The sequence below is a fragment of the Harpegnathos saltator genome, unplaced genomic scaffold (genome assembly GCF_003227715.2).
Source record: "Harpegnathos saltator strain DR-91 unplaced genomic scaffold, Hsal_v8.6 scaffold167, whole genome shotgun sequence".
In the NCBI taxonomy this organism is placed as follows: Eukaryota; Metazoa; Arthropoda; class Insecta; order Hymenoptera; family Formicidae; genus Harpegnathos; species Harpegnathos saltator.
In genome coordinates this window covers 490,532-551,479 of record NW_020229947.1, presented here as the reverse complement: position 1 = coordinate 551,479, position 60,948 = coordinate 490,532, and the positions used below count along the sequence as shown (strand labels likewise).

Below are 60,948 nucleotides of genomic sequence, written 5' to 3'. Positions count from 1 at the left end.
ATGAATCGCCAATGAAGCTGGGAGTGTCAGGAGTTTCGGTTTGGGGTTTGGGCGAGTCGCCGCGCCGTCGGCGTCGCCGGTCGGTATGGGCTATTTGCAATGGCGAATAGGGGTGATGTAGCGTGGCCGCGGGTAGTGCGACGGAATTCGAGAATGAAGAACAGAAGGGAGATGAGAGGGCTGTACGGCTGTGTAGGCTACGAGGGCAACGAGGACATCAAAGGACTTAGCCGATCGGGTCGCCGAACGCAATTAAAACTTTTCTACTTCCACCGGTTAATTTGTCTTTGTTATCGGTGCGATGGCACGACACTCCCTTTCGTTATGAAGCGCCGCTCATTCGATCCGCTTTTTCGACGCCCGCTGCTGGCTCATTGTCAGCAGCAGCAACGGCCATTGCTACTTCGGCTGTTTGAATATTCCGTCGGAGATAACCGAGCGCGAAGAGAGCCCTTCGTTTGTTCGCTCGGCCCTGTTCCGAAAGTTTCGCTCAGTTGTCCTCGTCGATCAACCTTTTTCGAATATTATGCACGCGTACTGTGCATCCGTGGACGACGAATTGTCCTGAAGTAAATTTAGCAAAGCAAGTCTAAAATCCATATTGATAGTTCATTACGTGAAACTTGCCTCAAGTGAGATAATCTGATTTAAATCTGAAATTAAATGCAAATTTTACAGACTAATCACACGGCTATCACACGGAAAGAAGCAACTCCCTTAGTGCAACTGAATTCTCTATCTGCTTGGGCGCAAGATGAAAACTCGGTTGTTTAAGAACAGAAAGATCTTTATAGAAAGTTTCCGTTTTCACTCAGTCAATTGTTCTCAAGTGCAAGAATGAAAATTTTTGATATATTTACATAACATATGAACAGTAGAAAAATTTTGTTTATTAACAAATATTCATATAAATATATGTCCACTTCAATTTTAAACGCGTTTCTCTCGAAATTTTATTGTTTAACTTTTTGCAGTGATTTCACCGAAACTGAGTTTCGTATCGATTTGAAATTTTAAAGCAATAATATTTGCTCATTCGGCTCTCAGGTGAACCATGGACAACTCCGTCAAAATATTTCATTTCGAGATATTAATTTCTTTATTGTAAAAGAACTGAAAAATTTGAATTTTTTCCTAATAATAGCTGTCATTTTGTTAATTTTGTTCGATTTTTTTTTATAATACTTCACTGGATAATGATAAGCCTTCTTAAGATTTCTAATTAAAATTCGCTCTGATCGGACCACCGAGAGCCGAGATATTATTGCGAACGACAACTTGAAAAAACGACAACTTGAAGAAAAAAGGAGAATATATTTCAGCTATATATATCGTATATTTATATGAGTATTTGTTAATGAACAACATTTTTCTACTCTTCACATGTTGTATAAATATACCTAAAATTTTCATTCTCGCACATTTATTCAGTTCATCGCAAAATATTGTCAAAAACAAGCATGATTTTTCAGCAATCTGACCCTCCAGTCCCCTTAATCTACTGTTAGAATTTAAAACGATCCATAAAAAGGTCACTTTGCTCCTACCAAGTATCATAATTATTCCACACAGCACGCTTTATAAACTCCTACACACGTACTCCACCAACACAAGAAGGATGTTGCACATTTAATTGTAATGAAGCGACTCATATATGTATAGCAGAGCCAAACCCCAAGCCATCTAATTACGAAACATCGATCCTCTGCAATTTGCGATCTTTTGCGCCGTGCGAAGAAGGAGAAAGAGAGAGAGAGAGAGAGAGAGAGAGAGAGAGAGAGAGAGAGAGAGAGAGAGAGAGAGAATGCGGCGTAACGAACTGGATTCGATCGGCAATTATTCCCGGCAATTAATCCGCCGTTTTCACGAGGCGCATACGCGGCGCGCATAGACAGTTAAGTATGCGCTATTTACAACGATATCGGGTAACAATTGGTATTCCGCGGGGAATCGCGACCGAATAATCGACGGCGTCGCATCGGCCAGGCGGACGACGGTAATTTCCGCAGTTTACACGGCCGGTCGAAATAACGCGAGTTCTCTCGCGCGACGGAATTCACGAGCTGTGGCTGCCGCAAATCTTAATCGTCGCGAGACGACTTGTCGGGCGAGCTCGAGGAACTCGAAAATACCGGGGAAGGGGAAGCTTTCTCGAGGATTCTCTCTCTCTCTCTCTCTCTCTCTCTCTCTCTCTCTCTCTCTCGCTGTGAAGTTGCCGGTGCGAGTGGTCGCGGTGATGCCCGTAGTGGATCCCGGCGTGAGGTGTGCGTCACGTCTCGTCGGCGGAAACTCTCGCACAAATCGAAACGGATCTCGCGGTAACTCGGTCCCAAGAACCCTTTCCGCTTCCGGCTCACCCTCCCGCCGTTCTTGTCGCGCGAGACACAACGAGACAGCGTTGATTATTATGCGCTCGCTGTTTCGAAGCGGCATCCTCTGCCTTGTCCTCGTCGCGGCAATGACGTCCCCCGCGCATTCCGGCAGGCCGACCAGGGCACTGGCTTTCCGCAAGGGCAGCAGCTTTTTCGTAAGTCTCAGCGTCTTTCCCGTGAGTCTCTTCCGATTCATTCCCGGTAACACTCGGCCGGATTCGATTTCGAGCTCCCGATGAGTCCGCATCGGCGGATATACTTTAGGCTTCGCCTCGAAAAGGGGAAAAAGAAGTGTCGACGGTCGGAAGACGGTTCGGGTGGATTTAACGATTTTCAGCGAAAAGCGCGAGCAAAGGACGGTTGCTGGAGGAAACGCGGACGGTACACGGGGAGAATATTATGTTGCAATTTTATTTTATGAATTATAATTCCGAGTGATACGATTTATCGCACTTTACCACATTTCTTTCACGGAGAAAATTTTTATCGAATATTGTACCGTATCGCGGTGTAACTGAGGTATGTTTTACGTACGGTAACAAAGAAGAAGGACCAATATAACTCTATATAAACCCCGCAGGATTTTCAAAAATATTTTTTTTGTATTATCTGATTATGAGAAATGTGAAAAATAACCATTTGGTCAGGAAAAACTCGATCGGTAAAGCCGAAATTGATTATTATTATTAATTATTATTAATTATTAAATTCTACAAATTTTATATGTAATTTTGTGTTTGCGTATACATCAGCAATACACTTCATCCTTTAGTCAACGTCCAATTGTCATGCTCTCCAAGCCGCTTTTGTTAAAAAATAACTTTTTTCACAAACAACGAACGACTGTTAAAATTTCTCGAGCGTTACTGGGAGCGATGACCTCGATAAGTGTCAAGGTAAAGGTTACCGGGGCTGATCGAAATAATTAGCATTTCCATCATAAAATTCCCTCTGCGTATCGTCGAAACGGAGACGATTGAATCAGCCGGAGTGAGAAGCTCCATGCGGAACGTGATATTTGGATTTCACAGATGCTCGAACATAAGCGGCCCGATAACGTGTAAATATTTCGACCGGATGGATCCGCACTCGGCTCGGCTAAAGGATTAAAGACACAGACACAGATCGCGACGCGGAGAGGCGAAGATCGCAATATTCTCACAGAGCATTCCTCGAATGATTGTTTCGCTTTGGTCTTCTGCGCGTTAAATTGAAATTCTAACGTGTAGCACAGTAGTGAATGCTCGCGGCGCGCTCTTGCCATGATTACGCACGCGCTCTCGCTCTCCCGATGCAATATGAAAAAGATCTCCATTCATGTAGAATGTATATACAGACGCAGACACACATACGTACACGCGCGCACACGCATACACGCACAATCGCAGTGAGAATAATATTCGATCGGATCCGTGGCGAAGAATGTTGTCGGAAATACTCCGCATCCCTGGGATAATCGAGGCGATATATATTATTTTGGATTAATTACATTCTCATTATCCGCGTGGACGGAAAAGTGTATCGTCCGTGGAAAATGCGCGGAATTTTTTTACGTAATTCCGGTCGCGCTGGCGATCATTTGCTCGGATTGTTTCGGCTTTTCTGTCATTTTGAGCCACCCGCCCCTCCCTCTCTCTCTCTCTCTCCCTCCCTCCCTCCCTCATCTCTTCTCTTCTCTTCTCTCGCACGGTGGGAGAGCAACCGCTCGGCGAGTTTCAATATTCAAATGCCGGGGAAGGTTGCTGTCGGTGCTGCTTTTTTTTCGTCTTTCGCGAAACAGCTGCGCGCGTGAAACGACGCGTTATGAAAATACTCGTTTTGCGTTCTCTCCTCCGTAATTTATACGATTTCGCGTCCAGCTACGTCGAATGTAACGTGCGCGGGCGCATACGCGCGAATACATTATAACTTTTATCTTTCTGAAATCGTTCGCGCTCGCGCTACACGCTTGCCGGCTCGCGATATTAATAAAAATACGAATCGATCGTGTCCGCGCCAGCGGGACAAATGGGTATCGTCTGGACGTCGTAAAATCGAGCGGGAATCCGTCTCGTCGCGGCGAGAAAAATCGAGAAAAAGGAGAGAGAGAAAAAAAGAGCTGCGCTCGCAATTTGAATGTATCAAAAGGACATGCGAGCGCGCGCGCGTTCGACGATGTCAGGTAAATGGATTTCTCACTGAAGCGGGCCATAAAAAGCCGCAAGAATCAATGTTGGATAACATCCCGTATCCATGGCGGCGCATAGCGGTACTGTTTATGCAGCGTCTGGCGTGCCGCTGCGCCACGGAGAGGAGAATTTATGCGCCATATGTACACGAGACTGGCTCTAATGTAAACCGATCGGAGCTGCCCGTATTTTCGCTTTAAAAGGCACGAAGCCGCGGATGCCGGGTCGTATTTTGAAGCACGATGTAGCGCGCGGCATTAATACGGTATACGAAGCTAAACGCTCACCGTCCGCGTACGTCTGTCGACGATGTGACTGTACGATGTCGTCGTACGAGCGAGAAGGCGCGACCGGAGGAGCCGGGGCCGATGAAAATTCACCGTGGCCACTCGGCCGTCCCGAATGCGCGGGAAAATGCAATTTCGCCGAAAGAGAAAGAGGAGCGCCGCCGCCTCGCTGGGGATTCGCTCAAATCGAAATGTCGCGGCGGTAGCCGGGAGGAAAAGATGTACAAAGAGGAAGAGGAAGAAGAAGAAGAAGAAGAAGAAGAAGAGAAAATCTCGAGATACATTTCAGCCACACAGAGAGTCTCCTCGAAACTCTAAACATCCCAATCCAAATCTCACCGATCGACAATCCAAGCGGCAAATCCGGGCTCGCCCGCCTTCGATTCGAGCCTAAATATCGAGCGGCACTTTGCATATTCGGAACTTTGCACGCGCGTACGGCCGATTCGAAGGATAAGGCTGCCGGCGCGGCGCAACGAGCGAAAAAATGCCGCGTGGAGCAGCAGCCCTCGCACGAAAGTAGCAGGTGTCCCTGAGACCGCGCACTCCATTTTCGACTATCCTGTGCCGCGGAAGAATTATGCAGCTCGTGATGATCCAGTGCACTTACGACGAAGTGCACCGCAATATCGATGATACGCGCCGCGCGTTTACCGTGTGCATTATCCGACATCCGGGAGCGGAGTTTAGGATCAATATTCATGAATCAACGTTGTCTCCTTGTATCTCATCCGCATACAGCGCGCGCGGAAACATACGTGTTTCTCTTCTCGTAGTTGAACGACAATCTGCATACATTCCCATACATACATACACGCACATTTTTGTCATTAAAAAATATATATATATTTTTTTTTTTGAGCTTGTCCTTGTGTGTGTGTGTGTGTGTGTGTGTGTGTGTAAGTATAAGCAATAGCTACTGCTACTTTGACTACTACTTTCGAAATATGAAAGTGGGATTTTTTTAAACTAATTTAAATTATTTATTATACGATAATATATACAATTATATGTAATTTATATAACTTATTTATCTATTATTTAAATTTATCTGTCAGAAGTTACACATGACGCAGAAGCGTCCCTCACAAGGACGATTCCTTCTTCATCATTCGTGTTCACTGCTCTTCATAGTCGAGTCAAAGTTTTAATACGAAAACGTAACATTTCACTGAAAAAAACAAAGATGATCTTCAAATCTTCAAAGTTGCCATCCATCTCGGAAAGAAAGGACAGCCGCTTTTGTTACTTCTCTCGCAATTTCTCAGTTAGAAAAGAATTTTTACTTCAATTATTTATCATATATATATATGTATATAAATAATATCAATTTGAAGAGACGATTTTCTCTTGAGAGCGAGAGCCCTTTGAAGGCGCTCGAGGTTGTGCGAAGGAATCGCGCTCGCCACGCTCCGAGCACTTTATCTTCTTCCTGCCTGGCGCGCGCGCGCGAGTTCGAGAACGCATTTTGGAAGCTGCAGGGAGCATCGTCGGAAAATTATGCAGCATACGGCGACGCGATGCACATTCGCGTATATATATTTCGTCGCGGCAACCTGAAGGCGAGCAAGACAACGGCGACGAGCGAGTGAAGAAGGAACAGCGCAGCAGGGCGAGGAGAGAAGAAGGGGGAGCGGAACGGTGCCTTCGAGCCGAGCATAAATCCGATCGCCTTAACGTATTTTCAGCCACTAAGAAACAGAGGTGGCTGCAACGCGGTAAGGTGGGCGCCGGTATGCAGCGCGTCTCTGACAAACGGCTTGCCAGATCCAGGCCAGACGCCACCCTCTGTCGCGTTTACACGGGGCTCCGAGGCCGGAGCGGAGCGGAGGGCGGGGGGAGAGAGAGAGAGACGGCACCCAGGGCGACCCGCAGTTTAATAGGCACCGCCGGGAACCGCGCGCACCACCTGCTTCGCCACTCTATCCTCGCGGCGGCAAGAAAACGCCGGAAATCGAGCGACGCAATTCAAACGTCGGAAGATAGAAGTGGACGCACTGTGGGGATCTCGAGGGCGCAGGCGAAAAGGGATAGGGGGCGGAAGGATGTCGATATCGCGGGGTTACATCACACCCTTGGGAACTTTTAGTCGTGAACTTGTCGTACGTTCGGCACACAATGCACAGCCGAGGTATTTCGCGTATATAAATTCCACTCTTTTTTGCAATAAATCTCTCTCGTAATAAATATACATAATGCCCCTTGTCGGATTTCGGACCGAGCGGTTTTGCCCGAAGTTGGAGCCGACCGCGAGACGTTCGTGTTGAATTTTAATTGTGAGCGGGGGGCAAGGTTTTCTTGACGGTGCACGTTTTAAGATTGCCCAACGCGTGGAGAAATCTATATGGGAAATCTATCGCGAATCTATCTTTACGAATTTAATTAAGTATTCTTGTTCAATTCGCCTTTTTCTCCTATGTAAAATTTGATTAGTCGAAAATTGATACAACAAGTATCTAGAAATTGATTAAGAAGTGATTCAAAATTACCTGGAAACTGACTGATTTCATTGTCTAAAGTGTGCCAATTAGCGACAATGTCCCAATTAGTGACAATTGTATTCATTTTCCCCAATAAATTAGCTCTCTCTCTCTCTCTCTCTCTCTCTCAATACGGTTCCATATTCGTCCCAAACTAAATGAACTAAGTGCTGAACCATCATAATTACGAGCATACCGCTGACGGCAACAGTTTGAACAGTATTTGCCGACATCGTAGAAGTTGATAGTTAATATCAGATGAACATTTATTAGATCTCAGGTGCACATTGGGAAGAAAGTGAAGATGGTTGTTCCTGCAGATTTCCAAGAATAGACTGTTAATGAAGAGGTAAAATTAAACCGCGACGTCACAGAATGTCGCGATGGTATTTCAGTACTTCTACTGGAATGTTTCCGTAAGTGAGAAAATGACAATTGAAATTCTCAATTTCTCATTGCGCTTTCCTAACAAAATCAACTTTGTGCATTTATAGCCTAAGGCGCACAGTGTTAATTTATTTTCACTCACTTGCTCAATGATTCGCTTGGCATTCGCTTTGGTTACCGCTGGGACAAGTGTCGACCAAACCGATGAAGAAGAACTAAAAAGCGACACTGGGGACAAACGCTAGAGTCAAAGTTGGACCTCTGCGAAGTGTCGGTTCTGTGTGAGCTTCGTGTTATTCTCGCAAATTTTTAATTCCAAACATTTCGCGTCTCGCTTTGCGTTGGGCGAGCTGGGACGGGAGTAAAGCGAGAGCGTGTTGCAGCGACGTCGCTCTACGACGTTGGAACTTGCGAAATCTCCGACAACCTCTCGAAGATTTTTCCCCGGAGTAACGCGTCCTGGGAATGCATACAAATTGATGTCGGAGAACTTTATTTATGGAAGATCGATAAGTGGCGCGGAAGGTTTCCGCTGTATTGCTTGCGCGCGCGGATAATGAGAGAATAACTCTCGTAAGAATCGCGGCGCGGGGACGGAATTTTACGATAAGTGTCTCGTTATTTACGGGCGGACATAAAGATAAAATCATGAGGAGCGAGAGAGAGAGAGAGAGAGAGAGAGGAGACAGAAGGGAGGAAGATCCTCGCGAATGCAGAAGAAGAAAATAATACGAGCCGCGCTAACGTTAGAACGTGCGAGCGCGGATACTTTTGCGCGGAGAGAGCGGCGAATAATTCACCGCGGTAATTCGGATAAAACCGGAGAATCGTCTCGGGACGATTCCCAATCCTACCGCTGGCGGCCGAATCGAACGGCTGATTGGGAATTCGGGAAAGTTTTCCTATGGAGATTACAGCGATTTCGTATATATCCGCCGCCCCGATCCTCCCGATACGGGATTATGATTTCGGATTCCGAGAGACTCGCCGCGCCGCGCCGCGTCGTGAAATGTCGCGCACGCGCGACTCCGTCCGCGGAATTCTTTCGGTCTTTCGTGGCGTTTCGTGCCGCGACCGTAGGGTAGGCGTAACGGGCTTGTTTCGAGGGTTTCGTTCGAAGAGCAGAGATTAAGAAGCTTCGGGATAATTGAGGAACTCGCTGATGACAAAATTGGAAAAGATTGACGACTGGAAATTTGCAATTTTTTTTTTCCAGAGTTAATAAACTGCGATTTTACGCGGATTACGGAGAAGAGGATTGGCTGAATTAACGCAACAGTGAAATGAACGGATGAAGCTCCATGATACGTATAGCACGCAATTACTTAGGTTCATGAGATTATAACTACCCGCGTAGAAACTTCTCAGGATTTTCCCAGGCACCACTTGGGAAATCCCACTTTTATTCCAAACATGGATTGTCTGTCTGAAACCGAGACAGAAATACTATTGGGAGCTCGCCCCCTTTTTTTCCGATCGGTAACGTCGATATATATATATATATATATATATATATTTATATGGTATCAAACAGGAAATCCCATTTTTATATCAATATCCTATTGTGCGCAACGGAATAAAAATAAAAAATAGAATTCTAACAAAATAAACTCCATTTTGAAAAAAAAAAAACTTTGGGCTTTTCTGTTTAATATGTTATGTAATATTAAAATAAAAATATAATATATTGCTTCACTCACACAAGACACTCATCATCATTGTGATTTGAAAAAGAGATCGAGCAAAATGTTTGAGGCAGTTGGAAGCATGCGTGAGGCTTTTTGAGTATTATTTATGCTTGTAAAGTGTACACAAGTGCTCAAAACGTTTCAGATATTTTGTTCAACATAAATATAAAGTAGAAACCGAGATCTGTTTGGGGTTTCCCATTTAGTATCACATTTTTGAAACACGACACTTCCAATTCGAATTTTCATAGATTTCCCGGTTGGAACTTATCATTCTTTAGAGAAATCAAGATGAATCTCAATTAAATATCCCGAAACATTTTCTAAAGGACTTATAGTTTCATTTTGGCTGTGATTACATACGCCACGGTGGATCTTTGGAGAGCAACTGGCTCGAACGGCAAGCCAGCGGAAGCGCGCCTGACGGTGAATGAGTTAAGGGAAACAGAATTTCTCTATTCCTCGCGAATTCGCTCCTGAGAAGCAGAAATTCTGTCTCCTTCGAGTCAGTTTTCCTCCGCCTTATGACTCACGGCGAATGAACAATTTTTCAGATTCGGCTGAACTACAAGATAAACTCGTTGCCTTACACCGTAATCTTCGCGCAAGCGGCTGGCTTCAAGGCAGCATGGGAATTGCCGAGCTCCGGTGAGCCCCGGGTCGTCCGGTCTGTCTCCGACATCAGCGAGCACGTCGAGCTCGTGTACGAGAGGTAATAAATACTGTAATAGAGGTCCTGCATAATACAGGTCCGCTGGCAATCGCGGGCAAACGGGAGGAATGTCGGTAAAATGTCGGGGGTGCTGCGTCGCTTCGGGTGTCGCGAGCGAAGCGGGAGAGAAAGGGAGAGATCGGGAGAGCCGCCGCTGAAGGAAGGGTGAAGTGCCGGCTGGATTTCTGGCTGCCTGACCGAAGACTTCCGCCGCCACCGGCGAGATCGGATAGCGGCCAACGGTGCGCTACGTCTCGACTTCCGCGCTAATCTTCGGCCGCAGCTTCTCAGGCGCGATTCAGAAGGAATTGACTTACGCATCGAAGTTTCTCTCCAGCAGTTCGACGTGTTGGAACATCGTCCTCCTCCCGGAGATCGATCGTCGCGAAAATCTTGGGGCGCATAGCCGCGGAGAAATGAGAATTCCTCCGTCCGTCCGCTTTCCTTCGGCTTTTCCTCGCGGAGGTCTTGGAATCTGCGGATGTTGGGGACTAGTTGATATCTCGGTGATGAAACGATGAGATTGTTAATGAATGAGTTATTAATTAAACTTTTGATCATCGGCTGGCTTTTTTTATTTTAGAAATGTATGCTACACTGATAGGGAAGGGAATGCATATCGGACAATATTGGGCGATAATCGATTAAAATTTTAGTAGTCTAAAAAATCGGCCGATCAGTCGGCAGTAATCAAAATTAATTAATCGTCATGTTTGCAATTATGAGTAATTTAATTGTTTGGTGAGATTAATCATTGATCGGTGTATAGCCAATGAAACAAAACAATCGAGGATTTATTCGATATTAATTTTGATTGTTTTAATCGACCAAAATATCGATTGATTAATGACCAACACTGACCACCAGATATGGTAGATACAAGTAGTTTCTGAAAAAAAGCTTGCTTGGGGAACGGGAAAATTTTATTGGAAAAGATTAAATTTTATTACAAGAGATTAAAAGTAATTCTGCGCAATCGATGAGACATGAACTCTGCGGTATTCCGTCGGTCAAGTTTTCAAGTACGAATAATGAGAGAACGAAACTCGAGCTCAGCAGGATCTTCTCGATCTTCTCGAACTCTTCAAAGTGTCTGTGGATTCTGAGACCCGCAATTAACGCCCCTGTCGCTTTCATCTCGGTAATAAGCGCATCCTGTTTGATGAATCGCTCGATCGAGCAACGTATGACGTTCCAGTCACGGCTTCAACGGTCGCTCCTGCCTGCTGAAGAGCATCTGCCAGGTGTCGCGGTACATGAATGGGCAGGACGGTGTTATAAGGAAGATTTTGAAGCTACTCGCGAGGTTAGTGCCGGTTAGCGTTGATCGTACCAATCGTGCACGGTGTTAAACGCGCGTTGCTTGCAGGTCGTCGCTCAGCAACAGCACCAGACACGAGGATCCGTTGCTGTGCGAACGTCAGGCCAGCGACTGTCCTCTGCAGCTGATCAGGCTGGACAGCTTCGCGGGGAGCGTCGTGTGAGATCTCTTGTATTCTTCGTGAATTAATAAATACAAATTAAGTCACCGCACACACCACGACCGTGATCGACGCCTGTTTGTTTGCTCTCGCTCGGTTATGAAACGAGCGAGCCATTCCGGCCGCCTACAGAACTGCCGCTCGATCGCACTCCTATCTGCGGTGTTATCGTCAGACGACGTGGGTGAGAAATGACGACGGTTAATGAAACATTTGTCATTCCGCAAAACCGCATTCGAATTATTCCCGGGAGAGATTCCGGCTTAGCGAGTGGTAAAATATGACGGCGCGTCAGACGACTAAATGTAGTAAAAATATACGTCTCGCTGAAGATTGGACGGTGGGAGAGGCGGGGTGAGGGAGGGAGGGGGGGGGAGGCGCGAGACGAAGTACGCATTGCAAAAAAAGGGAGAGAGGATATTTCTACCGGAGCGTTATATACGTCCCGGCCCTCAGCGCGCCATTAATTTGTCTTCGTAATGGTCACTGCGGAAAAAAATATTTGTCGTTTTCGTGCATTATTCTTGCACCTCCCCCACCCCTCCTCTCTCTCTCTCTCTCTCTCTCTCTCCTGCTCCGCCCGTGTCCTTCGTCTCCGCTTGTCACATTCCGCGACAGGACGATTATAATTGCTACTCGTCCCCCCCCCTTCGCTGTGCTTTCCAGCGCCACCGAAAAGCATTCATTTGGACTATCGCGCGACTACCTGACAATTAAAAAGCGCCGCACTTTGCCGACGCAATTTGCCAACGCAAACACACATATCACATTCGGTAGCCGAAACTGCGGTCTCACCGCCGCGCGCCGGCTTACAATTACGTTAATGATCCGAAGTCGCGTCGTCTAAATGACGCGGCGGACTCGCGGTCGCGTAAACCGAAACAACGAGGCGCGACTGAAAGGAACAGCGTTTCGAGAGAGTGAGTGTCTTGCATTTTCATTAGCACTCACTCCCTGCTTCTCGCGCGGCTCGCGTCCGTTTTCCCACATCTACCGCACTCGGTTATCCGGAATTTAAAAGTTTCGACGAGAGAAGAGAGATACCGCTTTCGCCGCGGAATCAACGGGACCTTGCTTGTGCGAACAAAATTCGCACGTTCGGACGAACGTTTAGTCGACTGGACAATTTCGTTAAATATGATTCTTAATGAAATAATTTATATATAGCTAAACTGATATATAGTTTAATATTGTCTGATATATTTATATAGCTTAATTAAATGTAATTGTTGCAGTTGATTCGAGATTTCCAAGAAAATATTGTTTAGGACTCCACTGAGATGTAGTCCAACTTTCCGAAATCTATATATACAAATTTGAATTATAATATCTTTCAAATACGCGACTCCAGGTGGGAAATTCTCCATTTTCGCAATATTCCATCTGGTTTTCATTTTATATTGGAATTTCTTTTGGTTTTTCATTTTATTGAATATAATGGCGTAAAAATTATGCAGTGTTTACTTTCTCTCGATTCTATATCGGTGTGTTAATTTTTCGATGCCGGTGTGTCAAGTAATTTCATTCGCCCGACACAAATGTTTCACCGCGCTTTTCAAGTCACGGTATCTAGGCAAGCCAATTCTCTTTTTAGGCGCGCGCTTCAATCACTGCGTATTGTCCTGTCGGCGTCGAGCCTTGTTAGGAACGAACACGTCGTTGCCGCGAGATCGCTCTATTAGCAGGTAAATGAATTCTCTCGACGTAATCGTCCGGAACCTCCCGCTCATGATCGACGGATGTGTTCCAGTTGGGATATCAAAGGTGCGACGTGTCGTATCCGGCGAAAGTTTCTCAACGATCGGAAATACGGAACAACAAATTCCGCAGCTTGCCGCTGTGTTATACACCCGTAATCGACGTTGAGGAGTTTTACACGCGAATACGAATCTCCAAGGTCTGTCGGTCGTGAGACTAGCAGCTCCATGAATACACTGAATTCAATGATACTCGGTTCAATGACTCGCGTGAAATCAATCTACAATCGCTCCAATGATATTACGCGCAAATAATAATGATAATAATAGCAATAGCGACAACAATAATAACAATAATAATAACACTGTATCGGACGTAGCTCACAATTGACAATGTCATAATTAATAGAATGTGAGAATATATATTGCATTGTTTCATCGTAGAATTTCTTTTCAATTTTTATTATATTTTCTGGTAGTGCGGAGGTAGGTTGTTAGCATAGCTTTTGTCTCTCCCTGAGAGATATAATAAATTGTCCGAGTAGCAGAATTTTGTTTCAAAATATAAAACATCATAACACGAAACACGGAAGGAATAATAAATAATAAATGTAGGTGCGTAGAGAAAATATCGTAGTAAAAATTACATTGGAATATCCTTTTTTTTTTATAACTTCCCGATTATTATTGAAATAGTTATAATAACAGAAAACAAAGCAAAACATTCAAGTTGCTATAATGTGGTGTGATAAAAACTTAAAGGCGTATAACATTTTTTTAACAAATACGTACTAATTTCGGTCGTAATTTCTGTACCGTTCAGAATTACAGAAAATATTGCTGTAACTCTTACTACAGTATTTCTCGTGGTGTAAAATATCGACGTGTTCCTGCACGATTACAGCACTCTACGGTAATTTGTGCTATAAAATTCTCTTCGGTATTTTGATTCTTTTCGACAATGCGTGTTCATCGATATTGCAAGGATCATGTCATCCTAGCTGCCGGTAAAGCCGATAAAGCAGGTAAAAGCAAATGATCCTTTCTGAATGGGAAAGTATGATATATCAGTTACGAAACTGCGTAAACGCAATCGCCGAGTTACGACGAGCATATTTTCAAAACTCAATGCGTTCGTCGATCGTGAAAGATAGCTTGCACATTTTTGCGCAAGCGAGCTAAACTTCGATGCGTTATCGCGCGGTAATAAAACGATACATTTATAAGTTATATCGCACCGCTAGAAGGAGGAAGGATCGTCGAGTTTATTCATATAACAGCGACCACTACTTGTTTTTATTTCGTAACTTTGTCTCATTTGATGAAAACATTCGTTAAACCTTTTTACAGTTAAACCAGTTAAACACGCAGCATCCAATGGCAACAGCCAGAAACTTCAACTTTATGAATGCCCCGAGAAGAGAAATATTTTACATATATAGGATGTTGACAAAAAAAAGTTTAGGACTTTAAAGGCGGATACTCACAAAATGGAGAGGAAACGTTCTAACAAACATGAGATGAGAAATTGATATTGTCAAAGTTATGACCAATTATTTATTTTAATTAAAGCAAGTGACTTAACTTTTGATGCATAGCCATACATTTCTGCCACTTCTTGATTAGAATAACAAGATGTCGTTCTGTAAAAACTTTGTGATAGCCCTCTGCAATTGTTTATTGTTCACGAGGATTTGTGTCAAATAATTGCTTGGGGCGAAAATAGATATAGAAAATAGATAGATAAAAAGAGCGAAGAAGCCTTTCTTTAGGGATTTCTTCAAAGCATGTTACTCACCGATAAACGACATAGACAAATCACACCAGAGAATACAGAAGCACCAGAAGCGAGTAAGTCACTTCCTTTAATTAAATTAAAATAAACAATTGTTCATAACTCCGACAATATTCATTTTTCGATGTTCATGCTTACCGGGGCGATTTTTGCCAGTATTATTTAAGCCCTTCTTTTTAAACACCCTATACAGCACGTCAGCTTTTCACATTGATATCAGCAAACAAACGCGTATCTGCTTAAACTCCGAAATTGTTGGGAAATTAAACGCTTGTCATTTTTCTAGATCCCTGACCCGCTGTGCTGTGCGACGGCCACGTCGCACGCAGTGCGTGCGTGCGTGCGTGCGTGCGTGCATCTCCCGGTGCATCCCGCGCTAAATACGCGCCTGGGTGGCGGCCGTGGCGGCAGTCGCGACTTAAAGCGCGCGCCCTCGTTTCTCTATACGTTATCCCAACGGCCGGCTGTCACCCTCTACCCTCAGCAGCCGGACTGTCACATTCCAGAACAGAGCGGTTATAATTGCATCCGGCGGTCCCGGCGGGCCGCGCGTTAACGAAAAGCATTAATTTAGAATGCTCTGTGGTTTTCTTGTCAGAAAACCAGCCACGCGCGCAACTCCCATATGCAATTAACGGACGCTCGTACCGCCGTTATGCGCCGCAGGCTTGGCCGCGTCCGCCTGCGTCTCCTCCGCCGCCAACAACGAGGACATAAGAGTCGGCCGGGGGAAAAAAAAAGTATGTTAGCCTGGCTTTTGTCAGGCTTGATCCGCGCGAGCAGATAATATTACGCGCGCGCGCGCGGCAAGCTCGGACTCGGTGTGCGTCTATATGTATGTGTGCGTCGGGGACACAAAAAGATTCGATCGCGGTGAATGTGCGCGAAGAGAGAGGCCGCCTGATAGCGGCAGTTAGCCGGAGATAATAAAGGGTTGAAAGGGCGGAGAGGATGAAATGTACTGGAAAATCCCAGGCGAAATTAAATGACGATTCCTCCAGCGCTCCGTTCAGCCCGCTTATTATTCTAATGTCTCGCGTAATTATCGCGCGCGCGCGAGAATATCTCCTCGCTGCTTGTACATTTCGTTAATAAAACGCTCCCATAAAATAAGCGCGTTTCGATTGTGCGCGGACTTGTATGCGCGCGCGTGTAGTTTTTTGTTCCGATATAATGCACGGGATAATCCGCTCGATGGCTTCGACGCTTTTTCCTCGCCTACTTTCCTTCTTCTTCTTCTTCTTCTTCTTCTTCTTCTTCTTCTTCTTCTTCTTCTTCTTCTTCTTTCCGCTCGGTTCTTTCTTCTTACAGGAAAAGAAGGAGGAACAAAGATTGCTCTTCTCCTCCTCCTCTCACGAGGAGCCCCCCCCGGCATGTATTGCTCCGCTATCAGCGGATTAAATATTCCGACCGCTAATTAACAAAGTATTTAAGGAATCCCTCGCCGGGAGCTGGAAAAACACGGACTAATTATTGACTTTCCGTCCGCTCTCTTAATTGCGAGTACAATCCGCGAAGTTGTATCCGCGCGGGGATTTACGCGGTCGCTTCGTGTTTTATCACACGGTGGCGAGGGAAGGGGAGGCGGCAGGAGAGAAGGAAAGGCGGCGAAACTATCCTGCGTGAAATATTTCAAGGACTCTATCGATCGACGAGCGAGATTTATTCGCAATAAAACGCAGTCGCGATTTGCGATCGTGCTCGTGTCGATTTGGCAAATCCGATTCGTGAAACACACTCTCTCTCTCTCTCTCTCTCTCTCTCTCTCTCTCTCTCTCTCTCTCTGTTCTTTTCTCTTTCTTTTTCCCGCCCGACGAGCGTCTTCCTCTCACCCGTGGGTAACACCGCGCTCGCGCTCTCGGATTGTCAGCGCTTCCTCCGTGCCGCTCGTTAAGGAGCGCGAACGGCAAACAGAAAAATGCGCCGCGGAAACGCGCGCAGCCGCGTAATAACGGTAACGATAGAGCATCTCTCGCAAAAGCGTGTTTAAACGACGCCCGAGTAAATAACGCGCGCCGTAGCGAGCAGGCCGCGTTCTGTTTGGCGTACGAATCATCATCGCGCGATGCGGCCGAGCCGTTAAATCGCGAAGGAACACGCCGGCTTGTGCCGTTAGCGGAAAATCACCCCGGCGAAAGGTCGCGCGCGCTGGCCGCGTTAGTACCACGACGACTACCCGCCACGAATCGTTCGATGACGGGACGAGCATGCGGGATTTCGTCTGAAGTATGTCGCTCCTTCGACAGCTGTCCCTTCTCGTCGGCTGTCTCAATTGGCTGATCCTCTGCACCGGCTCGACGCTCGTCCACGAGAAGACGACCGAAGCCGCCGAGCAAGTCGTGCCCAGAGTCTTGTCGCGACCTAAGAGGTACTTGATTTTTCCGCAGGGTAGTAATTTTCAGGTAAAACAATTTACTTAAATACTGCTTCGAACATTGACTGCCGGATTCACCGTTAGGGAGCGGCTTCTTTATTGGTGGTGGTGAGGGGGGAAACTTTGCAATTCCTGCGCAATCACGTTTGGCACCGAGATAGTTCGTTACGAAAATTACGCACAATAACTAACATTGATGAAGTAAGGTCGGAGATGTGCAACTCACTGTATTATTAACTACAAGTATTATTTATAACTTTTAACACGCCTGCAGCGCCTCGATTTCAAATATATACATGTCGAGTTATACATTATTCTTATTTTAATATTCGCGCTTTCAAATTTAGCGTCGCTTTATCACTGACTTCCTCAGCCCAGGTGTCCGCTAAATGTCTCTGACGCTTTCCTCTCGAAGTCAAATTTGGCCCTCACGCTATAAATAGCACGCGCAATCGACTTGGAAAATCGACTAAATGATTAATCGTCTGTACATGACGTAGAAATTTATAACACAGGGGACATCCCCCCCCCCCTTTGTCTTTGTTGTCCATTAAAATCTAGGGCGATCTTGATAAAAATTAATCAAACAATTATTCAACGCGGTTGAATCATTGTTACATATCTGCGCGAAGCACAAACTGAATCTGGATTGTGTGGCAAGTTATTTTAACGTTCGCGCAATTTCTACAATGTGCGCTGTAAATCTCGGTTATTTGTATCGCATATTGAATAGCTTTTTTATAACGCTCTCTCACTCTCTCTCACTCTCTCTCTCTCTCTCTCTCTCTCTCTCTCTCTCTCTCTCTCTCTCTCTCTCTCTCTCTCTCTCTCTCTCTCTCTTCCCAGTTGCAGTCGTGACATCGGACGTCTCGTGTGCCGCCATCTCGGCTCCTATCACAATCGATTATGGCGCAAACCTATCTCGATGATAGCTTTTAGTCGTGATCGTTTGATGAGCACGTACATACTTCATTGTGTCTAAACCGTTTTGTATTCAAGTATAGTCACGGAATCCAATTGTGTGCTTGCGTCGATGTAATGAACGGCTTTCATGCGCTCCGCGCGTGGTGATGCCATTGTTTACAAACTGCATCAATAACGGAAACAGTCACCATTATTAGCTTGATGCAAAATAAAAAAAAGATTGAGTATCGGGGAGGAAATGAAAAAGCCTATTTAAAACAAACGTCCTTCATCATATTCGCAGAGCGCTGATAGATCCCTCGAAATTGGATAATCTCGTTTACTCTTTTGAAAAGCACGGCAAATCCTTCGCACCAATATTAATTGGTTCTTTCAGCGACGCCCCTCCGATTGCAGTGCTGCGTTTATAACTGAAAGAACACATTGGTTATACTTTAGAGAGACTGTGTTTTCGTCCGCGAGCTTTGCTGAATAACTCTAATTAATCACTAATTAATAAAATTGGCACGCTAATTTGCAAATGGGAACTCCTTAACGTCACTATGGTAGTCAACGTGTTAAAACTCTCTCTCTCTCTCTCTCTTTTTCTCTTTCTCTTTCCTTCTCTCTCCCGACATCTCGATCCGTCTCCGCGATTAGGCAGCGAATGAACGTCGCGCGCGATCGCCGGCGAAAGATTATTCTCCGCGAAATCGCGTTACCGAATTACCGAAGCGGGCAAACGAAGCGTTTCGCGGACACCCGCGCCAGCAGCCTCTCGCAGGGCCTGGCATGGCAGGCGGGATTTTGTTGCCCCGGAAATTTCGGTACACGGCTAAAGTAGAAGAGCAAAGTGCCTGCCGCCGGTATTCTGCGAAATTTACGTGGAAAATTGAATCTCGCGCGCGGATGTTCCGTGTATTTTCCAGTTAGTGTATTGTCTGACTATTGGGGCGTACGGCCGAGACGGTGATTTGGTCCTGGGACTGACAGCTGCCTTAGCCTGGGAACTGCCGAATCAGGTCAACTCAAAGATATCGAATTTGCTTCACCGTAGAAGCCGGGCCGTCGTATATCCGAAAATGGAGGCTTTCCTGCAATCGTAAGTGTCGTGCCCGCATTCTTCGGCCGGCTTTGCCGTCAATCTCTCGACGGCTCAGGTCGACCGCCCCCCCTCCCCGCCCTCCTGCCTCCCCTCGCCGCCCCGCAACACGGAGGACGAGTATCGCGTAAACAGCTCGAGAGAGCGGGCGGAAGGAGAGGAGAGCGCGCGAGGAGCTTCCTTTTGTTACATAAACGCGCGCGCTTCGGCATTGTAACATCCTCGTTCTCGCGGCGTCCTTGGTGAGGACGTGATTTACTTTTAACTGCGATTGCAGACGAGATCGTCGTTTCTCGGGCGTAATTGTTTCCGCGAGAGACGCCCGGCCGTAAGCCGAGCTGTCGTCAAACTTTATTTGCCGGGCGAGAAGGGCAGGGGGCGGGAGCAGGGGGGACGCTTTTAAATTAAACTTTATCGGCAGCACCGGCCTCGACGGCAGATCCTGCGTGATGAGGGCACTCTGCGAGGCGGGCCAACGGGAGCCCTCCCAAGTAGGCACAGGCACCTTTGTCCAGGAACTCCTCCACGCAATTTTCACGTGAGTGTATACGTGTGTGTACGCGTGTATGTGTGTGTGTGTGTGTGTGTGTGTGTGTGTGTGGTGCAAGATCCTTTTATAAACGATATCGTTTTGGCTCTTCCGCGCTGTAGAAATAAAAAATGACGTTTTCGCGATAGTTTTCTCCCTCTGTTCTTTCTCTCTCTCTCTCTCTCTCTCTCGCTCCTTCTCTCTGAAAAATTTGGAAGATAAACTGTACAAGCGCCCTCAACGATTCCCCCAGTTTAAGATACCCGTTGCGGAGCTCATGATTGATGACGTCAGAAATGAGAGCATCCACGCTCGAAATTCTTGCAAAATATTTGTAACATAAAAAGGATATATTTATAAAATGATTCTTGTGCAGTTGGTCGAGTGAATCTACAAAATAGTTCTGACATTTTCCTCTCGCCCTAATGAACAATAAATAAGCGTAAAATTAATGCGACATGCAAGTATGCCTATCTACCTTTTTCACCTGTCTTTTTTCATAATTCCGTCACATTAATTTTATGTTTATTTATTTTTAGGAAAATATTTATATTCTATGTTTTTTTATTTCGCACTGTACGGGAAAAGAATATTATAATGAAAATTACTATAGAATTTAATAGAATTGCTACAAAATTATGGAAGTTTGCAACCGGATTTGGAAGAACTAGAGTCTATTATTAAAAAAAGTATTTGTGTAAGATGTTCTTTAGCGAGATATACTCTACTCTGGCACAATTCAATCAAGTCCACAATTTGTAATGTGACAGTTTACTCCTCCATTACGAATAATAAGATTGGAGATAACTTATAGAAAAAAGAAAGTTATAATAATATTCTCCCCGGATGTAGTTACGGAGTGTAATCCACCCTAGGATTAACCTGAAACTCGGTGAGATGGTCCTAAATACCCCCAAAGGAATACAGTTATTTCCGAAAGTTTACCCACCCCACGGATGCGGGGTGATCTCTCCTCGAGTTTGTGGTTCCTCATCCTTCATGACAATCGTACAAATGGCCTGTGTCCGTTACGCATGACGTCTATCTCTCACAGTTGTTGCTCGAACTTTTCACCTTTCCAAATTGATGAGTCCACCGTACATCCATCAAAGATGGATATTTCACGAAGATTAACAAGGACATCCTTAAAGACGGGAGCCTGGCAACAGTGACAGACACACATCCGCCTCGCAGGGAAATCTGTATAAAAACTTTTAACAAGCCCGAGTAATATATTTCGCGATTCAGAAACAACTCTCACTGAGCTCAAAATAAACGTTGGAAATGCAGCGTGTCTCTGTACCTTGCGAGCGATCTTGAGGACATATCTCAAGGACGAGACCATTCTCCACGTCCGCAGTGAGTAAGCCTTTGGAAGTAACTGCACTCGCTATTCTAATATTATCTCCGTTAATTCCCAATTACGCCGACAACCTTTCAGATACGTTCGTTTTGACGTATTTGACATTGTTTCACCGAATTTCATGAAAATCGGACGGTAATCTCTCTCTCTCTCTCTCTCTCTCTCTCTCTCTCTCTCTCTCTCTCTCTCTCTCTCTCTCTCTCTCTCTCTCTCTCCCTCTCTCCCCCTCTCTCTCTCTCTCTCTCCGTGTACTATTTCATTTGTCTCGCTTCGGGGCATATTGTCCCAGAGCGCATAGCAAATAACGTTCTCTTCCTCTCTCCCTTTATCTCCGTCGAGATCGAATTATTCACAATGGTCGAGTGAAATCAAAGGAAACACTGCTAATTGCTCGCAGACTACCAAAGGACGGCAGCAGATTCGAGCGATCGGAAGACCGCGCGTACGACCATGCTTACGAGACGAGCGGCGACTGCGAACGGCTGTATCCTACGTGCCGCTATTCTATTTACGACGTGGACTTTTGAAACTGCGGCGGAAGCGACCGACTTTTCGCGTTGAGCGTCGAGCGGAGAGGGTGCCGCAAACTGCGGACTGCGGGCATGCATACGTGCGAACGTGACGCCGCGACCACGTTGTAAATCGGACGGGAAACTCGCCCCGCCGCCGCGAAGGATCTTAGCGAAGTTTTCCTGGCAGCCGGCCCGCGCCGCGGCGATTTTTCCGCCTGGCGTTCGACGTTGGCGTTTGGCGTCGCCGTTCGCGCCGCGTATAATTTTTATCATCAGAATCAGCCCGACGTGTCCGGCATTATCGATTTTATCACCGGATACCTGGCGGCGAGCGACGAGCCGAGAAGCTCGGGAACTCTTGCTCTTTCTCCGTCCGCCTCGGCTGATCTTCGTCGCGCTCGCGCGAGGCTACCGCGGCCGATTTTCGGCAGATGGACGTCATTAGCGGATTTGAAGAGCGTAAAACGGATCTTGTACTTGACTCTTTTGTCCCTGAATACAAATTTTTCCCCCAATGTGAAGGTGTTAGACAAGGATCGGGCGTCTCGAAGTCAAAGTGAAGATCTTTAGTGAAAGGAGTGGAATTATTTGGGGGAGGGTGGCCGGGGGAAGATGGTGACGGTAAGAAAAAATCCGGTTGGTAATTTAAGATATTTATGGTCGCCTGTGTGTCGGGACGAAAGAGTTAAGTTCTCGTCTTAAGTTCTTCAGCTCCGTCAGATGGCCGGAGATGCTTCAGAATTATTTCATTGACTATGGAGTATTTAAAGGCAGTACTTAAGGCAGTTTAAACATAAGGTCCGACTATATATAAATACCGACCATAGTCGGCTCTTAAATATGAGATCGTCTTAAGCTTGTCTTCAGGTGCTTCGTAGGCAACGAAACGATCCGTACAACATTTTAAGATTTTAAGGTTGATTTTAAGATAAACTTGGGCGAATTTTCTAAGTTTAAGTTTAAGATTTTCGACTATGAATATCGGCTTGTAAGAGGCGAGGCTTGAAGACCAGATATATAAAAAAGAACAGCTACGCAGAAGATATATAAAGAACAGCCGTAGAAGATCGAATGCCTCGGTGGCGTCCCTTTCAGACATCTTCGCGGTTAACATTCGCAGTTAACCGCCGCTGTGGCAAACGTACCTCTTTGACAGGATCGTTCCCTCTACTTTGATAGCTTGGTTGCATAAAATGTTAAAGTTATTATGCCGGTCGCTATATGCTCAGTCAAGACTCGCGAATGTCTTACCGTCGGCAACTACTAAGAGCTTTCAGTCAGTCGCATTGGATTCTGAATCGCGCATTTCTTTTTATTGATTAATGCAGAAAGCAGCGACACGTTCAAAGCAACGGTGACATTTTGACAGCTCCGATGTTTCGTATGCGTCAGTAAAGAACTTTATCCACTTACCTATCAGCCTAATCAGCAGATTAAGAGAGTAAGAATGATATGGAGGATAAGGAGGATAAGAATGAATTTAAAATATATATATAAATAGTTATTTACACATAACAGTTACACGTAAGCGAGTAATCCTTTTTATCGAAGCATACCGAAGCGTACGAAATATCAAACCGCCACTTCTGCTTCGAATACATTCCCCCGCTTTACGGTTTAATCGACTCAGCCATGAGGAACACACAGCCAGAAATGTGATGAGGCTGGCCGGAAAGTTTCAGCAACTATTCACTTATCGATGGCGAGGGATCTTCTCACTCCCAGCGGGACTGAGGAGTGTATATACATAAGCTTGCGATGTACACCAATTATAGATAATTTTTACTGAACGATTGCACAGTCGCTTCATTAAAGATTGCAACTCGATGAGTTTCGTAACAGGTCCCCGATAAGAGAGAGAGAGAGAGAGAGAGAGAGAGAATTCGTTTGTTCGTTAATTCTCGAGAGATCTGTTCTCCTATTGAGCACGGGATACGTTACGAAACTCATCGAAGAAAAGTGTTGCAGCCTTTAATCAGTCGACTGTACGACCGCTGTTGTGTTTCCCGAACGCTGCCATTCCGGGTCGCGCGAGCAGCGATCGATCGGTCGATCGACCGATCGAGGAAGGGAGCGAGCGGGCACACGGAAACGCTTATTGGTTTGCGCATCGAATTTTTCGTAACAAGGTAGCGTTGCCAGCTAGATTGCATTCGCCGGGCTCTCGCACGATAAACGATTATTTAACACCGGCGATGATTCCGGCGAGGGGGCAGGGGGAGGAGAGGAGAGGAGAGAGGGTTAAATTTAGAAAGTTCCACCGCCGAGGCTTCTCGCGCTATGAATATTCTATATCGATCATTACATTACTTCCGCAACGCGTAATTCATTTTGGCACGGTTTCGAATAATTTCCACGACGTTTTGCATTAATAAAACGGTCGGTCGGCCCTCGTCGATTTATGGTTCATTTTTGCAGAGTGCTCCGCGACAGAACGAACATCCCACGGTTAGTTCATCTCTCTCTCTCTCTCTCTCTCTCTCTCTCTCTCTCTCTCTCTCTCTCTCTCTCTCTCTCTCTCTCTCTCTCTCTCTCTCTCTCTTCCCGGGTTTTTTCAATGGGAATAAAATATGCCGCAAATACATTCCAACGTTGTAACGAACATCTAATCGATATTCATTCGCCGAAGCGTTTGGCAAACATTTTATGTCACAAACACACACACACGTACACATATACGCACATACACACACACGAACTGCACATTCGTTCCGTTCTGGTCGCTCATGTTTGCACGTACATGTCTACTTATAGTCGTAGATTGTAAATATATATTTTGTCATTTGCCCGCAAATCCACCGAAAAATTATACGCTGGAGAATAAAGGAACAGAAACGTTTTTTGTCGTAGCTCGGCGTTTAATATTTCGCATTTTTAGTCCACGAGGGTTTTGCGTTTCGAGCCGCTTCATTTTCATGCTCGAAGCGTCTCATCCATCCCCGCAACATTTCCGCCTCGAGACGCTCGATCGATGGGTGCACCAGAACTCGCGCGTTTTTCCAAGAGTGAAGAATTGTCTCTTGTTTGCGCGACGTTAAGATAACAACAGGATAATCATGTTATAGTAGGAGTAATACCGTTGCTCTTAGGCATATGCGAATGCACTTAGCGTTCGTCCTCAAAGAAGACCGGTTCTCGACGTCGAGCCGACGCCGCTTGTGCGCTCAGGTGGCATTTCCGAGGTTAACTTAGTTCAAGGGTGCAGGGAATTTTCGTGCGTGCCAGCGCGATGCCGATTAAATATTTCCGCTATTTCGCTCCGCTGTCTGTTATCGCGGTTTGCGTCGTTGGTTCGACCGAGACATTCCCGAACGGCTCGATCGTGAGATCCGAGAGAGAAGTCGACACCAAATATTTGGTGTTCCCTCAAGGCAGCAACGTTCAAGTGAGAGACCATTCTGTGTGAATTTATTCTCTAAGAATCTCGACAAGATTTTCGAGTTCTTTTTGTGTGTTACAATAAGACAATAATTCGTTAAGACGGCAGTAAAGTCGATATTTTGCTTCCGCTTTCATCTTGCAAATTCTATGTAGTTCGAGGGACGAACGAAGAATTTCGAGATACAACACTGTATAGTTTATTGTGTCCTGTTTTGTTGCTAAGAAAGTTACCTTGTCCGGAAATTTTATTTTGAAAATTTAGTGTTATTTTATATGATAGAAGGATATCGGATGGATCTAAATAGTTTTTTTTTCTCTTTCATTCTCTCAGAAGTTTGATTAGAAAAAAGTATTTTCAACAAGAAAAATTGAGAAAACATTCTGATGAAGAATTGGAAAAATTTTTTAAAATTAGTTTGTTCTTCTTTCAAGATAATTAACTATAACTATGAATAGATAGCTTCGAATGCGCTCTGTTACATGACGTATAGAGACTAATCGAGATGCATTTATTTTTAGAGATATTAAATGGCGTATCCTCTTCAGAGATACGCTGGACTCAAAGGATTAAAAAGAATATGTGCAATTAGAAGATATTAAATTATTTATTAAAGACTAACGAATAAGTGTTTAAATAAAACAACAAGTTTTTCTTCCTCGTAGTTTAATTATCATTATTTTGTTTGATTTACCTTGAAGATTTCAATGAAATTTCAATCTTTAGAGGTGAGAGAAAAAAGGGCTGAGGAAGAAATTGCAACCTTCATCCTGCATCCTGAATATTCCATCCTGGGATTAGCTTTCGATCACCCTGGTCGAGCACTCGATAATTTCGCACGAAAATACGTGTAAACTAGCAGTCTCGTTCCAATTAATTTATAATTAATGATTTAACAATTGATGACTCGCGAAAGTCGGGAACGTTTTGAAATCATTGATTGTCGTGATGTTTTAGCCGTCGAACATGTTCGTTATCGATTGGCAAGCGACGATGGTTAGTGATTAGTAGGGGGCGGCAGGAGGGGACAATTTGCGGGAATTTACGGATTTGGAGATACTCTCATGCGTATTTTCCCAAGCCGCGACGTCTCGAGCCGATGAACAACGCGCACACCGCGATGCAGAACACGCGATCGATGCGTTATTTACAAACACCATCGATATTTCACGGACTATTGGAATATTTTGGTATTCTCGTCACAGTATTATGAGATTTCGCACACGTCCCTGCGATTGGATCGTATTCACGCGATTGTCCAGTCGGTGTTCGAATGTCCGAAACCACGGTGCGGCCAAGAGCAGGATGTTGAAAAGCAGAACGCAGAACATAGCGATACATCACGTGTTTCCAGTCCGGTGTCGAGTCGTTTATTGAATAGTTCTGTTTATGACGGACATTTGACGTTCTCGCGGAGAACAAGCGGAGAGATCCGAGTCGACACGTAAATCCGTTATATCTATACCACGCCGTATCATTCGAGAAATAATCGTTGATGAGCCTCTGATTGTTCGCTAATCTGCTTGTACCTTACACAACGAGAGAATATATCTCGAGCAGTCGAGAGAAACGATTCGTAAATACGAATCTTGCAATTTGAGCAGCCGGCGAGTGCAACGCTGGAACAGCAACTCGCGTAGGATTGTGTCTCTCGAAATTCTTCATTGGCCCTTCAAATTCGATGTCGCCGATATGGAGTCGATATTCCGACTCGGGCGTTTTTTAATAAGCGCAGCCTGAACACACCGAAGGATGCGGACGTGCTCGCTACCACTCGTTTCTTCCGGTGTGGCTCGCGGCTTATCGTTGATAAAACCATTGTTCAAAGCTGAATAATAATCTGCACTCGCGCTGTATCTGTTTACAAATTGCCGCAAAAGCGCCGGCAAAAGTCGCGTATCGCGCTCGCGTATATACAGAGCGATATAAATTTGTGACGCGGCTCGACGAGGAAACTTTTACGCGCGAAATGGGACGAAGTTCCTTCTGCGCGCGAACGACTGTAACGAACGGCTCGAGGTGACACCTCCAGTCCTTCCCTTCCGAGATTCGTTCATTCGCAGCGTGTATCTGTTGAATATCTTAATTTCATAGAAATTAAGGGCTTCCCTCGCGCCGTGATGGGGAGACGAGATACGAAATCGACGAAAGAGCGGAGTCGGCGGTAGCGTCGAGAATTATATCTGACCCTCGCAAGGGGTGCTTTCTCCACTTGGAGATATAGATATAATCTTCCACTTGACACAACGGAGATTAATACGCCGTGACTTTTTTATCTGCCCATCTGCGGTTACGTAGCTCGTCTACTGCATGACCGTCGGCACATACACGAAGCCGGCTGGAATGTACGTCATAAGCGTTACCGCCGGACTGGCGTGGGAACTGCCCCATAGAAGTATCTTGCCGCTCAGGAAGTCGACCGAGGTTTATCATCGTCGGAGCAGAAGAGAGCTGTACCGTAAAATAGAGCTAATGCTGAAAACGTAAGTAGAGGAGGGACAGGCGGAGAGCGGGAAGAAGGCCGGAACGCCGGTTTTCTCGTGAACATGAATATCGATTCGGTCGGGGGTGTCTTCAAAATTGAGAATGACGTCAGCCTAGCGTCTGAGTTTTTTTTATCTAGATGCATAATTACAAAGAGCACGTCGGATATCTCGATGAAACTTTTGTCGAAGACATTTTTCCGTACTTCTCGTGGTTACTAAGACATTCGGTTGCGACGAAGCAAAATACATACCACTTAACAATATAATAAATCATACCCGTAGCGTTTGAAACTCATTTCCCAAAAACGTGATCTCAGGCAATAATTTTATTGTGAAAAATTTGAAGACAAGAGGTACATATTTCTCGTGTAAATATTTGTATAAGGGTTGCAAGAACTTCTCGAAATTAACGCCACAAATCGGATTGCAATCGAATATCTTTGAAGTCGGAAAATATTTGAGAAAAGAAATGCTTTTGGCAAAAGCTTTATGATATTCGATACACTTTATAATTACGCATCTAGATTTCTCGAAAGCTTTATTTTACTTTTTTATATACTCTCACTTCATTATTTTAACGAATTGTAAAGTTATTGAGAGGGTGAACATTAAAGAAGGCTCTGTGTTCAATTCAACCAGAACAGTAAAAGAATTATTTTTTGAGGCCGTATTTTTTTGCAGCAAGAGATGAAGTCCGTACTACATGTATATGAGTAGTTACGGATACGTAGGATCAGCCGTGCGTGACATCTAATCCGTCTGCATCTACTTACAGCGCGACGTTCGCGACTCGTGTTCTAAAAATACGGTCTCAGAAAATAATTTTATTGCGATGAAGCTAAAAATAAAGGATACATATTTTTATAAGTACTTTCTTGTATGTCCAAAGTTTGAGAGAATCTCTCATCTTTTTAATACTGTATATTTAATTACGACTATTTATTACATTACCTGTCTGTTATGATTATAAATATTTTTGGAACTATAAAGTATACGAAAAAATGTCCTAAACAAAAATTATATATATATATATATATATTTTTTTTTTCCCTTAATATATCTCAGTTTATTGTTATTTTGACAAATTGAAAAATTATTGTCAGGACAAATTTAAGAGAATTTTCCGTCATCCAACCATGTGTGATAAAATTATTATATTAATTAATTTTCGAAAATTATTGGAATAATGAGAATATAATGATCGCCGCTGCAAGTAGATGCAGACGCGTTACGTACGGCCCACGTTCTGTCCGCCCACAATACGACTGTGTCTACTTACAGCGCGGCTTTCGGGATCTCACATCAAGATAAGCCGTAACTAGCGTCACGGCTAAAGAGAGCCGACCGATGCCGACTTCACTTTGCCTCTCAGACGTTTTGGTGGACAAGACATGAGAATCAATCGGTGCGGAAGAAATCGCGAAGCTAGCAGTCTGAAGTCGGAATTCTCACGGCGACGCGGACGTAATTGACATTTCCTGTTCGAAGAGGTCGTTGAGAAATGCCTCTCGTAAAACCTCGTGGGCGTGACCGTAATACAATTACCCGGTAAACCCAAGTAACTCCGGCAAAACACGCGCGACGAATGAATTTCACGGCCGATGGGGCGGCAGGGAAACGCTCTCAAACGGCCCGGTCGTCGAACGGGCGGATTAAGCGGCGCGCTCTCGTAGCTCCGGTCCGGAAAATGGTCTGAGGAAACGACAATAATTGAAGTATGACGAGCGACACGGTGCCATTCTCGCTAGCTCGCTCGCTCGTTCGCTCGCTCCTTCGCTCGTTCGTTCTTTTCGAGTGCTCCGAGCCGCGGATATAGCTCGCTTGCGGCGGACGCATTACGCGCGCGGATTAAGAGGATTCGCGATGATCGTAACGCGACGTGATATTTCGAGCGAAGCTGTTCCCCGGCCCGGCTACTCGGTGAATATACGGTCTCGAAATTCGCGTCGGTGCATGGGTCTCGCGGAGGAATGCGAGTGAGACACGAAATTCTCACGAGGAATCGCGCGTTCGTTGCCCGTTTTCCGTAATCGCACCGGCGCGATTTGCGGTCCGCCACGATACACCTTCGAGGCGTGTCAAGAGCCGCCTTTATTCGCTCTCGATAAAGTAATAGGGTCGCACGTTAACTGCCAGCGTGATACCCGACACGGAGGGAATTTCACGGTAAAAAAGCTTTATAGTTGAGAATTTTGTAGATTTAAGCGAAATCTGTGGTTTTAAATAAAAGTAATACGTAAATTGCATATTAACGTTAATATTAATATCGGTGATACTAATTAATATTAATATTAACATTAATACGCAATTTGTAGTCGGGAGGGACATGTCGATTCCGAACATTCTGCTTTAATTTATCGTCCTCCCGTTCCGAACATGCTAATTGTATTTTAGAATATATGCAGTCGATGCTGAAAAATGCTATAAATCTACTATGAACGTTGTACCACACATCGGTGAACTACTATTTATATTATGAGTGAATTATGCCACTTGAAAAGTTTATCATGTGATCCTCAGCAAATTTACCGTTTCTCAACAAGCTTTCTTCACCTTCACTGTGCGAAAACATTTGCATAATTCCGACCCGATGCGACATCGACTTTGCGAAAAGGCGGCACTATTTTGCTCGTAAAAAGTTCTCGAGTGTGGTGTGCCCTTAAACAGCGCCTTTCAGCCTTCGAAATTCAAGTCTGACCAGCATTTCATTTGTCAGACCGACTCGCACACTTTAGTTAGAGCTTAGATTAATCGGGCCGTTTTCTTTCTTTCTCTCTTTTCCTCCACACGGGGTTGCGCCGAGCACGATGACAGCGTTATGTCCGCCGCGCGGACGACGGATCGGGGCCGAGGCATTTCGGGGGGAGGAGGAGGGGGGGGGTAATCGCTGGCGCGCACGATTTGTCGGTTGCTTGGTGGAAACAATTTACTCCCCCTTCCCCGTCCCGGAGAGGACATCCGGCATTTATCGGGCGGCAGCATCCGCGCTGCGAATACGATCCCCGCGTTCGACAGCGCCGACGCGTCCTTTTAATGTCGCTCTCGCGTCGCGGTTCGATCTCGTTAGCATCGGGCGCGACCAAGCAGTTTCCAGCTCGTTTCTCCGGCGCGGTCGGTGATTTTCGATTCTTCCGTTCGCGGGAAATGACGAGCGACCGCGGCAGCTCGGTTCGTCACTCCCGCCCCCTTCTCTTCTTAGTTTTTCCTCTTCGTTTCGTGAGCAGTATGACTGGACGTGGTTGTTGTTCGACGTTATTTGGTTTGGTGGACGCACGAAAAATCGATATGGCAATACTTTATTCCGCCGCGTTAGTCGCGCTCGAGGATGAGGATGAGGGTGAGATCGAGCGCGCAGCTCCTGCGGATCTCGAGAAGATCCTCGAGGCCTGTCGTGGGGGAAGTGTCGCATGAAAAAATGCACCGGCGTGAGAGGGAGAGAGAGAGAGAGAGAGAGAGAGAAAGAGAGCGATTTGCGAGAGGATCATGTTGCGCGTTTTGGGAGTGAGAGAGGAGCAAGGGAGAGAGAGAGAGAGAGAGGGACACAGCTTCCGCGACTGCTGCCTACTTCCGCTCGATCGCACGAGCCATCGCGCTGGCGTGCTTACGAGGACCAAATTCGCCCCGCTGCGGGTAAATCAATCGCCTTCCTCCCCAACGCGATCACTAACAACTCCCGCGGACTGCCGATTAGACACGTACCCCGTCGCTGCTTTCCATCCCCCGAGGCCTCCGCCATGCCCGCGGAATCGCCCTCGGCGCGACGAGAGTAACACTAAGCCAACCGCGCGTATACGACGCGCCAATAAAGTTCCATCCAAGAGCGGCGGAATCGCGTGAGCCGTAATCCCTGGCTGCGGTTATTCTAATTCTAATTGCTCGGCGGCATCGCGCTTCTATCTCCCCCCTTCCCCCTGCCCTCACTCTCTCTCTCTCTCTCTCTCTCTCTCTCTCTCTCTTTGTCTCTCGCGCGCGTTCGCCTAATTAGCGGTATTTGTTGTTATTTATGGGAGGGAAGGGACTGGGAGGGGCAACGACGCGACGCTCGGTTGTTTAGCAGAATTCAAGGGGCGGAGGGGGGCGCGAAGGAGGCGAGGAGAGGTCATTGTAAACCAGCCCCTGGGTTTATAGTGCTGCCGGGCGATATCAACGCGCGCGCTCACCCCTGGTATTATCGCGAACTTAATGAATAGACCGTCGACTCTCCCCCCCCCCTCTCTCTCTCTCTCTCTCTCTCTCTCTCTCTCTCTCTCTCTTACTCACTCACCCTTCTTCTCTCACTTGGCGAGCTCGACAACGATAACGAGGATGATAATGATAAACGACCCTCAGCGCCCTAAACTCTCGCGCCCTTTCCTCTGCGCTCACTTTCCACCCAACCTTCCGTCGCAATGTATCTCACCTTGTGTCTTGCCGTGAAGGCAGGAGAAGGACGGCAAGGCGTGCGTCCTCAAGGCGATTTGCCGGGCAGCCAAGCGGACGCGCGACGGCGATGTCGGCAAGGGGAGCTTCCTCGAGGAGATCCTTCACGTTATATTCACGTGAGTTACAAAATCGTTTTTTACCTCACCTGCTCGACCTCTCGTCCTCTTCCTCCTCCTGCTCCTCCTTCTTTCTCCTCCTCCTCTTAATTGATAACTCCGTTTATCCGATCATTGCAGCCTTCCCGGGGGACGGTACGACATCGATCCGATGACCGAGTACGAGCGAACTTATCACTTGGGTGAGAATTGCGAGGAGGTGCAGGCCAAGTGTCCGGATGTCTTCTGAAGTACTGCAATCAGCGTGATTATCTTACACAGTCGCGAAACGAGCAGCTATCACGAAGAACTTCTCCGTCCCTCATTCCCATCCTCCCTTCCGCGCCTCTATCCTAAACCACTCTCTCTCCCCCTCTCTCTCTCTCTCTCTCTCTCTCTCTCTCTCTCTCTCTCTCTCTCTCTCTCTCTCTATTCCGTGCCCTTTAACCGTAATCAGATTAGCGGAGTGCTTGAACCGTAAACCCAAACGACCATCGGATCTGGACTAATTGTAAGATTTCCGCGAGCGTCAATTTCGAGGGTTTCGAGCAAATAATAATAAATGTTATCGCAGCGCCGTATCATGTTAATCTGGAGAGAGAAAGGAGAGGGGAGAGAGGGGCGGTGGATTCATGGGAATAATTTTGACAAAGATTACCAGGATCGACTCCTGCAGGCCTGTCTGAATTGAAATGATTTTATCCTGGTGTTCACAGGAGGAATTAGGAGAGACCAGGATATGTTTGTGCGAGAGGGGCACGCTTATGAAATTAAATAATTATTATATCAAATTATTGCCTTCGAAAATATGTTTCGGATTTTTCTGGAGGCAAGATAGCAATCGTAATAATTTTCTCTGCTACAAAATAGCCTTAAGACGATGAATCGTTGCTCCAACTTTACGATTATGTGTATTTAATATGTCTGATTGTAAGATATTGTATATACATAATTATACATCATCGTAACATAAAATTTATACACGTGAAAATTTTGTCGTCATATAATATCAAGAGAAAAACGCTGTTGGAACAAGAAGACAAGAGACTGCTTCGTTCAATTATACGTCTACATCACGAGCTGCCATAAACGTAAGCAGTTACTTTAATCGCAAGTAATATTCAGTGATTTCGGGATTTTGAAGGATCGAAGATATTTCGACCGTCTCCCGCGATTCCGCGGAGAAAACGGGTAAAAGTGAGTGACAGAAACCGGTGGGGTGATGAGATCCGCGACAATGATATCGGCGACTCGAATTATACAGTCGACGTCGTTCTCGGAATTTCCTCGCAACTGCGAGGTCTCTCGAATTGCAAGTGGAATTTCCAGCGTCCGGTCTTTCTTGTGGAAACGGCGCTCGAACGAAGAGACGAGGTGCAAATTACTCCGCTCTCCGTATCGGGGCGCGCCCGCGCGCTTTTTCCGTCGGATACACTCGTGTCTCGCGGGTAATTTTAATTCATGAGTCCATCGATCGTCTGATCGATTCGGGGCGTACGCTTCGCCGACTCTTAAAGCGGGTATATACTGAGCGAGCGCACAATAAACGAGCGGAGAACGCGAATGTTTAGACGTTCGCGTTCGCGTCCGTCGTTCGTTCATTTCTTCTCGACTCGGCAACGAGCATTCGTGTTGGGCTAAATTCGCCGCACGTGGAAGATGAACCCACTAATCATTGCATGTTATTTTCTCCGTAGGCGTAGACTTATGAAGGGTGTCCTGTATAATCCGCGCGTCATTTCCCTTCGGCAAAAGTGTCGAAGGACTTCGTTATTCATAGCGGCCCGTCTCAATTTTCGGTATAACACATCTTCAATGCTGCGCCTCAGCTTAAAATCCTGACGAAATAACATTTACCTGCAATCGGTCGAAGAAAATCATTTTGTTGTCCAAAACTCAGCTTGCGAAAAGCTTTCTTGAACGCTTGCGTCCCCAATATCGACGCTTCGATCACTGGCATGTTAAGAAGGAAAGGTAAAAAAAAAAGAGAAGGTCAACAGGGACCTGTTTTCTGCCACCGGAGGATTTCCGAGAAACAATTTCTTTTGTATTATATGGTCATTAGAAATGTTAAAAATAACCATTAGATTAGGAGAAAAAAATTCGACCTATAAAGTCAAAATTAATTATTTACTCTGGGTCATTATAATATCTAAGCCCTTTTCGTGATGGTCCAGTGGATTAATAAAATATTTTCGCTCGTTATTAAAAACAGGAAAACGCCTTACTGATTCTTTTTATAAAAAAAAGAAAAAAAAATAGCGCAATGTAAATAATGGGGTACAGGCCGACATATATCCAGGCCGATCGCTGCAGAGGAGGCTGCGAAGGATCTTCCTTGATGCAGGGAAGGATGTGCTGTTGGTGCAGGCGTTCGATCTCTGTCTAACGTGACTCCTATTAGCTACTCGGCACTACTCAGTCCGATAGGAATCAAGGTAGACGGAGATCGAACGCCCGTAGACAGCGGCAGGGAAATGTAGCTGTCCTTCAAATGTTGTCTTCGAGCCTCTCTCTCGAGAAGAAGAAGAAGGCGCAGTCTATTTGCCTCGAATAAGTCTACACTGCCAGGCGGCACGTGGCAATCTTGCCGAGAATCGTTAGCGCGCTCGCGGAGTCTCTCTCTCTCTCTCTCTCTCTCTCCGTAAACTTCGCCCGGTGGTGCGCGGCATCCATTCCCGCGTGATAAGGAACATAGCTGCGAGGGATTGCAATTTGTGAATTGACGGCGACTCGCGCTAATGACACGTGATGCAAACTCGACTAGCAACTGACGTTCTCGGGAGCGCGGAATTGTATTACCTTGGCTTACCGTTGTACGTGCAAACATGGCGTAATGCGATCGTAACGTCGTGCACGCCCGTACACCCACACACACACACACACACACACACATACGAATACGCGTGCGACCCGTTACTCGAAGCTGCGGAAGCGAGCACGTATATGAGTGTACGTGTATACGCCGGAGAGACTCGCGCGCTATATTATTCCCTGTATGCGACCTATTATTGTAAGGCAAACAAATGAATCTACGTCCACCGACTTCCTCGACGGAGCTTGCGGGATGCTCGCGGAGTGGACTACAGGACGCGGTTACACGCCCTCGGCGCGTTCGACGAAACGCCGCCCGGTGTCGATCCGTGTTGGGTTATCAGCGTCGTCGTCCTGGCCCTGACGAGTCCGAAGGGCGCACGCGGAATAACGATACTCGTCGCGGTATGTTCGATGGGATCGAAAGGTGACGGAGGAGGCGGAGGGGGGAAGAAGGAGACGAGGGGATCCGCTCGACTTGGAGTGTTAAATAAATCAGCGAATTTTCCGCGAGGAACTGCGGCGGCCACGGCGCTCACGGGGAGAGGAGAAAAAGGATTTAAGCGAGGAAGAGGAGCAAGAGGGCGGGGGAGTATCCCGAGAAGCCGAAAATGAAATTACCTCGCGGATGGGAGCGGCGAAGATGGTCAGAGAGCACTCGAATCTTCGGGATCGGATAAAACGGGCGTTTCCGCCGCTCCTGAATATATTTCGCGAGATTTACGAAATTTATTTAAAGGTCCTCTCGTCCTCCCCCCTTCTCTCTCGTTGACTCTCTCTTCCTCTCTCTCACTCTGTCTCTCACTCTCACTCTCTCTCTCTCTCTCTCTCTCTCTCTCTCTCTCTCTCTCTCTCTCTATCTATCTATCTATCTATCTGTCGTCTAGCGCGGTAGGAAAAACGCAGAGAGGGCCGATGAACCCTTCACACAAAGAAGAACAGGCGAGCTCTCTCGGTGAGATTTTTCAAGATTAGCATGGAAAAGCCGGAGGACTCCGCAGTGGAGGACAGCTTGTCAGATTTTAATGACCTACGAGAGACTCGGAAGTATTAATGAGCTCTCTCAGTTAAATATGTCGAGCGCGAAAACGCACGAAAATCGTCGCAGCAACGTACGATAGCTCGCGATAACGTGAATTATGAAGCGGCGCGCGGGAACGCGGAGAAACGCGCGTATTAACGGCTTCGCCCGCGCGAAACGCGTCGTCCTTGCTTGCGGGGGCGAAAGAAAGGGAGAGGAGAGGGAAAGAGAAAGAGGTAGGAGGGAGAGAGAAGAAGAGATAGCTATTCCCGCGCCGAATGTCTCATAGCGATGCACTCGACGCGCTCGCAGCTCGCGTATTATTTCCTTCGTTAGTCTAGAGTTCCGCGCGCGCGCACCTTGTCATCCGTTCGCGGGAAATAATTTAGAGCGGGTCGCGCGCGCTGAAAACGTTAAAACATGACAAAGACCGAAATTTATTCCGCGTTGCCCGACCGGGGTATCTTACCGCGTAAAATATGCCGGAGCAAACGTACATGCAGTCCGTGCGGAGATGGAGATGAAGATACATACTTTATCACAACCGCGAGCGGCGGTCCTCCGGAGCGCAGTTGCACGGCCGAAATTATGAAAACTTTAACTCGCGTTTACGCGACGAATAGGCCACGCTTCAAAGGTAACTTTATTTACTTCGCCTGCCGGAGAGGAGGCTGCACGGATTTGCGCGCGTAGCTAGAAAAGCGGAGGGTCAGCATTTTTCCGCGTCTACAGGATTTTCGAAAAATAATTTTGCTTCCTGTTTCGCATGATAATTAGGAATGTTGACGCTAAGTCAACATTAAGTGCGAAAAATATTCAATCCGTAACGCCAGAATTAATTATTGGTCCAGGTATATATCACTACGGTAGTCAAATCCTTCTCATGACCATTGCAAGAGAGGACTAATAAAATATTTTCGCTCGAAAATCGAGTTTTCATACTCCTGATGTACAATAAAAATATGTCCCATATATGTAACTCATTTAATGCGCGTTTAATACGCCGAGCGTGTCAAGATCGAATCCGACTTAAAGCGCGATGAGGGAAAAGAGCTTTAGCTAAAAAGGAGAGACGCTCTTGCATTCGCCGCGAAATGTCCCGCGGTCCAATTCGTCCGGCGACTTGGAGTCCTGCGGGACGCTCTATTTAGCTTCTCCGTGAATATTCGCTCTACCTCGAGATACGCACTCGCGCGACGATTATACGACTTTTCAATTAGGCCGTCCAACGCGACGCGTCGTCGAGGCAGACGCGCTAATTCGCGGCGCAAACGCCGCGGAGCGCGTCGCCGTCGACGCGCCACGGCGAGTCGCCCGCACCGTCGCGTCGGCCGTGCGCGCAATGTAAGTGTAATATTTCGGAGGACGACGTCGCATTTCGGGCTTTCGGAAAATGTCCCCCGTCCCGTAGCCTCCCGGGAGCGACGGGCTGCTCGTGTGCCACGGCGTGAATCAGAGGACTGATCTCGTCCGGTAATTCCGCGAAATGAGAGCCCCGTGGCTCGTCCTGATTCTCGCGGAGATCCTGCCGCCGTTGTTGCTCCTAGGGGAGGCGGTTTGTCAGCGTAATGACACCGACTTGAGTGCCGGCACCAGCGACGGCCAAAGGTCAAGAGAGACTTCGCCCAGACGCAGACGGGAACTCGCTTTTCCGAAGGGGAGCGCCTTCGTGGTGAGTCAGGCCGTGAGAATACAAGCGGCTGCTTGTTGTTTCGAGCGAGCAGCGCCGCGTCGCTCGGCTCGTTCTTTCGTCACGTTGAACTTTTGCGGGAGAGAGAGAGAGAGAGAGAGAGAGAGAGAGAGAGAGAGGGAAAGAGCATTCGCTATTCGCTATTCGGTAGGCCTCGTCGTTAGTTCAAACGAGCGGTTCCTTATTTGCGCGACAAGTTTGCGTTCGCGTACAGGACGAAAGTTTTTTGCGTAATCGAATCTACGTTCATTCGTAGAACGAGACCGCGTGTTTCTTTTTATCTTTTATCTACCAATTTCATACACATACACACACACACACACACACACACACAAGCGGTCTGTTATTAACGTTGTTCTTCCGGGAGGATGAAGAAGCTCTCCTGGCTCTTCCTTCAATGGATATACAGGGTGTCCGAATTTAAATGACACGAGTCATCGGGTGTCTTGAGGTAAAATGCATGATTAGAAAAGTCACTGTTTCTCTCTCCACGAAAAGAATGTTATTTCTTTATGCAAGCCGTTTCTCCAATTTGATCATGCTTCTCGGTGCCTGTCGGTAGATTTTATCTCGTTAAGGAGCAAGTTTTTCAACACTTTCGCTGCGCAGCGTTACAAATGTGTGACGGCAAAAACTTCTTTTTCTTTTACGACCACAGTTTAGTTCAATGCGTTCTACAGTGTAATCGTACTTTAATCCCGACACCCTGTATATATGCTGATCCGAAGAGACGACATTGCGTACCATCGCGGGCATGAAAGATACATGTCTTCTTCGATACGTTTCGGAACGCAGCGTGCAACCGAGAAGGAGAAATTTACATTCCGCGGATTTCTCCGAAATAAATTCTTCCACTGCACATCGGCCACGTTCGAAATGCATCGAAGCAAAATTGTATCCGTACTCTATGTCCGTAATTCCACACTATCGTCGACACAGGTGTTCTTCGTTATTTCTAGCGTAGATTTCCGTATGTATATCCGTCTTGTTCAATAGGACAATTCGTTTTCCAATGGGAGAACTCTCCCTGTCAACCTTTACATCTGCAATTGTACAATCGTGGGCTCAGAAACCAGCATTTTGAATTCTTCGATGAATTCATCGATGAAAGTGGCTCACAGCTCATCTGGGAGGGTATGTAAGCCGCTTTTAGGGTCGCTTTTATCGACAACAGAGACTTCAGAATACCGGTCATAGGTTATCTTCTGTGTGAATTTTGGATCCGTCTTGACCAATTGGAGAATTTGCGTTCCAACGCAAAAGAGAGAATTCTCCCATTGAACAGGACGGATGCGTTTTCATACAAAATATAGCGTTCACAATCTTTCCGTTCACGTACATTTGGCTCCAATACGGCCTGGATACTCTTCACTCGATGCAGTCTGGAATGCAGCCGATGGTCCACTGAGATAACAAGCTTTTCAATCATTCCCAGAAGCGAAGCTCTCTCATTGGGCCATTGGCTGCGTTTTAAGCTGCTTCGAGAGGAGAAAAGTGTTTAAATCCACTTGGATAGCATAAACTTCTGAAAGATGTTTCAAAGACCTCCAAAGTCAAAGAACGCTCTATTTCTTCAGACGGTTTCTCAGGCGTCTTTAAGACGTCTTTTCGAAGTTCGCGCTGTCTGGGCGTATTGAAACCGAGTGTACAAAAGATTACCCGTTTAGGCAACCCTGACCCTCCTCAAGTCTATCCAGATTACCGAGCCCAGTAATTGGAACCTCGACCTGGAATTCGACATGATCTGGCCCATACCGAGCCAGGAGGACCTGAGGAGAACCGTGCTTGGAAGACCGGCGAAACTGAAACGCCGGCACCGGCGCGAGCTCTACGCCAACTTCGAGTCGGCGTTGAACAGGTAAAGAAAAGAACACTCTCCCTCTCGGGCGTGGCTGTGATCGATGAGTCTTAGCGCCGGTTGTTGCTCGTTCCAGCCGGAACTTGCCAGGACGATTGTGCATTCTTCGCGCGATATGCGAGGCCGAGACGGTGCTGAGTCCCCCGGGGTTCTCGCTGATCGAAGACGCCATTCGTGTTATTTTGAGGTACGCGTGAGGAGGGCGATACGCAGGATTACGATATCAATGGCGTGCGGCTCCATAATTAGAAGGTGACGTATGTCTCGTGCATTCTAGGAATTTCGAGGATGCGGACAATCGCGATTGCTATGACGTCGCGTATCGAAGGAGAACCGACTGCGAGGTCGCCTATCCCTGTCCGTTCTCGCTGTTGAGGCTGCTGTTGTATAATTTGTACGCGCAGGAACCATGACCGCCGGTGGAAAGTGTTCGAAAATCCTGTCCGTGTCGTAAATCATTATCATTATTATTATCATCATTATTACGCGACATATTTAATTAGCATAGACTTCGTTGTACGTCTGAAAGATCTGTGATGTTGCCGATGTTATTGCGAGAATAAAGGGGAAGGAAGGGAAGAGAGGAGGGAAAAAGTTTCTCGAGGCGGACGTTCCAGACAGACAGTTCTGCATAATTAAGGTAGTTGGTCCGTGAATCATTTCCTTGGGAATCTGTTTAAACTTTAATTGCATATTAATGGAAACACAATATATATATATATATATATAATTAAACGTACATATTACGTGCACACACGCGTACAATTAGAAGAAACTCATTGTACCAAAGCTGACACGATGGAAATCAAAATTACATCGCATGTACAAGACGACCATATTGCATTTTTAATTCCAGTAATCAAATCATTATTCTTACAAGTTTAATGAAAAATCCGAAGACGGCTGAAAAAGAAATTTGCAAAAATATTGCAAAATTGTACGCAAGATCGGTTGATTATGTATACAATTATTATAATTTTCGAGAAATTAACGTGGAAACTCAATTTCTGACAGCTGATTTATAGACAGTTGACAGACATATGACAGGTGACCTGCCACTCCTCTAGTGTCGTTCATTAGTTCATTAGTGTGTTAATTAACATAAATAAATACGTAACACCAGTCGAAAGCATTAACGAAAGCAAGAAACAATTATTTATCCTTCTAGATATTTAAATATCCGATAAATTTGACTGGTATTCTCTTGCGGCAATGTCAAAGTTGCCTCGCATAAATCACACTTACAAAGCACTCAAGCATCAATCTGTCGAGCTCCTTCATGCTGCACAGATCATCAATGAGACTGTCGATAACTAACCGAGCGGCTGAAAATCCGAGAAAACTCGGCGAATAAAATCGGACCGGATAATCGGAAAAACCTCTACGGCGACGATAACGAATACCGCGAAATTATAGGCGTGCGCGAATCGAATATGCGAACACACGCAGGGGTGTGTGTTACGGGGAGACACTGGTCGCAAACACACACACACACACACACACACACACACATCAGCGGCAACGTTAATCGCGCTAATAGTGGCGGCAGTATTTTACGCTCACACCCAGCGACGCGTCCGGCTGTTCGGCTCTTAAGCCGTTAATCGTTCGCTAAATAAAGCCGAGGAACGGGAGCCGAGCGCGGCTGGACGTTAATGAATTCGACAATGCTCCGTACTCGCCTAACTGCAATAATAACGGTCGCTTCGGCCAGGCCGGGAGATCATTCACCGGGCAACCCCTCGTGCGGACGAGCGGAGTAAGCGAGCGAGAGAGCGAGCTAGGTGAGTCCTCCCGACATCGGCGAGCGAGCGTGCAAGCGAGTCGACGACACGGTTCGAAATAAAACAACTCGTTTCTATTCCATTTTCATTTTCATTCGCGGACAGGGGGTTCCGCAGATTGGCCGGAATAATTGCTCGGAGGACGCGGAGTGCGCTGGCGGACGATCGCCCTCGCCGGCGATCGAATTGCACTTGCGGGAGCACGGCTGAATTTGCACGCTGGTGTTTAACGGATTGTTTGTATGCGCGCGAGCGCGCGACATTTTCCGAAAATGCGAAATGCCGCGCGCCGGCCGGAGTGATGTCTCATTTCGCTTTAACGCGAAAGTGGACAAGGCCCCGCGCATCGAGAGCGGGGCAGCGGCGGAGAGAGGAATAATAAAAGTAGAAATGAAAAATAAACGCGATGTTTTCGACATCGGCGAGGTTCCACGCAGTCGCGCGGCTTGGCGGCCGATGAGCGAGTCGAGCGAGCGATAAAAAGGGAAGAGTCTTGTCAGAGAGATGTCGATAATACGAGCGAGCTCGGCCCGATTACTCATCGTCTCTTGTCACGTGCGAGATCAAACGACGCGACTTCGCTTCTGTGTAGTGGCTGTTGTTCTTTTTTTATCCCGCGCGCTGATGCACTCTGTTAATTTTGACATCGCGGCAGTGACTCCTTTGACTCCGGCAAGTCTCGTCCGCTCGGCACACACGTTCGCGACGAGCCGATTAACGATCATATTTTATCGGCGAGGTAGCGGAGGTAACGGCTCGCCGATACTTGCTGGGGAGTCGCGGTTTCCAGAAACAACGCCGGCATTAATATATCGGTGAGAAGTACAAATTCGATTCATCCGTTATCGAGAAGAGTTTCTACGGTGCGGTGCGAGAGAAACGTCGACGCGAACTCGATTATTTTCGTACCTATTTATATATCGCGATGTTCGCACAATTCATACTCGAGAGCGAGCGATTTCAATGGAGGTAATTTTATTATAATATACTTTATTATAATATCGCAATCGACATTTGGTTATATAATTTGTATTTTATTGCAGCATTATATATTATATAATTATCATTTTTGTTACGATACTTTTAATATACAGAGTGCCCGATAATCCGAGCTCGTTACTCACACAGCGCTATTCTCGAAGTGAGAATTTTTGATAATTTTTCCCTTGCGGAAATATCGAAGAATATGACGTTGGTTATACGCAGCGACACGTCGATTTAGCACGTCTTTATGCAGCAAAGTCTCAGATTGAAATTCTCTTGGAATAAAGTCCACTTGAAGTTGACCGAAGAGAAGAATAATTTTCTTATCCATTTGATTATCCTTTGAGCAGCTTCGTTTGCCCGAACGCTTTATTTCAAACACTATCGATTCTTCTACATTTATGCTAAAAAGAAAAAAAAAAAGTGTGAAATTTCCTTAAAGAAACAGCGCTATCTAGATATAATAAGCGCGAAATTACCGGACACCTTGTAAGATATCAGCTCGGAGAGAGCACCTCGACGAAAGAAAATACTCGTCTCCTGCGTATCCTCGCATTCCCCGCGGTGGTGTATCCACGGCTGATTAGAATCGACGAGCGGATCCTGCCGCGTGAGAAAATTCGCTTAATCGCGAAACGGCCGGTCTGAGCGGAGCAGATTTTACAGGTCCAATTACGCGGCTCGAACGCGGGATAACGAAATAATTTCCGCAATTATATCAAATTTGTCCCTCCCCCGGCCGGCTCCCTCGCTCTCGTGCTCCCGCTTAACGCGCGAAATTCCCTCACGTGTCGCGCCCGCGCGTTATTCGATCTGCGCGCAGTTCGGTCCATCGCGAGTGAAACATCCCGCGACGGAAACGTCTCGCTTCCCCGCGTGACGAGCAGTCCGCGAGAAGAAAAGGAACTCGATTACCTCGCGGCACGTCTGCATCCTAATGAAGTTCGCGTTACACAACGCTGCGATGCGGCCGGCTGTTTCGAACGGTATCGTCCTCACCGATCGATCGATCATCCTCGCCCCCGCCCATTTTTCCACGGTCGACTAACAATTTCCTGTTTCCCCGAGAACTCACCGACGATTCTTTTTTTCTCCCCTTTCCGCCCTTCCTCTTCCATGAGGACTCGATCTTCCGGCCTCCATGGGAAACTTCTGTCCGCCGCACGGAAAATACTCGGCCAACTCTTGTTAGATGTACCCCTGTGTACCCTCGTGGCTACAACCGAGTGACTTTCCGGGGGTGGTTTCCTGCCGAGGGAGAGATTACACGTCGGCGGTATTCGCGGAGGGAAAGAGAGAGAGTGTCTTTTCGGGCACATTTCGCGGGCATCAGATCGATAAGATCGTGCGAGAGGACGCGGCGCGATGGAGACGCTTGTGCGTGTGATGCTCTTCCGGATTCTTCTCCAGAATCGCAATCGTAAATTCGCAAGCCGCACCTTCGTCTGCGCGTCCTCCGTGTAAAGCCGGTGTAAAGCGGCTCGTATATAAATCATACACGCACCACTACCTTGAGACACGCGATTTCGATATCCCGCGTGTATCGCAAACGCGATGATTATAAATTCAGTTATTCTACTTTCTGCACGTGCAAACTAATTATCTCACACGCGTTGTATCGCGCCGTGAGTCGCCGCCGTTGATCCATTACAGTATGATAATCGGGACTTCGAAACGTGACGCTGAAACAAAAGCCGGCTGCGTTTCAAAGTCATCGCGCGTCCGGAATTTTGTCGGTGGAAGACAGCCGGGATTTCCATCCGGGTGATTAATATTCAATCCCTTCTTGCCGGGCGACGAGATTGCGCGGTTATGCGCGGCGCGGGAACGCGCGCGACTCGAGATCACTCGCGAGGAAACACACCGCGCCCGCGGATACTTTCGCGACGGCGCGCGGCTCGCGCGCGACAAACTCCAAAAGCGAAATCCCGAGCGCGAAACAATAGCGGCCGATATTTCTCGTTTGATTACGACAGATTTCATCGAGATTCCGGGAGTTAAACGCGATCAGACAACCGTTACATCTAATCAAACTTGTTTCGCCGGATACGAGGTGAGATTTGACGATGTTAACTGGCTCGAACTTTATTGATTATCGGTTTTCGTCGAATGCGGGTTATCCGTTATTGTATCGGCGACGCGAGTCAACTCGCGTGGGAACGAATCGCGCCCTTCGCGTATTCTTGGGCGATCTGCAGCCCTGGATGGATGATCCGCACGGTGAATCCTGCGAGAGTGGATTCGTGTACAAATGCTTCCTCGAAATTCACCGGAATTATTAATATCCGCAACGTCATATCCCTGCGAAGTCGCATCCGCGCGTCCGCGCAATTATATTTCATCGCGGCGAAATTTTGCCTACGTACCTACGTACACAATATATTCAAACAGATTATCATCGCTTTTGTTGGAACAATTTATCTCAGATGAATAACAATGAGAACGATTTATCCCGCGCCGTATAGATCGGTGGTCGAGATACGAGACGTAAACGGCTGCGCCGCGAGTGGTGGAGAGGCGTCCACAGTCGGCCCCGTTTTCCACCTTTGCACTTCTAACTTTACGCTAAAACATCCACCCAAGCGTGATAAAATTATCTTCCAAGGTCGCATTCTTTTCGTACGGGAAATTTTATACAGGAAACAAATGCACGATCGTGAACGAAAAGCTTGCTCGTTATTTTTCCGTGCGAATTTCAGAATGCATCCGTTTCGTCCAATGGGAAAATTCCTCCATTGGGCAAAACGGATGCGTTCCACAGTCATAAAAAGTCATAAAAAGAGAAAAATAACGGATAACCTTCCCTTGTCGGGGCAGCAAATATCCGACAAGAGAACTTAAATTCTGGCGATTTTTCGGAAACGACTTCTTCCGCCGAGCAGTCGGCCGCGTTTCGCGGACTGCGTCCCGAAGAAAGCGTCCAAATTGTTGCGCGCAGCTTCTTGACGATATGATGACTCGAGGATGATGGTGAATTGCGGACGGTGCATGTTCCCGCGAGTTTACCATCGGCGTTAACAAATCTCACAGCGTTGCGCGCGTACGTCGTCACGCGGAGTCAGCGCGTTAATAATCCCCGCGCCGTAGCGTTTAATTGGCCGCTGAAGGAGCTTTCGACTCGCCGGCGCGAGCGTTTGCCGCTGATTATATCCGCGCCCTGCGAAGTAATAGAATCTAGTTACGTTGCCGTCGGAGTCCGGAACAGGAAATTGTGACGCTGCTTGATGAAATGCATGCGAGAACGAGAGAGAATCTTCCCCGGCCGCGAAGATCCGCCCGACTCGCTTTTATCACTGCCCCTTCACGCGCGCCCCCCCCCCCGCTCCCCCTCTCTTTCTGCAATAAGTATCCCGATTCGTAACTTTACTTAGAAACTAACTCCGGCCAATCGTACCAGACTCTATTTCCGCTGCCTTCATTTACTCCGGCTTAAATCGCTGCTTTTCTATTCCGCTGGGCTTTGCGATACGAATTATTGAGAGAGCGTACGGAAGTACGATATTCGACATTAACAGCGCCATCTGTTCACCGCATTAGCGCCTTTAGGTTTCACCATTTTTGCAGGATCTGCCTCTGGCACTTTGTCCTGTTATAATCCGCTGTAAGCTCTAAGGCGTGCTCGAGAAGCCCGCGCTGGTTTTATAATAAACTTTATTCTCCCTCTCTCTCTCTCTCTCTCTCGGCCTCTTTCTTTCTCGCGGCGACTCGCTCGATTTAATTTGACGGCGTTTCGAAGGCAGAAGGCCAGGAGGCTGGCTTCGGTTGGCGGGAACGAGCGAAAAGTCGCAGGGCGAGACCTCAAGAGGAATGCGACAATATCCTGCCTGTCGCGGCGTGGCCGGGCGAAATTCCCTGAAACGCGCGAGGATGAGCGGCGGGTAACCCAGCTCGGCAGGATCTATGGGATTCGTGGCCGGAAACGCAAGGACGGTGATCGATGTATAATCACGTGAGAATGTACAATTCTCTCCGCGTGTACATGCACACACTGCGACTGCTACATCCTGCGGCGCGCATACTCGCGCGCGCGCGCGCGCGCGCGAGCGCACGTATTCCCTCGCCGGGGAAGAAACTAATGCTGGTAATTCTCAAGTTTTCCGGGTTAGCACTGAAGAAGAATGGCGGTCGCTAGAGGCCCTAGTACGCGCGGAATAAGAGATTAATCCCGCACGTCCGCGATATACGAAATGTTCGCGAATGGCCGGGAGTGGAAATTTCGGCTCTGCATTAAACACGCGGCCGCCGCGCCGTCGAACGCGAACGTATCCGTGGAAAAGCTCGGCCGGCGCAAGCACAAGTTCCAGGGCCATTGTCCTTTGATGTCGGAGATTGTTAGCGTCGTTCCGTTGAGGCTTACAGAAAGGGCTTGAAAGAAGGACTTGCTTCTTGGAGTCGAGAATAAAGATCGAGTGCAGATAGACTTTCGAGATGATCGGATATTAAATAATTCTTCAATGAGCGCTGCCTCGAGCTCCAACACGGGCAAAATGGCAGCAATGGGAGTCAGCATGTATAGCTTCAAGACGGGGCAATAGACTGTGCAGCGTTTTATCTCGAGTGTATCGGATGGGCTCTCTTGATATTCAATTACGTAACGAACGGAAGAGGCATCTCGCCCCGAAGTTCAGGCATGATATCTTTAATAAAACGGCAGGATAATAATACTTTGCATGTGAGAGCGCTCTACGCGCCGAAGGTTTGGTCGATTTTAAACGACGCTTAGCTCCGGGAGAAAAGAATTTTAATTTAACTGAACGAGCGGATCGGACGAACATTTGTGATTCGGAAACGATATCTCTGGTTACAGCGTCTGGAAATACTTGCTGGACATTCAGCTGCTTCAAAGTTATGAGCAATTATCTATTTTAATTAAAACAAGTGACCTACTTGCTTACAAAGTTGACAAAAGATTTTCCACATATCCTCTTTCAAAAATGCTCGGCTTTGTATTTCTCGACTATCCGACAGGCACTTTGTATCCTCTGGTGTAATTCGTCTGTGTCATTTATTGAGTACACTGTGCTCTTGAGAAAATTTTTAATTAAAATAAATAATTATTCGTAACTCCGACAATATTAATTTTTCGGCCCATGTTTACTAGAACATTTTTTTCCCTCTATTTTGTGAGTACTATCTGCCCTTAAAATCCTCAAGTCCTTTTCTTAAACAGCTCTTCTTACTTCACTTAGCCCTCTTTATTAATTAGCGAAATTATGGCGCTGCAAAAGATATATAGCTCCAGTCAGAAGTCTTTTAGAATCTCGAGATCCTCCATTGATCTCGCAAATCCGACGGAATTTGTAGAATTAATGTAGAGTGAAAATTTCGATATCTCTCTCCCTCTCTCTCTCTCTCTCTCTTCTTTTTGCAGCCGCGAACTCTTTCGAGAATTTCAAGTCAATTTTCTCCCGATGAATATTCCCCGCGCCCTAACTTTTTTATCTCTCACGTAAGTCGTCCGTTTTCGCGGAGCTCCCAAAAGCGTGGATCTTGTTACGGACAATTTTACATCGCGCCGGAATAACGGAGGAACCTATCCCCGCGTATAAACGACGTAATAGATTTCGCGTTGAATTCTGCGCCAAGCGGTCGATCGGTCGGTCGGCACGAGCGGCTCCCGGCGGCGCACCGCGCCGGGCCTTAAATATCCGCGAACTCGCGACAAATCCAGCCGTTGGAGCGTGGCCGACCGGATTATTTATCCCGAGATTATTTCCTCGTACAATTCCAACTTCCTGTCTAATCCTCCCACCTATCGCTAACCCCGCACCGCGGCCGCCGCCGTCGCGCTAGTGGCGGCGGAGTCACCGGCCCGAATCACGAGTCCCGGTGGTTTACGGTAGTTCGCCCCTCGCGATCGCAAAAAGGCGGCATTACCGGGCGTCGCTCATGGGCTGCTTTTATTTCAGAAAAGTCGTCGAACAATTTCTCAACGGATTATACCGAGATTTGCTCCCCGCGAAGTTGGGTAATTCCTTTACAAGTTCGCACTGCAAGAAGAAGTTTCATCCGTCGCTCCCTGTCTCCTCCTCCTCCCTCCCTCGCCACCCTCTCGGTCCACCCTTCGCTCACCCATGCGATTTCCACTTTTCCCTTTCCGTCTGTCGCGCGCACTCCCCGCGATGACAATGAAATAATTTGCTTCTCCGCTCCGGAGCGCCTGGTTGACGCGACGAAATTATGAGTTCCGCTGTCGCGGATTTCCCAACCTGGATTAACGAGATACCGTTGGACCGTTTGCGACGATGACGAGGGCGACAGCTCGGAGCGTGTCGCTGTGCGCAGGCGGAGGGCCTCCTCTCCTGCGCACTTCAGCCTCGAAAGTAGCGGAAAGTTTAGCCGAGAGCTGGCCCGCCGATTCTTGATTGTTCCACCGCTGCGTCTTCAAGATTCCCGTCGACTCATCTCGATCAGTGGCGTCGATTTCGACTTCCCGGACTTGCGGATGTTACCTAGGTACCCGAACATGCGCGCAGTTAGGGGAACGCCGTACTTAAAAACTTCGTCAACAGAGTACTGGCTTCTTCTTCTGCGAAACTTACGTCCTATTGCTTGCGCAGAATTACAAATGAAAGGACATACGGAAATGTACTGGAGCTCGATGTGTGAGAAGAAAAATAAACTCTATCTTCCAAACGTAAACACATCGTTTTCCGCACCGTTGACCTCACTGTGATCGTTATTGTTTTTCAACGCTCCGAATGCCCATTTCGGATTCTCATACGCAATACTCACACCTCGTACGATATGAAAGGTATTAGAAACAAGAATAAATTCAATATTTTTATTACAATTGTGTGCTTTTCTTCTCAAAGGCATACACAACAATAGATCGACGGCATTCTTTAGAAAAAGAATTAATATTCGATCTCTATATTCTATATCATGGTGATGGTTAACTGTATAATGATTAAATAAAAATAAAATAACTAAAATGCTTAATTTTTATATATGAAGTTTCAGAACAAAATCATTTGGTCCAGAGAACAAAGCAGAATACAAAATTATTCCCCGACGCTCCGATTTATCTCCGCACGCGCTCGTTCATCGCGCAAAGGCACTTTGCGTCATTCCGGAGCAATACGACGTAAACTCTTCGTAGGCAGAGGCGAAGTGTCCTGCCGGCACAATTGTCAAATACAACATCCCCCTGTAACCGCGAGGCCTTCAGCCTTCGAGGCTGCGACACGTTATTTGCGCCCGTCGCTTCTTCCGAGCGGAACTGTGAACGTCACTCGCTCGTGTGTTCGCTCGGCTTCTTTGTAAAAACGCACCGTTACACTTTGAGTCGCCGATCGACCATATAACGCCGAGCTTTTTACAGGATAATAATGGATTACCGCGCCAGGTGCCTCGTGTTTTTCGTACTTTGCCTGATATTGCCGGAGCATGAGGCGGACGACGAGCACCGTGCGACGACGCTCTCCAGGAAACGCCGCTACGTCGTTTTCCCGGAAGGCTCTACGTTCTCCGTGAGTATCGCGCGACATATCGCCATCTACCCCCGCGACCAATCCCCCCCTGGAAATCTCGCCTCCCCTCGGGAGCGGGAGAGCGAAGGGGGCAGGTTATTTGGAGCCGCGTCGCATTCGCCCCCGAGCGTTAGCCCGCGCGGCGCGGCGGCTGTCACGCCCGGCGGACTTTTATCGCACGCGCGGTAATTATTAATTTAAATGCAAATATAATAGACGTAATTTAACGTTTATTCGTCGACAAGGGGGCGGGAGAGTCGCTGTGTTACGCCGTTGCGCAATAATTAACTCGATAATTAATTGTTCACCGATTGAATGCGCCCGCCGCGCCGCCCGGATAATCCCGGATCGAAAGTGTATACACAGCGGAATTATTGCGTTTTATTATTATTATTTATTATGTCGGGGGGGGGATGGATCTCATGCGTAGATCGCGCTCTGCATGACCGTGCACACGCTCACGCCCGACGACATCTTCACGGAGGGCCTCAACTGGGGCATCTCCTACGACCTGCCCAACGAGAGCAAGCCCGCCCTGGAGCCCTTCCTGGAGCTGAGAAATGATAAAATCCAAAGCGGTGACAGACACGATCGTCACCGTCCCGCCGTGGCCGCTAATAACCACGGCGTCGTGAAATATTCAGGATGGAACGACGACAAGTACCGCTTCGCGCCCGGCAGGAAAAAGTATCGCAAGTCCGAGTATTATTACTTGCAGCGGAGACACCGGCGGGAGCTTTACAGCAAGCTAGAGGTCATCATGAACGCGTGAGTACGACGTCCCTCAATCTCATCGTATAATGTCGTCGGTCGGGCAGAAAGTTCGCATCGATATATCTCAGGATCTCACTTGAACTTTTACGTTGTCGCTCCCGAGAGAAATTCGCGATTTCTTTTTTTTTTCTTCTTTTGGCAGAAATGCTGGCTGCCTGATCGACGAATCGGTGAGGTAAAATTCAGAACGAGGTTGGACGTAGAATGTGAGGTGACGTTTGACGTGAGATTTTCAAGCGAATCTCAAGTAAACTGTATCGAATAAATTTGCAGCAAACGAGTATATAAGCGAAGTGTAATATTCGTCGACGTAATTCGTCTCGAGCGAAGTTCAAGTAAAATTCTCAAAAATTCCACCGAACCTACGCGGTTCAATTGCAGACAGAGAGGTCGTGAGCTTCGGAACGCATCCATCTTGTTCAATGTGGGAGAGTTTTTTTCCCAATGGGGGAGGGGGGGGAGGAATCCTTCTGTTAGACAAGACAGATGCATTCGGAAACGCGCACAAAAGATGGTGGACAACTTTTCCGTGCGCTATTATACAGCGCTGTCTTCGAAAATCGAAAAAGAAAGAAAGAGAGAGAGAGAGCGAGAGGGGAGGGGGGGGGAGAGAGAGGCGGTCGGCCGCGAAAGGAAGTACGGCAATAATCCGAGGCAATTTGATGATTAATGCGGTCTAAATTACGGTCCAATTAATCCCGCTCCCGACAGCAACATTAATTAATGGCACTCACGCGCGCACACGGACGGTTAAGACGACAATTTCTTCGGGATCAACATCGCGTCGTTGTCCCCCGGATATATTATATAACCTGGATTTCAACGTCTTACGGACGAAGGAGGAAGAGGAGGAAGAGGAGGAGGAGGAAAGCGAGGGGACGGAGAATTTTCGCGGGGCTACGCATTCAGACAGGAGGAGACACGCTCGATAATAAAATGGAACGGAGGGCTTTAGTGGCTCCAGCGCGATCGAACGGCCGTCTTGTCTCTTTATGGAGACTCGTCCGAGTACTTGAGTCTCTTCCGTGTCATCTATCGCGACGTATCGGCCGCATTAATGGCAAAAGCCGATATATCGCGATAATGACACCGGAGTAGTCTTCCGTCCATCCCCTATCCCTCCCTCGCCGGGCTATGGAGGGCGGTAAAACGGCACGGACGTGTTGTTATCGCGTCGGCCGAGCTTTACATCTCTCGTCTCGGCGGTCGAGCCGCGCGAATCATCGAGGATGTCGCGCGGAAGAACCTCAGGGTGTCCGCCGCAGTCATGATAAATGATGACGTCACAGGCGAGAAATGACACACGCTGAAAATTCGTGCGCGCTGTTTTTCCCGAGGAAAAAGAAAAAAAAAACGTCGACGAATACTCGAATATCCGCGTCTGAAAATTTCGTTATCGAAACGCTGCGAAGTTTCGGAGATAGGAAATTATATTCGTAATTCTGATTTTTAAAATTCTTTCGCTATTCAACTCAGGTTTAAATCACGAAAATATGCACCAGGTACGCGATGAATTAATGCTATTCGTTGGCTCGTATCACACTGACCCCCTATCGGCTACATATTGAATTTGTTATACGCAGTCGGTTACATTTTGTATGTAAATTAGTAAATTAGTGGAAACGCAAATATTACGACAAAATATATTACGACACGCCCCGGCTGGCACGCTGGCTGGCGACAGCCTCAACCTTTTATCGTCATTTGTCTGGCGGCTTTTACACTCAACTCGGCTTGTGCACGCTTCATGCAATTTCAAAAGAATCCTCAAGAGCCCCGTCATTGCAAAATCACGAGATCACATCAGATTTGCGACTGACAAGGCGCACGATCGGCTCGCGAGAGCACCACGTCCGGGTGACGTTGCTCCAACGAAGGCTCGAGCAAGAATCGCCCCGAGCGAATACGTTGAGCGTGATCAAACGATCCGTGATTCGTAATTCGAGGCCATTGCTGTCCTTTATTCCGCTCACCATCACGGCTACGATCGATCCTCGCGCGAATCTCGCGCGACGTCGCGAATCGCCGCGACCGCGCTTTTATTATTACGAGCCTCGCGCGGGAGACTCGCCTCGAGAAACATTTATCGAGCGACGTTTAACATTTAATCGTGTCGTTTACTCCCTACCCGAGACAGCCGGGGTAACGAGGCCGGTGTTGGAGTATTGCGGCTAATATCCGCATGAAATCATTCACCCCTTAGCCGAGAAGATGCTAAAGTGGCGGTTTATGCCCGGCGTCTTATATCGCCACCGGGATGCTTCAGCTATGCAAGGGGTGGGTTTTACATGTGCCTGTGTGTGGGTGCGTGTCTATGCGGGAGCAACGTCACGGCGGTTTATAAGGGATCGGCCGGCGTTGGTGGTGCTGTTGGTGCGGCTTAAGGGTGGCATGAATCAGACGGCGGCCGCGGAGTGGCAGCTCGATGGTGGTGGCAGCGGGGTTGTTTCTGAACGAGTCTGGCAGACCATTTATCCGTTTCTCCGGGCCAACGGCCATGAGAAAATGCTTCTCTCTCTCTCTCTCTCTCTCTCTCTCTTCCTCCCTCCTCGCAGTCGGAACCATAGCCAGATTTATATTCTCCGTGCTAGAAGTTCGACTATTCTCGTCGGCGACGCGGCGCGTTTCTTCGCACTCTCCCGCCGAAATGAGAGACGCGGCTGTCGTCTCTTCGGCGATAGTGGCCGGTTTTTATCCGAACGAGACGCGAGACATCGAGGCGCGTCTGAATCTTGGAGCTACCCGAGTAGAAATGTAAGTGGCCGACCTTGTTCAACAGCCAACTGTTAGCTAATACGGCCTGGGTTGAACTTCCCAGCTGGCTATTGGCTGACTATTCACGGACACGTAGAATCAGTCTTGCGGTCTAGTCGTCGTCTAGCCATTACGTGCCGAGTAGTACAATGGGATGGATGAATTTATTCTAAGGTTTGTAATCTAGTTATGTCGCCTCCAGTCTCTTGGAATTGGATAGCAAGTCGGAACTTGGAATCATTTCATTAAAGTCTTAAAAGGAGCAGAAGTTACGTTACTGGCTGGCAAACGCGTATGCTTTTTCATCGCATAACGATAATTTCTTCCGTGTAATTATCAGCTAATTTATTTACACAGCCACCGAGAGAAGATGAATATTTTTGCAAAAAGAAAGAGAAAGAAACATTTGTTTCCGATACCTCGGTTTGAGTTTCTATCGAAATTTTATACATAGATCACGCTCGAGTAGAGAATTGTTGATGAAGGCTGAAAGGAAAGGAGTGGCGTTTTGCTTCGACGATTATGTAGCGAGCGTATGTCTCCTCATCGTCCTTATCGCAGCGGCTGCACTTCAGCTGTATTTCTCCTCACGCAAATTATAATAAATCGCGAGGAGAATGTTGAACCGTTACGCTTAGGGAAATTTATGCGATACGCACAAATCGAGAGTACGTTGATGGATGGCCTTTACCGCGGCGCGAAAGAATGAAAGAGATAAAGCGGTTTATCAGGGCCAGCTGTATTAATCCTATCCGCTTTGTTAAATTTCGTCTTTCCTTCGCGAAAGGAATCCTCCGAAATAAATCGTCGGTATTTATTTACCCAGATCTAATCAGCCAGATCAGCCGATGCGTTCGAACTTGCCGATTCGTTGAAATTGCGTGTAAGGAACGACCCGTTATCTTATTTTTCCGTTCCGCGTTAATCTCTCACGACTTATTCCTGGCTCTCTCTCTCTCTCTCTCTCTCTCTTTCTCTTCTCTCTCTCTCTCTTTCTCTCTCTTTTCGAAACTTTTTGTTCGGAATGCCGATGCATCGCGATCGCGCCGCAACACATACGCGATAGAAATTTCTTCAAGTCGACTGCGCAACATTTTTTCGTGTCGTCCTTTTTCCAGAATGGGTTTTGACGGCAGGACATGCATCCTCCGAGCACTTTGTGAAGCGTCTCAGCGATTAATGCCGAAAGGAAACACTTTGGTGGAGGAGATGATGAGGATATCATTCTCGTAAGTTCCCCTTTTTCGTCTTTCTTTTTCTTCATTATGTTCTCTTTCTTTTGCAACGAAACGAAAGCTACTTGTCGCGAGGATGCCTCGAAAGGGGGGTCGTGGACTGTTGCTCGAAATATCTTGGGCTTTTTTAGTCAAAGAATTCACGGACACTTAGCGCCGCGCAATTTCACGATTCAAAATGACGCGACTCAAAAGAGCGCGGCGGGTGAGAGAAAAGACCAAATGCAGCGGAAGATGCAGATAACTGAGCTAAAGAGTATACGAGCTAAATAACGGAGAATGAGTAACGATAGCTTCCCCTGCGGCAATTTTGCAGCTTTTACAGAGCGTTGCAAAATCAATGGCTCGTGTTTTAATGACGACGCCGCGACTAATGCTGAAATCGATTTGTCTCCTCGGCAAAAATGTTGAGAGCGTATCGCGAAAGTTTATTGTTTATCAACACGTGTGCCGGTTGTTTGGCCATTTTCAAATATCCAATTATATTATGTATTATACAAGAGTGTTTAAAAAACGGTTCAAGACGATAGCAGAATAGAGGAAAGAAAACTTGACGAAACACGAGTCGAATAATTAATATTGTCGGAGTTATGAACAATTATTTATTTTAATTCAAGCAAGTGACTTACTCGCTTCTGATGCATGGCCACACATGAAGTGCATTTCTGTCATTTTTTTATTAGAGTAATACGATGTACCATTTGCCCTAAACCCTTTTTCTTAAATACCTTGTATAAATTCCAATATTGACTTCGACAATGACTGCTGCTGAGTTATGCGTGCACGAGAAATGACCACGCCAAATAATATGGCGTCCCACCTTCTTCGCTCTTGGGACACGCTAAAGGGTCAGCAGAAGGTCACGATTACGAGCCGTTGCTTACGAGCTTGCGTCTACTAATCGATTATGACAGGAGTCGAAGTGACAGTACACGTTGTAAATATTAACTTTTTATTACAACCATTAACTTTTTGTTATATTTATTTTATTTATATTATTACATTTACCTAATAAATGAGAATAAATGAGAATAAATGAAAAATGAAAAATGTAATAAAATACTTGCGTTTTTCCTCAATTCTCCGTGGTATTCGTGACATTACAATGTATCATACATTGTCATTAGGATTACTGACCACAACAGATTACCGACCAGACTCAGGAGTGGCTCGCAATCGTGACCATTTGATGCACTCCTAACGTCACCGGCAAAAACGTGCTCCAATCGTTTAGCGGACGAGTGTATACCTATAAATCGTCGTCATTCAGCTGCGAATTAAAACCCCGCTCGATTCCACTCGACATTAATTAAACAATACGATTTTGTTAGCTATTCTGGCCCCTCCCCCTCCTCCTCCGTCCGTCGAAGCTCGAACAAGTCCTCCACAGTTTCAATAGCTTGCATAAAAACTATCGATGTCTCGATGGCTTCGTTGAAAAATAAAAAAAAAAGCACGGCTTTAAATTGGTCAAAGAATTTGTTATTACCACTTGACCGATTTATTTTCTAAAAAGTCCCACGCGTGAAATCTCTCGTGGCGTCGCTCGCGCGCGTACGCAGATATTTAAGTAAGAATTCGCGTAAGAAGGATTAATTGGCGAGACGTGAAAAACTCACTCTTTCTGTGAGTGTTCTTTAACTTGATATAAATAAGCTCCTTGTAAATACTCCAACCTCGTTCGCGAAAACGCGCGTGCCGCGTGTCGGACAATTCAACTCGAACGCGCGACGAATGTCGTTTTAATTGGATTCTTTATCCCGCTCGTGCGATCTCACTTTACACAAGCACTTTGTACAACCGGCTCGCCCTGGAATATTACGCGTTAATTTACACCCTCCTCGAATTTAAAAACGCGAGCAACAAGCTCGCTCTCCTTGCGAGCGGGGGGAGAGGAAGAAAAAGAGAGCCCGAGGAGTAAATAAAGTATCAGATGATTCTCCGGCAAAAACAGCGACGATGACGGCGACGAGGGCGGGGACGAGAAGGAGAATCGCGAGGACGAATTAAAAACGTGACCGGACTCACGCACAGTCTAAAACAGTCTCGTTCCGTCCGACGATTTCGAGGGGGAAATCCCCGTCGATTCCACCGCAAGCGACCTGGTGATCATCTCGAGCAAGAACGCGCAATTTGCAAAACGTTAGAGGATCTTCCACGAAGGGTCGCCCGCCTCTCCCCCCCCCTCCCTCTCCCCCTGCCCCGAGAACGGCTGACCCTCCGCTTTCGCCCGGAGATATTTCGGATATAATAGCTCGGCGGACGACGTGGAGGGAAATGAGGAGGAGCGAGAGAGGAACACTAGAAGAGGCAGATTCCGGGCGTCGATCGCCGTCCAGGGGCTGCTCGGCTGGCCTCGATTCGATCGTCGTCCACGTAGGCAGATCGGCGTTCCCTCGGACGTGTAGTCGGCCCTGAAAGCGGCTCATTCAGCGTCTCTCTCGTTACAGGCTGCCCCTGAAGAGAGTGTTCTCGTTCGAGCCGGAGGAGCATCACACGTACACTCAGGCCCATAAAGCCGGCCACGAGGGCAAGAACTGCGCCGTCGTGTTTCCCGGGTGCAGCTTCTCCCTCATCGACATGGCCCTCGGGAAATATAACGCGCCTCCGCCAGCCCCCGAGCAGCCCGAGGATCCTGCGGACTACGGCGGAACTTTCGGCGCGGGGAATGAGCCCACCGCGGATTGGCCGAGGTACAACATGAAGTAGCGCGATGCATGTAAACGACAACCTGATTTTCGGGGGGTGAACGCCAACGCGCCCCCTTGACCTCGCGGCCCCACCGCCGCCCGCACTCATCGGCGCTCCTGACGTCGTAGTCGTCGTCTCCGAGATGCGCCGCGTCGCAATGCTGTTCTGCCGTGTGAAATCAATCCTGCGAATTCCGTTGGACCGCGACCGCAAGGACCTGTGGAGAGTTCGGGGATACGCAGCGCTGCGGGATTATTTCAAAATTTATTTGTCTCAGAGTTGCTTGGTATTCTCCATATTGTGGTCTCGATATTTTATTTGTATTTAATTTTGCGTCGAGAATTTCGCTGAAACTTGAAACTGACGTATTAATTATGTAACTTGTTTGACCGTGGACAGAGAGAGAGAGAGAAAGAGAGAGAGAGAGAGAGAGAGCAAATACGATAGATAAATGAATATTAAATGATCGGCATGAATAAACAGTAGCGATAATGAGCGAATAAACGAAACAGACTTTCCTTCTTTGCATACATACGCTTATTGTCGCTCCGAGAGGGAAAGGGGAGGAAAGGACAGTTGCAAATGTAACGTAATGAAAATTTAGATTTGGTTTCGGTACGCAAAATAGCGATAGTTCTACAAACACGAAGACGGCGACTTGATGAATTTAATGGAGAACTCGCGGGTATATATATTCTTCGTAATGACGATTTATCTGACTTATCGAATTTTGGAGCTCAAAAATATATCGAAAGTTCGTAGGAAGATGTGTGTATACGGGAATTAAAATTAAAATTTTCCGCTGAATATGTCGTATAGAACAAAACAGCGCACATTTGTGCAAGATTTATACGTACAAGAAATACGAAAAGAATGGCACGATCGCGTCAGAGAGAAGGGATGTTTATTTGACACAACGTTTAAGGACGATCGCCTTTATGTTATACTTGTGAAGCTCGTTATTCATTTTGACATCCCTTTAAAGTTAATTCTCACTATTCGCTTGGACAGTGATAGATAGAAGTCTGTCAATTCTCCGTTAAAACGTTATCCGATGCTCCTGTGTCGGAACACTCAACGCAATATCCGTCACCGTCACGTCGCAATATCTACAATTGAAAGGAGAAAGAGAGGCGAAGGAAACTTTCAAGGGCTTTTTTGTGTCTCACCGGCGCCTAAATGGCGGGATCGACTTTCGAGTCGCATTTCGGCGCGTTATTATTCTCGGCGCTTGTGGTAGTCGTTATACCACCTGATTGTTACCGCTTAATTGTTGTCGGCCGACAAAGAATTTTCGGCAGGACACGGCCACGAGGCGCAGTCGCAAGTCGCAAATACAATAGCTTTTATGCGCTGTCCGAAGATGGTTTGGTTGTACCTCGAGTACGATGCTTTTGTCGGCGATTGCTTGCTGGTGTGCGCACAATGAATTAACTTCCAAGATAGTGGAGACTGCTGGGAAATTAATTTCTTCGTAGAGACTTACTTATAAATACCGCGAGCGACAGCTCGATGGCGACGCGCCGCGCCGCGCCGCGTGCCGTGAAGACCGCTTCCGCCAAATCGGCAGTGTGAAAATTTTCGTGCAAAAATGCTGGAATTATCCGACGTGTATAAAAACTAAATGAAACTCCCTGCGTATCGCGTGCGCGCACGCTTGAAGCGGAAGGACGCGTGACTCGCGAATAACGGTGCTGAAAGCGGAAACTGGAGCGCTGGTGGAAGCCGGAGGAATATTTCACGTGACATTGCTGAAGTGAATACGGCTAATGTTTTCCATGACAGGCTATAACAATTCCTTGTTACATTGTTACCGCGCGCACGGTGGCGTCGATTTAACTAATTGGATAAAGTTGTAGCGGATCGAATGACATGGAACATGAAATGCCGGGTATGTTTCCGGGTGAAACCGATGAAAAGTTTGATTGACAAAGGAGCGAGCTCGACGAAGATCGTCGAAATTCGCGCGTATAACGCGATTGTTCGAACCTTCGAAATGTTCTCAACCCTGTTTGAGGCCTCGACTTTGATCCTACAAACATACATACATTGCGACTCCAAACGGTTTGACCACATTTTGCTGAAAAATTCTCAGAGGTAAAGTCCTTTGTACGTTTTTATATTATATTACCGCGCAGCTCGCGCGATTATTTGTAACGACAAATCGATCAGCCGAATGTCTTCTTCTGCTGTCTACACACGCACACAGGCGCGCCGTGGAAAGAGATTTGAGAAGCTACTGTCGCGTTGCATTTATCTCAGTTGCAAACTCGTTCCGACCGCCATATTCGGCGGCATTTAGCTCGCGATCATTTTTCAAGTGCGCCGTTATAAAGTGTACGAGAAGGCACGATAGAGAGGGTTAATCGCGCACGGTCGACGTGGATTGGGTGAGATACGGCGCGAAATGGGACGATGCATCAGGAACCGGTAGATGTAGCAAGCTGGCTGAGTGATGGAAACGAGAGGGGTGGAGAGAACGCGCCCTCTCGAGATAGCACTTATGCCGTATTCGACACGTATCGTAAATACTTTATATTTCCGCGAAGGGAATGATAACTTCTTCTCCGAGAGACATACTTTCCGTATGCGTCGTCAGATGGGAAATTACCCCGAGCGCCGTGTAACCGCGGCTGTAATCGACCGAAGCGTATCTGAGTTTCCATCCCCTTCGGAAAAATCGAGTCCCGCTCTTTGCTCGCACAGAGAAAGAGGAGAGGAATCGTCAAACTTTTCTTCTCGCGCTGACAGAAAGATATAAGTTGAATTAACTGTAATCTCACTATATTTTATAGTTCATTCAGGCGTCAACCATATTTTTATAGTTCGTGGAACCTGCAAAATATAATAATAGAATAAACACAAATATATAGTCAATGATTGTCTTAAATAATTGTTTAGTTATTTTTACCATATATATGCTAATTTCTCATTCACAAATATAGTGAGACTTAATATTCATATAGTTACATCTGTCATCATTTAGCAAATATTCTGGTAATATTGACTATATAAAAGAGTTACTTTATCTACCATTTTATATTTGTATCCATACAATAATTTTCATTTAACTTACTATTCTTAGTAAAATTCTTAGTAAAAATATGGTTATATGGTTGGTCATATGCCTATATCGTAATTATTACCGGTATATTATGGTAATACTTACTATAAATATGATATTTCGGACTATAATTTAGTTACTATATGGTTATAGTTCCAAATATCATGTACTTTTCTCTCAGTGCGGCACTCTCGCGAGACACGCTCGAAGCGGACGATTCCGTGGGACCGTTCGACCTCCAAACTGATTTCGGCTCGTGATTCGATGACTCTGACGGCCGGATGAGCGTCTCTACGGCAATAATGACACTCTCTCGTGGCGCCGATGTCGTTGATATTACTGGCGCTGAAAGAAAGCCGATATATCGATCGCCCGACAATAGCGGCTGGCTCGTTAGTAATACCGCCGGATAGTTTCGATAATTCGCTATTAAGCAGCTTCTATCACGGTGCGTGTTCTCTTCCTGCCGCCCACTCCCCTCCGCTCGCCATTTAAATAATAATAATGACAATCGCCGGATAAATACGGCCAAGACTGCGAGAGATATTTACGAGTTCAGCGAGTCTGCTGAACGA

At 46.8% G+C, this 60,948-nt stretch overlaps 5 protein-coding genes across 5 annotated transcripts; all 5 read left to right on the top strand.

Annotated features, from left to right (window-relative positions):
- The first annotated feature begins 2,230 nt into the window (after positions 1–2,230).
- On the top strand, positions 2,231–11,872 carry LOC105191782 (uncharacterized). The gene is made up of 4 exons (XM_011155436.3): positions 2,231–2,527; positions 9,937–10,094; positions 11,293–11,400; positions 11,464–11,872. Exons 1-4 carry the CDS (start codon positions 2,237–2,239, stop codon positions 11,576–11,578), a joined length of 672 nt encoding a protein of 223 aa, XP_011153738.2. The 5' UTR covers positions 2,231–2,236; the 3' UTR covers positions 11,579–11,872.
- Positions 11,873–16,995: 5,123 nt separating this feature from the next.
- Positions 16,996–22,424, top strand: LOC105191793 (uncharacterized). Its single transcript, XM_011155446.2, has 4 exons — positions 16,996–17,469; positions 19,274–19,446; positions 19,868–19,984; positions 21,736–22,424. The coding sequence occupies exons 1-4, from the start codon at positions 17,296–17,298 to the stop codon at positions 21,863–21,865; spliced, it is 594 nt and encodes a 197-aa protein (XP_011153748.1). The 5' UTR covers positions 16,996–17,295; the 3' UTR covers positions 21,866–22,424.
- Positions 22,425–25,079: 2,655 nt separating this feature from the next.
- LOC105191794 (uncharacterized) lies at positions 25,080–32,584 on the top strand. The gene is made up of 4 exons (XM_011155448.2): positions 25,080–25,235; positions 27,528–27,712; positions 32,134–32,253; positions 32,374–32,584. The coding sequence occupies exons 1-4, from the start codon at positions 25,080–25,082 to the stop codon at positions 32,480–32,482; spliced, it is 570 nt and encodes a 189-aa protein (XP_011153750.1). The 3' UTR covers positions 32,483–32,584.
- A 4,969-nt stretch (positions 32,585–37,553) lies between these two features.
- LOC105191795 (uncharacterized) lies at positions 37,554–40,050 on the top strand. Its single transcript, XM_011155449.2, has 4 exons — positions 37,554–37,739; positions 39,425–39,615; positions 39,692–39,802; positions 39,893–40,050. The coding sequence occupies exons 1-4, from the start codon at positions 37,554–37,556 to the stop codon at positions 40,026–40,028; spliced, it is 624 nt and encodes a 207-aa protein (XP_011153751.1). The 3' UTR covers positions 40,029–40,050.
- Positions 40,051–49,714: 9,664 nt separating this feature from the next.
- LOC105191796 (uncharacterized) lies at positions 49,715–57,546 on the top strand. Its single transcript, XM_011155450.3, has 4 exons — positions 49,715–49,855; positions 50,286–50,623; positions 54,502–54,612; positions 57,069–57,546. Exons 1-4 carry the CDS (start codon positions 49,715–49,717, stop codon positions 57,325–57,327), a joined length of 849 nt encoding a protein of 282 aa, XP_011153752.2. The 3' UTR covers positions 57,328–57,546.
- The last annotated feature ends 3,402 nt before the right edge of the window (positions 57,547–60,948 follow it).

Excerpts from the sequence above, each read along its gene's own strand:
- LOC105191794 (XM_011155448.2), top strand. The coding sequence starts at position 25,080 with ATGCCGATTAAATATTTCCGCTATTTCGCTCCGCTGTCTGTTATCGCG. Across the intron at positions 25,236-27,527 it reads CTCAAGGCAGCAACGTTCAA|CTCGTCTACTGCATGACCGT; the intron begins GTGAGAGACCAT and ends GCGGTTACGTAG. Across the intron at positions 27,713-32,133 it reads ATAGAGCTAATGCTGAAAAC|GCAGGAGAAGGACGGCAAGG; the intron begins GTAAGTAGAGGA and ends CTTGCCGTGAAG.
- LOC105191793 (XM_011155446.2), top strand. The coding sequence starts at position 17,296 with ATGTCGCTCCTTCGACAGCTGTCCCTTCTCGTCGGCTGTCTCAATTGG. Across the intron at positions 17,470-19,273 it reads CGCAGGGTAGTAATTTTCAG|TTAGTGTATTGTCTGACTAT; the intron begins GTAAAACAATTT and ends TGTATTTTCCAG. Across the intron at positions 19,985-21,735 it reads CTCCTCCACGCAATTTTCAC|ACTACCAAAGGACGGCAGCA; the intron begins GTGAGTGTATAC and ends AATTGCTCGCAG.
- LOC105191782 (XM_011155436.3), top strand. The coding sequence starts at position 2,237 with ATGCCCGTAGTGGATCCCGGCGTGAGGTGTGCGTCACGTCTCGTCGGC. Across the intron at positions 10,095-11,292 it reads GTCGAGCTCGTGTACGAGAG|TCACGGCTTCAACGGTCGCT; the intron begins GTAATAAATACT and ends ATGACGTTCCAG. Across the intron at positions 11,401-11,463 it reads ATTTTGAAGCTACTCGCGAG|GTCGTCGCTCAGCAACAGCA; the intron begins GTTAGTGCCGGT and ends CGTTGCTTGCAG.
- LOC105191796 (XM_011155450.3), top strand. The coding sequence starts at position 49,715 with ATGGATTACCGCGCCAGGTGCCTCGTGTTTTTCGTACTTTGCCTGATA. Across the intron at positions 49,856-50,285 it reads CGGAAGGCTCTACGTTCTCC|ATCGCGCTCTGCATGACCGT; the intron begins GTGAGTATCGCG and ends TCTCATGCGTAG. Across the intron at positions 50,624-54,501 it reads CTAGAGGTCATCATGAACGC|AATGGGTTTTGACGGCAGGA; the intron begins GTGAGTACGACG and ends TCCTTTTTCCAG.
- LOC105191795 (XM_011155449.2), top strand. The coding sequence starts at position 37,554 with ATGAGAGCCCCGTGGCTCGTCCTGATTCTCGCGGAGATCCTGCCGCCG. Across the intron at positions 37,740-39,424 it reads CGAAGGGGAGCGCCTTCGTG|GCAACCCTGACCCTCCTCAA; the intron begins GTGAGTCAGGCC and ends TTACCCGTTTAG. Across the intron at positions 39,616-39,691 it reads TTCGAGTCGGCGTTGAACAG|CCGGAACTTGCCAGGACGAT; the intron begins GTAAAGAAAAGA and ends TGCTCGTTCCAG.